The following is a 72,089-nucleotide window of genomic DNA, read 5'->3' as shown; positions in this document are numbered from 1 at the left end:
TCTGCTGCTGGACTCAGCGCTGCCTCCCTGCTGGCTTCCCGGCTCCTCTCTGCCTCTCCAGCATGTGAGAAGCTGAAGGAGAAGGACCAGCAGACACTGCTGCTTCCCCTCTCACACTCCATCCCAGGCCGCGCCTCCACCCGCCCTCCCATTGGACAGCCAGCCCGCCCGCCCATTGGACAGCCCACCCGTCTGTGACTGTCAGACAGTGTGACACTGACTGTCATGCCCGCGCCGGCTCGCCTGTGCTCAGCGAGCGCACGGGCAGCGGCACAACCAGCATCTCATCTTTTGTGACAGATGGTCTGTCACACTCAGACGCAGCCGGCGCCCCCGCTCCCCCAAGCAGCAGCGGGGGCTGCCTTACGCTATCTACGCCGCTGAGCCTAATGCCGGCTGGCTGCACTAAGTATGTGTGAGTTCTGCCTGTCGGAATCGATAGCTGTAGGTGTCAGAATGGGCACTGCCACTGACAGTTCATGCTGTCGGAATCGATAGCTGTAGGTGTCAGAATGGGCACTGCCACTGACAGTTCATGCATGGGCTGTCACACCACCAGTTCTATTTGTACGAGAAGCAGTATTAATGCACACAATGTGTGCTGATAACTTGACCCCTTAACAGCTGGTATTTTCTTTCTCCATCTTTTGATACATTTTCACTGTAGAACTGTGTTCCACAAGTGACCTGGAAAACAAACTGTTTGGGTCCTTAGAATCTTTATAATGTGGCAGTTGGTGAAACACCTGGTAGGTGACCTAGAAAATGTAAACTGTTCTGAAGTTAGTTTAACCCTTTATGACCCCTTGCCCATTTAACTGGACATTATAAAAATGTATTGTGATTACAGACATTCAAATCCCAATTCCCATTTAAATGTGTGTGAAAAAGTGCTCGAGTATCAATATATTGAAAATAAGAATGAAAGCATTGCACCTCATACACAAAAACATTGCATTTATGTACCAAACCATATTTATGGGGGATTACTTAGGGCTTCTTTCCTCTTCTTTACCAACGTCCTCATTTGGATATACTGGAAACATGCAATGGGTCATAAAGGGTTACGAAAAATTGGTGTTATATATTTAATATTTAACCATTTGAGTGCCAACAACTCTGAGATGTGCAAAATATCCGCTAAAAATGCCAGTGTTGCTCACATTTGTTATAGAAATTAAAAATGTGTAAAAAAAAAAAAAGCTTATTTCCTATATAAGGTATGCTTGCTAATTTTCACACCTATTTTGAGCATTTAACTTGGCACTCAAAGGGTTAAAGATGTCTTGCATATTGATATATACAAAATCTAAAACAACTTATGTAACGGTAACAAATACATTAATACCAGACTAGAGGGAAAGAGAAAGTATTTTTTTTTTTCTGGGGGCACTGCTTGAAAAAAAGTATTTTAATAAAACTTAACTTTTAATTTTTATTTTGGAATAAAATGGACATACTAAAACACACTCAACATGAAACCTAATGTTAGGTATGATGTATAGTATTAGAGAAATGTACTATATATACATCCAACTTTTTGGAGCGAAGGTGTACACTCTAAGGGCGGTATTCAATGAGCCTGATTCGCCATGTTTTTATGGCGAATTTGTGCTGTTTGGCAAATTTCTGACTAAAACGGTGAATCACCCTATTCAATGACCACATGGCGAATACATTTCAAGGTTTTTTTCACCATGATTCACCGAGTAGCAATCGCTATCTTTTTATGGTGAAGTGGAATGTGAACTTTTAAAATAAAGTGTTTTGTTTTTTACATTTGGTGTCAAAAAATCAGGAATTTTATTCTGAGGGGCATGCTATTTTTATTCATGTGCTGTAAGCACATGAATATATATTTAATTAAAAAAAAAATATATATATATATTTTTTTTTACACAGCAGCCAGCAGGGGGCGCCGGAGCCGAGCCGCTCATTACATATTCATATATTCACTGCACCCGATCGTTACGATCGGGTATAGTGAATATACGGTCCCCTGCTGGCACCCCCCGGGGCAGCCTGTGCTGCCTGGCACCCGGGGAGCCCACCTACCCCCCACAAAGTTCTGGGGCAGGCAGAGAGACTTCCATCTCTCTGTCTGCCACCGTCCTCAGGCTCCCTGCGGCAATCGCCGCAGGAGCTCATATTCGCCAGTCAGGGGCAGCGAGCCCCTGACACGTTGAATACCGGAGCCTGCCGGCTCCGGAACGTGGCGAATGTGCAGCGAATCCTAAAAAGGATTCGCTGCACCTCGCAGGTATTCTCATTGAATACCGCCCTATATATCAAGTAATAGCACTGATCTTAATAGTAGTCAATAGCAATAATGCGAAATAATTTCCTTTATAAACCACAATTATTCAAGAATAGACAAACTGTAATTATCAGTCTTTCAAGACTGATAATTACCGTTCTTCTATACTTTTCCCCTCTAGTACTGTAATTACTCTCAGAGGAGCACCTCCACCAGCTATTATACTGACACAAAAAGCACCCAATTGTCAATATTGTGTATTTCATGATATGTTTTGTAGATCTATCTTTATTTGTGGAAGTAACCTGTGCACCGGTACCCGCCTAAATCCCCTCTTCCCCTTTGAAACAACCGCATTCATACCAGAGTTAGATGACCCCTTGGCCTACACAGGAACACTGATGTCTAATCAGTGTCGGGGAACGTATGCTGAGGTGCACTCACGCAATGATGCTTACTTGTGTTTAACACTTCAGACTCGTTTCGATTGCTTTCACCTATTAAGAATTTTATTTTCTGGTGTCTTTTTTTTTTTTATAGTACTGAACTGCTTTGCATCCTCCAATTGGGTCTAATATTGTAATACACGTGAGCCAAATTATATCCAGTCTATGTTTTTGGAAAATCCTGTATTAGTCATAAAATAGTTTTAGCAAATGGAGCCATTCATATTTCAATTCAATCAGTGGTGTTAGTAATATCGGAGCTTCCTGTACTGGCTCAGAAGACTTCATAGTAATTTCATACATACATTGATCCTAATACACTATACCATAATTTGTGTCGGGCGGTATATAGGCATATTTTACAGAGAATAAGCTGTTTTTACAGAAAGCATTGCTTATGTAGTCTGCTACTTTTATCGCTTCTCACTTGGGACATGTTTTTGAATTTTTTACACTGTTATATAGTTGATAAACTAACTTTATATACTGAAATAGTAAGCATGTGTTCTGTGAAGTTCTAGGCTGCAGTGTTGTGAGGGCAAAACATGAAGTACAATTATATTTTAAAAAGCATTTATTTAGAAATCCAGGGTATGTGTATATCAAGGTCATTTTTCTTACATCAGTTTTAGCTGCCTGTCCTCTGCCATTTCCACAGTAATCTCTGGCCACATTTAGGAAGGTATCCTGCTAGTAGCTATTTACCAGACCTAGTTCCAGTGTCTCTTAGCCCTTGTTATCGAATATCATGCTTTGCCTGCCTGATGAGCAGTCAGGGATTGGGGAGTTATCCCTGATCCCATGAGCCTTTAGCCAATAAAAATGGCATTAATCATCAGTCATTAATTGTGATATCTGGTCATTTTTTATCGCCCAAACGGCATTGGGGCTAACAGGAAAGCTACTTTGATACCACATTTCTACAGAAAGGTGGTATTTATTAAGGCAACATCAATGGTTTGGGAGTATAATCGGTACTTGCTTCCTAGCAGGGCGCCCAGTACGCTGTAAGCGTATAGGGCTATTCTCAGTAGTAAAATTGCATTGCATCTCATGGGCCATTATAGTGCCATGCAATTTTTTTTATGTAATTTATGCACTGCTCTTTTGGCATCGCACCTCCCGCAAAATCACATGCGATTTAATAGGGTGTGATGCCATTAGCTATACACTTGTATGACATACAATGAGGTTTCACTCCCCCCCCCCCCCCCCCCCACTATCCACGCCACCCCGAAGAGTGGCGGCGGAACGTGTCTTCCTGCCCTTTTCATTCCCACACTATCCACGTCGGCGTGGAGTTAAATTTAATATAGTGTGGTGAGTCACCGAGCCCAAAGCGTGGTGAGTGTACGCGGATTACTTTACATGTATTCCGTGTCCCCTCGCGGGGCTTGCTGCGCTCACCGCACTATGTAAAATCAATTCCACGCCAAAGTGTATAAAGGGGGTATGAAAAGGTCGGAGGACGCATTCCACTGCGCTCGCCACGCTTCAGGGTGGCGTGAATAGTGGCACCTCATTGTATGTCATACAAGTGTATAGCTAAAGGTATGGCTTGGCACCCTATAATATTGCATGTGATTTTGTGGGAGGTGCGATGTAATCCCCTAGGGCCAACAGAGCAGTAAATAAAGTACATTAAAAAAATCGCATGACACTATAATGGCCCATGAGATGCAATGCGATTTTGCTACGGTAGCATACGTAAAACAATTGGGCGCCCTGCTAGGAAACAAGTACCGTTTTATCCCATAGCTCTGGTTGAGATCTTGGTTACTGTTATGGTGGTGTCTGTCCTATAGTTGAGTAATATCTCTTGCAGTACAGATTGCACACATTCTATATTGGGTGATTAAAAAGTGAATGTTAATACAGGATAAATTATACTTTTGGAAAGATTCCAGTAAATAGAGGCAGAGAGTAGGCGGTAGAGGGCAGTGCAGATTAAGATAATCTGTCCTGAGATACCTGCAAATCTCCAAATATGTTACTGCTCTGAAAAAAAATAGCTGCAGCTAACTAATTGCAGTGCATAAAAGTAAGTTGATTGTATGTATTATATGCTTACATTTCCTACACTTGATCATCAAGGGCCACTAAAGATGTCTAGTCATGGATCGGGCGTGTTGGTTGGCTTGGCAGCAAAGTTCCTTGTGGACCAGGATGGGTTTCTTTGGTTCTCCCTTGGCTAAAGGTAGGTCTTGCAACTATTGCAGATACCACCACAGGTAGTCTTAGAAGCTGCTGCCATATGGTTATAAGCTCTTTCGCCAATTCAGGGCTAAAGAGTACATCTCCAGGAAAAAGAACATTCTCAAGAGCCTTCTTAGAGTCTGCATCTGCACACCGTGTACAAAGTCAGAGGTGCTCTTCTTGCAGCTACCACAGAATATGGTCCACTTCAGAATAGCTCTGCTCTCAGTACTGGAATGGAGAGACTGGTCTACACAATCTGTCCAATGGCTATAGCAACCCAGGTGGATGCAAGAGCTGTGTGTGCAATAGGTTGCCTATAGCAATTGATCAGATTCTACTTATTTATTTAGCACCTTGAAACTAATAGACCAAACCTGTGTGGTTGCTATGGGCAACATCTACTCCAATAGATTGCTAATCTTTATAACGTGACCCTAATATCGCCAGCAATTAGAACAAATGGATATTGGGAAAGTTACTAGTTTCCTTTATATCCTTCAATTAGGCTGCATTTGGAATAGGTAAGGTAATAAATTAAAGTACACTGGCAATATGAACAGCCACAGGAGGCAAGGAATCTCCCTTGGCTGATAGTGTAATTATAGGTTCGGATGCCAAGAACCTTTTTTTTTTTCCGGGTGAACTTGCGCTCCCTTTCGGAAGACAACGTCTGGAACTGCTTTCTTCTGTCACTTGAAGACTAGAGTAGGGAGGCTACTTTCAGGATCAGTGGGATATTTGGCTTTATGCCCAAAATTGATGGGATAGCTGAATCTGTTTACACATTTGACCAATTTATGCCTGACCGAAATGTGTGGCTCATACTTGCCCTGGCAATCAAGTTGCACTAAAGAGCAGTACCCACCGCAGTGTGATGTTTGGAGGCTGTCCCTGGGATATAAAGGTTTTGGCTTCCTTAGACTGGAGTATTGGCCATAGCGGGTTGGTCTGAATACTTTATTAGAAGTACAGACCTGACTGCCTTAATGAGGGTCTCCACAGCCATCTGCAGCCGTAAATTCCCCCAGTATGGAGAAGCAGGCAACCTCAGAATTACTATACCTCACTCTGATATTGACTAATTTGGAGATCTCCTTAGATCAAGAGGACATGAGTGGTTGTGCCTGGTGACTACATTTGGTAGAACTAACTCTAGCACAGTGGTTCCCAAACGGTGTGCCGTGGCTCCCTGGGGTGCCTTGGGACACTTGCAGAGGTGTCCTGGGTTGGTGGTCCAGGACCAATTCAAACTATTTATGATCAATTATTTATGGACAAAACCAGTGCTGGCAGCTGCCAATCATAAAATGTGTACAAGCAGAAGCAAATCCTGCCCTTAACCACATAACTGAACCTAATACCCCATTCACACCAGCCTAAATTCCCGGGTTGAGTCCGGGAACAACCCAGTACTAGCTCTGGTGTGAAAGGTTCCCGGGACAAAATCCCGGGCAATTTTCAACCCGGCTAGGTACCAGGGTTGTTCCCGGGTTCAACCCGGGGACCTGGCTGGTGTGAAAGGTACAGGGTATACTTACCCAGGTTGCCGTGTCCTCGGTGTGCTCTGGACGGGAATCCACGCAGGCGGCGGGCGCAAATGAACGGGACAGCCGGTGGAGGATGATGACGCAGCTCTCCGGCGGCAGTGAGGACGCCGGAGAGCTGCATCATCTTCATCCGCAGCCTGTCCCGTCATTTGCGCCGCCGCCTGTGTGGATCCCTGGCCTGCACGGAGGACCAGCAACCGGGGTGAGTATTCTCCCCACCTCCGCCGCCTGCCCGCCTCCTGCCGGCCTCCTTCTCACACCAGAAAATGCAGGGACATTTCTGGTGTGAATGGGTCCAAACCCGGGAATGTCCCTGCATTTCTGGTGTGAATGGGGTATAAGAAGCACATATAAACACATCTACTTAATTTTATATAGATTTTTTGGGAACTACATGTTCCAACATGCATTGCCACATTATTCCTATAGGAGCATACCAAAACTGTCCGAGCATACTTGGACATGTAGTTCCAAACATCTGGAGGACCACAGGTTGAAGACTTTAGAAAGAGGTAGACTGATGTGCTAGACCTTGTATGAATTGAGATGAGCTTGAAGCCAGAGCAGTTCAGTGGTTGTAGTGTACACAGCCTTTGTAGCGATTACACTGAAAAGACTTGCCAGGGTGAGTGGCCAAGTAGCTACAAGGTGCTGCAGTACTTGTGAAAGTGAGGTGTATGCTGAATCATCCCTCTGCGTATCTACTGGAGACCGACAATCAGGGTCTCGGGCCTGTTAGGAGAAAACATCTGTATAATTCTGGCCACCTTGGTCATATGACATAACCATGAAATCCATGGAGTTTCCACAGACACAAAAGTACAGTAACAAGTGTCAACAATGTGGTTTAGAGCACTAAATGTTGGAGTCCAACAAATAAATCATAAGGGGCTACATCCAACAAGCATACCAATGTAAACACCAATAATTTAATAGGTCTTAATAAATACTATGCGATAATAGAATTTATAACACAAAACATTGTGTTTGAAAGAAATATGGGCTAATAGTAATCAGCAATCCAACAGGGGCAGGAAGGCATGCTACCAGTGGTTTCCAAACTTGAATCATGGCACCCTAGAATAACCGCATTCTTTCAAGGAACCCCAAACCAAAATGTCTCTTATTAAGTAAAAATATATTTAAATTAGGTAAAGTATGCTTCACTGTCCGCCTTAAGTTCAGTTGTGGTGGTGGTGGACATAGTTTTGGTTGTAATTATCCACATAATTTATTATTGGCAGCCATCAGCATTTACCAAAATTTGTTTTGGGCCACCAACCCAAGTATTCCAAGGCACCCTGTTTGGGAACCACTGCGCTAACCATAACTTGCAAAATGGTTGCACAGGGTCCTGGGGAGGGAGGGAGGGAGGAAGAAGAAAAAAAAAAAAGATAGGACCCCACGCTACCATACCTAATCTTGGGCACGAAACAAAAAAAAAAAACTGGTGGGGGAGAGGGTGTTTGGGCTGCTCTGAGAAGAACCTAACTGGTTACAAGCTCATTTCACCACTCTATACTATAGTAAATGGAAAAGTGCTGCTGTTACAATAGTTCCCAGTCTTCTAGTACTTTATGCTACTCCATATGGAGAGTATACAAATACATTTCTGTCCATACTCCGCAGTGTGTTGATTTACTATGCCCTGACTGCACGCATTCTAACAACCTACCTCTGAAGCAGTGCCACAGAAGAACTGTTTAAAAGGTACATCGGTTTTTGGCCATGTTTCAGAATTGTGCATAGTCACAATGTGTAATACTTTTTTGACAGAAACATCCACCTGTGTCTGAAGCGGTGTAACAAGTTATTCTCTTGTAGACATAGTTTATGGAGAGGGGTGTAATGGGACTGGAAGCTCTGCAGAGATGGACATAAACCGGACTAAAGTTTCCAGACACTTAACACTAGTATAATGGTGCGTACACACGGGGGCGATTTTGTATAATATTGCGGGAAATATGGTCGCTAAGCGACCAGATTGCCCACGATGGGAGTGTGCACCGGCGATATTCGCCGGGTGCGCGCTCCCGTTTTTACCCCTGTAGTGATCGCTGGTCGCAGGAACATGCTCCTGCAACAGCTGATTACTACTGCCGGGCTCCCCCGACAGTTTCTTTTTCATCAGCAACCATCTCTGGTCGCTGATGAAAAGGAAAAACTGAGCAATATATGGCTGAGCAATATATCTCCCCCGTGTGTACGGGGCTTTAGATCAAACCTGCAAGTTGCAACATTCAGTGACACTCAAGAACTTTAATTGTGGTTTTTAAGGGGTGATTTTAGCCTGATTTCTAAGCGAGCTGGCTAGAATGTTTAGAAATTAATCACAAATGGTTCTGTGTAGGCCCCTGAGCCGACTACATGTAGTCAAATCTTCAGTGTTCTACTCAGAACTCTCTGCACAGATTGCCCATACACACACTGCTATGTGTGTATGGGCAACTAGTAAACCCTGTGTGCTGAGCGATCTGACTAGATTGCTCAGCACACCATCGGCCGTGTGTATGAGCCTTCACACTAAAGTAAAGCTAGGTACACACTGAGTGACATTTTAAATTCCAGAATGACAAAATAGAAATGTTGTATGAACAATGATGATGTAACATCACTAATCGGAACTATGCGGCGTGGTACTAGTCATTGCTCTTCGTGGCCAGATTTGAAAAGTGTGTATGCTATTGCTGATGCCAGCATCACGCCATATCCCCGTGTGGAAAACGTCATTAGCTACACAAATCATCCATGTTGGCATTAAAGCTGACACCTATTCCTGTACTGACACAAGACAGTTAGCTTATTTCCAAGGAGACAACCGCATGCAGTAAATCTGATTCGCTAACATCAAACATAAGAATTTCTGATCTTGTGATAGTCTTTGGACCAACCAAATGCAATAGCAATAGTTTTTTTTTTTTTTTTTTTTTTAACCTATAAAGCAGTGGTTCCCAAACTGTGCTGTGGCACCCTAGGGTGGTTTCGGGAACTCGCAGGGGTGCCGTGGATTGGTGGTCCATGTCCATGAAAAATTATTTATGACTTATGTAATAGGCAGGATTCACTTCTGTTTGTCCACAATTTGCCTATTCCCACATAACGGACACAAAAATGAGAGATAAACACAATTTATGTAATTTAATATTTTTGTTAATTTTATCTAGGAGAAACATTTAACCTAGGGGTGCTGTGATAAAATCCTGATACTCGTGTGTCATGATTCAAAAAGTTTGGGAACTTCTGTTAAAAAGAATTGACAACCAGTGGTTTAATAATCCCTTGCAGCCCAATGTACACATCGACCTTTAGTTGTATTTTTTTTATTGTGTAAAGTAAATTTTCTGTAATCCTAGTAGCAAACTGGTAGAATTTCTTCCAGAATCCATTCAGATGATTTTACAAAAACAGGAAGTACAGCACTTTTAAAAAGGTATGTGTGTATGCTAGTGATGGCTAACCTTGACACTCCAGCTGTTGTTGGACTACACATCCTAACATGCCCTACATCAGTTTTAGCATGGCCAAATAGTAAAACTGATGCAAGGCATGTTGGGATGTGTAGTCCAACAACAGCTGGAGTGTCAAGGTTAGCCATCACTTGTGTATGCTATTGTTTCTGAGAAAGCACAATGCACCATCAGAAACAAATACTGTTGTGGCAGTAAAGGTTATAGAATGTGCTAAGAGTGTAAAACAACTCCTACTATATTGTAAGCCTCTGTCTTGTCAGAACACTACACACACCTGCTACAAAGTATACAAAAATTATTATATTTTATTCTGAAGGTTTGTCATGTATGCCTGATCAGTGTTTCCTAGTAATATAATACTGTTAAAGGCCTTCAAGGTGTAAAGTTTTGTTCAGTCAGAACACTGCGGCGCATAGATGGTTTCTTTTATACATTCAAGTTTTCAATATTATGAAAAAGTCATTGGCTGTTGCCACAAGTGTAAGGCTATGCTCCAAACGGTAATGCGGTGATCCAATAGTGATATCATTGATAGTCTTTAAGGACCTGGTTTGCTATTACGAGTCGCTGGATTTCACTGGTGCCTTCATAGATTTCTGTAATCCTTGCATCCCTATAATGACGTTCAGCCGGCATCTCCGTCACATATCCCATACCACCAAGGATCTGTATGGCCTAAACACAAAATCATTTGTATTAACCACTCTGTGAAGTAACACAGAATACTTTCTGTAGCTGCTGTTTGGTACTGTTACACACTTACTCATTAATACAGATATCTCATCAGAGACCTTTAAATATCATTAAAAAGCAATATCTGTATATAGACAGAGGTCTCATTTTCTTGGTTCAAGACAACCTTTTAACACCTGTATTTAAGATCTTCTCTTCAGAGGGAGGTGGAGTGAAATAATATAACATAAAACTAATAATGCCTGGCCTCAGCAACAGAGCAGCAGCTGGTCTGCATAACTTCATGGGTTACTCAGCCAACCTGCTGGTGCGTCCTCAGACGCAGAACTGGCTCATACCGGCATGCTGGTCTACTTTTACCAGGCAGCTCCTGCTTACCAGATTACCAGATGTAAGCATCACTGCTGCTTCCAAACACATCTGCATCACCACCTTAATGATAAAGTTGTGTATTTAATAACTACATAAAGCCAACAGAGAAAAACACGTGGCGTTGCCTCCACTAGCAGCAACAATGAGTGAGCCAGCAATGGCAGAGACATTGGTGACATCATTGCATTACTCTGCACGTGACCCATGCACAGCTGTTGGAAACAGTAAGGGCAGGTAAAACCAATTTAGCTTTGCAACTTAAAAAAGAAAAATCTGTTTCTTCCTTGCAGTGAAATTTTGACATGTCTGCACCATGATACTGGTTTACAAAGATTTGGGAGCAAGTGACAATACCTGATGAGAAATCCGTGTAGCCGCCTCAGATGCTGCGAGTTTTGCCATTGCAGCTTCCTAATGAAACAAAAAATATATACAGTGGGAGACTTGAAAAAAAAAAAAAAATCAGTATGTATCAACTGCTGATAAAAAGGATGGGTACTTGTTTCCTAGCACGGAGCAGGTCGTAGGTGATCCCATACCGGTATTCGATGGACGGGACCGACGCGATTTTAGGGCTAATTTTTACCCTTTTCCCCCGACAATTAAATTGCGTCCATCGCATGCCTTAAGTGAAGGCATGCAATGCGACCGATGCGATGGACACGATTTTACATAGGGAACAATGTAAAATGGGCCAATGGACCCGATTTTTCATTGTATACTCACCCTTATGGGTATTTCACATGACAAATGCCACCCCACGATGAGCGGCATCCCGAAGCGTGGCGAGCGGCGGTGGTACGCGTCCTCCGACCTTTTCATGCCACCACTATCCACGTCGCCGTGGAGATGATTTTATATAGTGTGGCGAGCGCAGCAAGCCCCGCGAGGGGATGCGTAATACCGGTGAAGTAATGCGCGTGCGGTCGCCACGCTTCGGGCTCAGTGGCTCGCTGCGCGCGCCACACTATATAACATCAACTCCATGCCGACGTGGATAGTGGGGGGTATGAAAAGGTCGGAGGATGCGTACCGCCGCCCCACGCGGGCTCGCTGCGCTTCGGGTTGGCGTTAACAATTGGGGGGGGGGGGCGCATTTGACCTATCAGGGTTGGGAAACAATAAAAATTGGGGTCTGGGGGCCATTTAACATTGGGGCCAATGTAAAATCGGGTCTCAGGGACCATTTTACATTGATTCCAATATAAAAATTGCGTTGATCACATCGCATGCGATTTGGTTGCATGTGGTGCGATCTACGCGATTTCGGGGGATCCCGATGGATAAAATTTTTATCGCTGGCACCGTGCTAGGAAACAAGTACCAAATGATGTCATTCCATTGGAATGTAAGAACAGTTGTCAGTAACTGACGACTCCTATCAGTGTCAGTGCTGCACAGGAGAGAGAGAGCACGCACACTAATAATTATTGGGACAAAGCAGTACCAACCTTAGTATAAGGTTTTTTGTTGTCCTTTAGCATTGCAGCTCTCCATGTCAGCAGTCTGGCACTCTCCAGTGCTAACGCCATGTCTGCCAGCTTAAACTGAACAGTGAAAGAACAAAGGTGAGTAACAGGGCAACAAGAATTGATATGTCACATCATGTAAGGCTCACCATACACTTGTACAATTTTGACGCATAGGGACTATAATTAGTTAAAACTGTCTAATCGTATGTGTTTAAGCTCCGATCCGGTGCACAGTCCGGTGCACATCAGATCGGAGCTCCTAGATAGATCCTATCAGGCCTAAAGCAGCCCATACACGCTGTGCTTTCCGTGCTGTACTAGCACAGATCACATGGCATTGCATGTGCATCCGTTGTGCATGCAATGCGATGCAATTTGATGAAACCTAAGTACAAAAAGTGCTTGCACATACTTTTTGTACTTAGGTTTCATCACATTGCATCGCATTGCATGCACAACGGATGCACATGCAATGCAATGTGATCCGTGCTAGTACAGCACGCCCACAAAGCAGCATGTATGGGCTGCTTAAGCCTTGACTGAGATTGTATGCGATATATATCGCAAGCACAAGGACCACATGCAATATATCGCATGTGGGAAATCTTATGCAACTTCTCCCTCCAAGAAGTCACTCAAGAGTATGGCCAGCTTAAGTCTCCTCACCTGGATAGCTTGCAATTTGGTAATTGATGCACCAAAGGCCACTCTCTTCTGTGCATAGTCCACAGCGCAGTCTAGAGCAGCCTGAGCAATGCCAAGTGCCTGAGACGCAATTCCAATCCTGCCAGAGTCTAAAGTTTGCTGAAAGAAGAAAAATAAAATAAATGTAAGGTGATGCAGCACCCACTGACTGACACTTTCCTACTGCTGTGTAAGAGTCACCATAGCAATTTTGAAGCCCATTCCAGGTTGTCCCAAAAGATTCTCAGGTGGTATCCTGCAGTCTTCAAAAATCAGATTTGCTGTGGAGGAAGCCCGGATTCCTAGTTTGTCCTCTTTCTTTCCAAGTGAGAGACCTGGGCATGGCATCTCAATCAAAAACGCACTAATACCCTGTGAAATAAAAAACGTAAGATAGTGTAGTGCTAAACACAACTATACAAACAAATAACCATAATACAGATAACTTGACCTCTGGAAAATATGTGAATGTTTCCTGGCTCTGTGGGAGAAAATTCTTAAACTGGGATGGAATGAATATGCTGCCAGTCAGAAGACCGTCAGCAGCATCTCAATGCGCAGAGTCTCAACACTCCTCCCCTTCCTGCAGCCCCAGGCTGGGACTACTCATAGCAACCAGGCGGGTCCCGTTCAGCAGCAGGGCCACAGCTGCCTGGTCCATCCGCAGCATGCTGCAGTTGGACAGGATGGGGGAACGACCGTATTTCAGAGCAAACACATACATTTGAATGTGGCCACACTGTGATCCCCTAGAAATCTGTTAGGAGTATTTTCTAACAAGGCAACTTTTTTCTATTTGTAAACCGTTTTAATGTGGTTGTAGATTGATGTCCTTACTTTATGTTTTAAGGACTTGTCTGTGGTAGCAAAGACGACTGCTGCAGAAGCTTCCCATGCATTTGTAATCCAGGATTTTGTTCCATTCAGGACCCACTTATCACCATCAAGCTTGGCCACTGTGCTTGCTGCCCCAGCATCGCTGCCATTACCTGAGAATGATAAAAATTATATTCATTCCAGTTCTAGACAACAGACCACCATGGTGGCTGACAAATGTGCTCCAGCATGATGGTCTTTGGTCTCAAACAGCTATGAAGCACTCACTTTTGTAGTGATAGGAAGACTTTATGGTATAGCAGGGTGATTGTACCCGTGTCTACACACCATTACTGTGGTTCCCAATTAGTTAATAGCAGCTTTGTGAATAAATCATGGAATGGGAATGAAAAGTATTTGTTTCAAAATATAAGGTGTGCCCAAATTAAAAGGAGACTTTTGCTGTAGCGGAGTTGTATCTAGTCACAGTGGGTTAATGTGTTTGCCGATAGATGGCGTGGTTTTCCCCAGTTGTGCTGGTGTAGTGAACGGCTTCGCCGCAGTGTCTTCATTCCTGGAAAGTTGTTTTGCGTGATTTGCTGCATGATGGATTCCTCCAGGTCAGTGCAAAGAGCTGTTATCCAATTTCCTTGCGGAGAAGGCGAGCATGCTTCAAACATTTATCACAGGATTAAGGCAGTGTACGGAAAGCAGAGTCTCGCACAGTGCACCATATTCCGGTGGTGTCATTGCTATGAGGCAGGACACGAAAGCATCAATAACTTGCCACGGCCCGGAAAGGCATACATTGTCACCAACCCTGCCAAGATTTAGGGGAATTTGGATCATTGGAAAGACAGCAACTAGGTCAACATGCATGAAGGTTGACATGGGGTTAGGTCGACAGTCAAAATGTCGACATGGGGGTTTCCACTTTTTTTTAACCCGAATGTTGACATAGTCGACATGGACAGCGCAAAACAACTTTCCAGGAATGTAGAAACTGAGGTGAAGCCGTTCACTACACAAGCACAACTGGGGAAAACGCCACGCCATCTATTGGTAAACACATTAACCCACTGTGATTAGATATACCAAAAGTCTCCTTTTTATTTGGGCACACCTTAAAACTAAAGGCAGCCGAATGTACTCGCCGCACTTTTTTATCATAAACATCCATTTGCAGGCTTGCCTGCGGGCTCAAAATCATTCGATGGTCGCTGACTATCGTATGATTTCTGTAATGCTCGCTATCAAAGTCAGTCTCTGGTGACTTAGATTAGTGGCTACCTGCTCCGAGAACAGGGCGGGCAGCTGATGACCGGTGAAGTCAACCACCTGCCCCCGTTCACATGAGGATGTCCTGCATTTTCCTAGGTGCACCAAGAAAACGCAGGGCATTGGCATGCAATCACCTCCTACATGCCCCCCCACCCTTTGCGAGCGCCTCGGAGACTATGCAAGTCTCCAAAGGCGCCCCACATAGAAGCCCTGCACATTGCAATAGGCAAATATGCGCAGAGCTACACTTACGAATGCTTATCAGAATCACCTAAACCCCCTAAATTCCTCCCCAATAGTGAATGCTCAAGAAAGATGCATCCTATAATAAAAGGCTAATGCTGGTTCTCATTGCAAGTGTTATGCACAACACCAGCCACTAGATGGCCCCTGACAGCATTATAAGAGTTGCTCCATTCCGGCGTGCACAACAGTCGGCACTGACATTACTGCTATGTTGTAAAGCAGGCATTCCCAACCACGGTCCTCAAGGCACACCAACAGTGCAGGTTTTAGTGATATCCAGGCTTCAGCACAGATGGTTTAATCAGAATCCCTCAGATACTAATTAAGTCACCTGTGCTGAAGCCTGGATATCACTAAAACCTGCACTGTTGGTGTGCCTTGAGGACCGTGGTTGGGAATGCCTGTTGTAAAGGCTTAAAATGTACGTCTCTCACACACCTGGTTCACTGAGTGCAAAGCAGCCAATCTTGTTCCCACTACAAAATGGAGTAATCCACTTTTTTTTCTGCTCTTCAGATGCATATTTTAGGATTGGTCCTATATAAAGAGACTAAGGAAAAGGTTTACAAATGAGGATCACATCTGTAACATTTCTTATGGGTACACATTAGATGATGCACGATATCAGGAGCGATAGGGCCCAGCATTGATGACAGGCACAATGAGCAACGGTGGGGGGGGGGCTCATGCTGCATTTGCTCTCACTATTGAGATCCTCCATCACATGTGTAGACAACATCGCTAACACCCCACAGGAGTGTGCGTCATAAAATGATAATCATCATAAACCTAGACTGTATGCACAAAGATATAATTAACAATGGTTGTTATCATGCATATTGTTTAATTTATCGTCAAGTGCAGTGGTTCCAAAACTCCGTCTTCAAGTACTAACAATACGTCTGGCATTATTCACTACAGATGGAGCTAATTATTTCACATGTGATTCTGGAATCACAAGTGAAGAAACTTCTTTTGGGGGTACTTGAGGACAGAAATTTGGGACCACTTGTCTAGTGTGTATAAACCTAAATATCTGGCTGGTGGGAACAAAAATCTGATAATGTATGGGAGCATAGGACAATCAACTTCCCCATGTGTAAGGTGATTGTGTGCAACAAGTAATGCACAAACTCATAAATATAGCCTTCTTTTCTGTCAGTTTGTTTTGCAACTTTATAGATTACCAGTAAAGCTAACGATATACTAAGGAGGACACATGCGATTGATGACCTTCTACCTCTATACAACATCTCTCTGAGGTACAGTCAGAGCTGTTTGCACATTACCAGTTGGAATTCACCACAATATTGTTCTAGTTCACATGTGCATCATTTTAGCATATACCTGAACACTGGAAGAGGCAATAGAGTATATTGCCTTTTCCAGTGTTCAGGTTTATGCTAAAATGATTAGGTCTTTGTTGTACCCCAAAGCAAAACTATAAATACTCATTAAGGGATAAGGTGCCCATACACTAGGGTGATTCACACCCAATTTGATCACTTTACATGCGATTGCAGAGATAAGTCACATGAACAGCATTAGGTCTGATGCAATGAACATTGCAGCAGAGCATATAATCACACTGGCTTCAAGTGAAATGTGTCACAGCCAAGCCAGGCAGGCTAATGCCCCGTACACATGGTGCGATTCAGGTTCACTTTCGATTGGACTATATGTTAAAAATAAAATCGAAAGGTTTTCATTGCATTTGATCCAGATTTGATGCGCACTCCCATTCAATCTATATTGAATAGAAAAATAGACTGTGCAGGCAGATCTTTACTATATAGTCAATATTGAATTTGTACACACTGCCTTGAGATTTGATCAACTCACGATTGAATAGAAAAGGAGTTGAACGTGTGTATACCCTTTTGGATCGCATGCGATATATCCGAAGCAAAAGGACCACATAAAATAAATAGGATGCGATCCTGCTGCCTGGGAAGATCCCGAATGGCTCGGGATTCATTGGTTTTGTGACTTTAAAAAGGATTTGGTAATTGTGGGGGAGATGTATTAAGCCTGGTGAAGTGATAAAGTATAAGCTTCTAACTGCCATGTTACAGGCTAGGTTTGAAAAATTAAAGTTAGGAGCTGATTAGTTGGTGTGTTTATCACTTCACCAGCAGATAATACATCTGCCCCTGTGTGTAGACATTTACTCTTCTGGTTAATCTTACATTGTTGACGCTCATGATAACCCCGGTGGACGCACATCCACGACTTATTTCTTCCATTGCAATTGAATAAGCCAAGTAATCGAGGCCGGCACCACCCAGCTCCTCTGGTACCTCCACTGCCAGCAGGCCCATGTGTCCCATCTGCTGCACCTAAGCACAGGAGGAATTGAGAAGTACATCAAATGTTTTCACAAAGTGCTGAGGCCCTTAATGCGGTTATGGAACTACAAGCACCAGTATGCCTGTCACGGGTGTGGATCATTAGGTAGACATGGGTTAGTGCAACATGGTCATTAGGTCGACATGGGCATTTTTTTTTCTTTTAGTAGCTCTTCAGGCGGTTTATTTTGTCTGGAGTAGTTCATGTCCCAAAAAAGGTTGGAGACCACTGACCGACTCAGGTCAACCTTCCTGCATGTTGACCAACATGTTGGTGACCCAATGACCTTATCCCCATCATACGATACCAGTTAGCAGGAGGGCCGCACATTATTTAATTGTATGAAGTTTTCGCTTTTGTTGACTTTGCCACAGACAGCGCTAAGCGAGAGGGGGGAAGGGGGGTCGGTTTACATGGCGCTGTCTATGTGCACACCTGTTCCCTCGGGTATCGGTGCTCCCGGTCCAGCTGTGCAGCCAGTGGCTGGAGCTCTCGCTCGGCGAACTCCCGGCAGGTGTCCCGCAGCATGCGATGAGTATCGGGCAGCTCAGCGCTCTGGTACACGGTGTGCAAGCAGCGGGCGCAGGGCAGACGGCGGCTAGAGGTCTTGGCAAGATCAGGAGTGCAGGGCGGCCGCCACCACCCCCGGCTCAGCACCATCACCCGGCGTAACATGGCTGCTCTGCGCTCCCCGCAACCTGTTACAGAGTACACCGACACTCCGACAGGGAACACTGCCACGGTCACGGCTACCGGCGTCAGCGCACCATTCACGTACAATCTCCTCCCCCGACGTAATCACGTGACATTTGTAAACACACATACCTGACTAGGAGGCAGGGCTACGTAACCTTGTACTGCAAGTGTACAGTATTGATGGCGACCTGTGGACTTTCCATCGATAGTTGTTACCGGAAATTGACATCGATTGCATGGCCAATCGATTGTTTCATACAGCATTGGTCACTCTGCTTGGGGTTGAGTTTCATACAGCATTGGTCACTCTGCTTGGGGTTGAGTTTCATACATCATTGGTCACTCTGCTTGGGGTTGAGTTTCATACAGCATTGGTCACTCTACTTGGGGTTGAGGGCTTAATCATGATGGGTGTGAAGATCAGCACAGTGTTCCATCACATTGTAGGGAAAAAAAAAAAAGGTACTTGTGTATTATCACAGCACCCATCGCATCGTATATCATTACGTTAAACTAAATAAGGTATGTGATGCGATATTGTACAATAAAATATCGCATCGCATGTCCTGCGATGCGATTTTTAATTGTACAAGCACCCTGATGGGTCCTTACAATGTTAAATGCCCCCCCCCATTGTCAACGCCACCCCCAGTATCAACGCCAACCTGAACCGCGGCGAGCCCGCAAGAGGCAGTGGTACGCGTCCTCCGACCTTTTCATACCCCCACTATCCACGTCGGCGTGGAGTTGATTTCAAATAGTGGCGAGCCCCATAAAGGGATGCGGAATACATGTAAAGTAATACGCGCGCTCGCCACACTATCTACAATCAACTCCACGCCAACGTGGATAGTGGGGGGTATGAAAAGTTCGGAGGACGAGAAACGCTTCGGGTTGGCGTTGATACTGGGGGTGGTGTTGACAACGGGGGGGGGGGGGGGGGCATTTCACATTGTAAGGTCCCATCAGGGTGCTTGTACAATTAAAAAAAATGCATTGCATCGTATGCCGCTATATGGCATGCGATGCCCTACGATGCACATCGTGGGCCCCGTGATAATACACAAGTTCCAAAAAAAAAAAATCTGATTCTTCTTTACCATCAATGGCGAGAAAATTATCTGGGTTCTCCTCATATAATTCAACAACCATAGACCATCATTTTTCCATTGAACCACTAATTCCTAAGTATAAAGATGCTGCAGCAGGCAGATTGCAGAAAATAGTATCTAGTCGAGTGGTCAACAGTAATTAGATCAGTGGTCAGGGAACTCGGTCCTCATTACCCCCGCAGAGCATGTTTTGCAGATCTCCTCACAGAATCACAAGTAAAATAATTAACTCCACCTTATAAAATGTGTCTGAGTAATTAGTACACCTGTGCACCTGCTGGGTTACCAGCAAAACATACACTGTGTGGGGTAATGAGGACCGAGTTCCCTGACCACTGAATTAGATCAACACCAACAAAAAGGTCAACACAGTAAACACAAGTTTATCATTATTTATGTTTAACCGACTTTTTCTTACGTCACGATCCAAGTGGACATAGGTAGTTTGTAATAGTGTAGAATACAAGAAGGTCTCAACCAAACGGTGCGCAATGAAGTACCTCGTGCAGCTATACACAAATTCACACAGTAGAATAACACCTGTAACTACTGACAATAAGACAATATGGAAAGAAAGGTTTGTGAATTTGAAAAAACAGCGCTCAAGATGACAATATGTAAATAATGAACAATACTTATGCTCATAAAGGTACTGGTTTAACTGGTTTCACAGAGTATAGTACCAAGTTGTAGAGTTATCTGGTTCTCCCCTAGTGATGAAACAGGGGAGACACAATACAACAAAACATAGTGCAGATCAATTGGATAAAAAGAATTTAATACAATAGTTGCACTTTATTGTAAGTGCAACTATTGTATTAAATTCTTTTTATCCAATTGATCTGCACTATGTTTTGTTGTATTGTGTCTCCCCTGTTTCATCACTAGGGGAGAACCAGATAACTCTACAACTTGGTACTATACTCTGTGAAACCAGTTAAACCAGTACCTTTATGAGCATAAGTATTGTTCATTATTTACATATTGTCACCTTGAGCGCTGTTTTTTCAAATTTACAAACCTTTCTTTCCAGTTTGTAATAGTGTGCCAAGCACAGTGATGGCAAGCACAACAAGCCACATATTGGCACCCAGTACACTTATACAGTGTCCATGATGGCAGATTTCGACATAGACACCCAAAATGTAAAAAAAGAAAAACGGTCCTGTGTCAACATTTCCATGTCAACCTTTTATTTTGTGAATATCAACCTAGACCAGGGGTAGCCAACTCCAGTCCTCGATAGCTACCAACAGTTAATATTTTCCAGGTCTCCTCCAAGAATCATAAGTGTAGTAATTAGCTCCACCTGTGGATCATTTATAATGTGTCAGCCAGCTAGCTGATCTAAAAGACGTGAACTGTTGGTAGCTCCCGAGGACTGCAATAAGCTACCACTGACCTAGACCATATAAACCTTTTTTCATGTGCCAACCTATTGCCGGTCGACCTATTCACTGTCAACCTAATTAACCACAGCCGCAGAGAATCACGGACACGTCATTTATTTAAATTAGCTTTATTTTTATTTTCAGAAAAATACAGGTTCTTACAAAATTCCTCCCTCTTTATAAGTAAACAGAATGCATTCACTGCCTTAAGTCATACACGGTAAAAGTCTGAAACATTTATTTTATCAACTTTGTCAAGTTAAGAAGAGGTTACATTGCCCATTTATCCTTCAACTACCGGTCAGAATAGAACTCGTAATGCCAGCATTGTGAGGCAGCAATACTACTCACAACACATTTCCTACCCTGACAGACTCCAGGCGGAGGCAGCATCCATGAATCTGGACAAAGCCTGCACCTATGAACAGTCCTATCCTTGCACACTGTACCAGAGTCCCTACAATTTCATACTGGTCAGCTTTCAGGCTGCAAAAACTTTCTTTTGGCTGCAAAGAAAATAAATAAATGTTTCCATGTCTTGTTATAAAATAAAAGTAACTCAATGTGGTGGAATTTAAATTGGAAGTGATGTTTAGCAAGGTTAAAAGCCACATAAAACGTATGCCCAATTTTCTGAGAGTGCTGGGAGGCGCAAAGGCTGCTGGAAGATGTAGATGTAATTGGTACCAGAGCAAGTCCTAGTCATTTTACCCAATGGCAATTAAATCTGCCTAGTCATTTTACCCAATGGCAATTAAATCTGCCCTTATATCCCTATAACAAAAACAAAACAACTTATAAGTAAATAGTTAAAATCTACTTTGTCCTGATTGAATTTCACAAACAGAACATTCGATAAGCCAGTCCTAAAATCACATTTAAAAATAAAAGTAACCTCATTTACACTATGGGGAAAATTCAGTTGGGAGCAAGGTAAACAAACAAACAAAAATAAAAAATCCTTGCATTCAATTTTGGATTATCAAAAGGTATGCACACTCCCCTCCCCCTGTCCACAGTACCCAATGAAAGAAAACCTTGCAACAGAGGGGGATACAATTTTTTTTTTAAATGCCCATTTGGTGCTCTCCCCTCCATCTCCTGACTGGGTAGGGGGCTGGTGAGATCCCCAGGGCTATTGAAAAATATAGTTCACTTGGCGTTCAACTCCAGTGGTGGTTCTCACACACACACACACACACAGTTTTGCCCCGCAGTCTAGCAGGGAAGACACAGTCTTTCCCTGTGGGCAATGGCAACAGGCGTTGCCCAGGGCTATATACACACGACTAGTGATCTGTTTTTAAGTGATCTACTCTAATCGCTGATATGGGGTGGAAAAAAATAGACATGGGGGAAAAATAAAAAAAAATTGCCCCATGCATATGTCCCTTTGTTTACACCGTAAAACATAAATCACAGCTGCTTCAAAAGACCCAGCTCTCAACTCTGGATGCAAGAGACGCTGCTTTTGGCAGGTGAGTAATTACATCCCAATTAAGCTATTTGGAAACTTCCACAATTAGCCTTCAGGGGGTGTGCCAGCAAGTCCCATTGATTTTCCGAGAATTAAACTATTTCAGGGATAGAAAACAGGAAAAGGATTTTTATAGAATTCATTGCGTCCCAATTTCTGTCTCCTAATCGAATAGCAAAACCCTGCAACTGCAAAATTTCTTGTCTGCAATTGAATTTCCCTATATAACATAATCCAGTAGATCCCAGGATAAGCAGCAAGTCTCCTGCATATACTATAATCTCTTTGCCAAATGTTGAATTTTTAAAGCTAGCTTCATAACAGTATCTGTAGTACTAAATAGACACATGGCACAAATCAAAGGCTGTTGGAAAGTACAAGGAATGTTTGGTTATAAGCAACAGGCACAGATGGCAGGCAACTAACTGATTGTGTTCATAGAATTCAGAGGTATTCAACATGCGGGGATCCAGGTGCTGTGGAACTACACATCCTAGAATGCCCTGCTGCTATTGTAGGATGCCTTTATAAAAAACCTGTGGGATATTAAGGACATAATTAAACAAGCACGGAAACTCCTTGTTAAAAGAAAAAAAAGGTGTAACAAAAGCGAAAGGTTTTCACACGTATTAGCACTATAATGCTAGAACAGCGTAATACCACTTTTCCATTATAAACCCAGGCCCGATTCAGGTTATTATGGGCCTGGGTTATTCCAGGGTCTGCCTCATTTACACTGTCTGGCCTGCATGTGACTCAGACATTCCCTTGAAGTGAACCTCTGCATATTCAGCCAATCAGCAGCTTATAAGCATGACCTGGGTCCAGCTATTTACACTGCAGCACTACCAGGGACAATCCTAGTAGCTACAGGTCACTCGACCTGGTTTATTTTTCAAGTACCTTTTTAAATTGACCCATGATCCAAGTAGGCCCAGCAATAACACATGTTATTGAGGTAGTGGAAAAGGGGTAAAAGGTTTTGCCGATTCCACTTGCCCTTTAAAATGAATAATCCACCACATAAGGAAGACCGTTCTCTATAAAAGGACTTGTCCAGTCAATATGGCAAGTCCTTACAGATGGTATTTGTGTAATAAGTTATTGCTTTAGCAGATGTTATTAAAGCTCTTTACATAATATACTGTATTCCACTAATAAAAATAGTTCATATATTTCTCCCTGAAGGACAAAGCCAAAAATACAGTAAAATAGGCACCTCTGTGAACCACAGCTGAAGATACACAATGGTTAACCAGAGTCGTGTTACATCCTACAGGTTCTAAAAAATGGATATGTAAGAAATATGTACACACATATGGTAACAAAATATATTCAAATGAAACCTGTCTAAGAAAAAAAAAAAAAGTTGTGGCTAATTAGCTGTTTGTAGTTTTGTTCCATCACACTGGAAGGGTTTATATGAAATAGACACATATTTCATTTTTAGAAATCATACAGAAAATAACTATCCAGATTTGTTTTCCTCACAGGCTTTTTTTTTTACAGATGTACAAAGGGCACACAAAAATGAGTATTGCACAATAAATCTCAATTTGCATCAAGCAACAGTATGCCAAACATTACTCCGTTTTAATCAGATTATATGAACTTTCCGGTAACACCACTCTCCAGCTACTGTATACTTTCCTTCTAAGCACAAAAGGCTTTTAAAATGCAAATAGAGGAAAATAAGAATGAAAAAAATAAATATATATATATTTTGTACAAAAGTCTTCAGATTCTTATTGCGGCACTTTTTACAACAGCAAAAAGACAAATGCTTCTTGATGTGTCAAGCACAGGATTGACCTCAAATAGTTCCCATAATCCTCTGGTCCAGTCAAGGAATGATAGATATATATTCCAAAAAAGGATCAGGCAGAGGAAGTACACCCTTACTGCCCCCCATTGTAAGCATAATCTGCTTTATTATGCATGATGAGTTTGTTATCAACAAAGTAGAAGCTATCGGATCTGGTCTCGTACGGGTGGTCAACCATCAAGTGGACTACAAGGGAAAAAAAAAAAAAAAAAGATAAGGGTTACTGTAAGATATAAAAATATTCCAATGATTAGTAAACACATTAGTCCTCATTTACGGTATATAACCGTAAATATACAAAGGTTCTGCACATATAATCTGTTAATGTGAAAGATTCCAGAGATTCCTTTGGTTGAAGGACATTTTTTTTCTTTAGACTTAAGCTATATGGAATTCATGCGTAATGACCCTTATGAATTCAAAATTATACATTCACTTATTGATGGTAAATAAACAGAGAAAAACAACTTAGACTATCTAAGGCTCAGAACAGATAAAGCAAAAAGGTATTTTCCCATAATATCCAACTGGATACATGTTACTTTCTGATCAGCCCCCTCCTGCCATTATAGAGGTTATAGATTTCTCGTAAGCAGAGTTTGGTTGGGTGAGGGCACTCTGTAATATAAATAGTTTTGTCAAAAACATACAATAGATATACGGCATCTTTTTGCCAGATATTGGAGGGGGCTGATGCAGACTGAGACTAAAGGCCCGTACACACAGGGCGATGGGTGTCCCATGCTGAGCGATGTGCTTAAGTACAGATCGCTGACACACATGCACAGCACCAGCTAGGTGTGCGGACTCTTGTGAGAACACAGTCGTCTTGCCTGCATGCAGTCAAGATCTAGTCAGGTTATAGCGACGCATGGGACTGTGCATCGCCATCGCTGTGGGGTATTCACACATGGCAATGTGTGCAGAATTTCTAAGCAATCTAGTCAAATCACTTAGAAGTAGCCCTGAAATAACCCCGTGTGTATGGGCCTTTCCAACTGTTTTTGTAGCAATGAATACGGAAAATTATGATACCAGCTGTGCTTTCTGGCATGTATGGTATAAGTCACTTGTGACTCCATATAACTGAGGAGGGAAGGGGTGTTTCCAATTTTCTTTTTTGACAAGAATGTTAGTGTTGTGATAAAGGTATTTTTTTTAACCAACACTATTAGTATTAGAATAATCACTAAAGCTGGGTACATGCTAGGTGATATCGTTTGCATTAGCAAATAATAGGAAGTGTGGATGCCCAATATGTGCTCTGCCACCATCCATAGAGATGCCTTCTAGTTGAGGCTGCTGCAGGGCGGACAGAAGACCTCTCTAACGATGCAATGCTGCAAGATGCACTATGACACATGCGCGCAGTCCCCTGCCTGCGTTGGCAAATGTATATGCACAGTCACCAGTATGTTTGGCTGGGTACTCATGACGCCTAGTGTGTACCCAGCTTAAATGGTTTTATGGGTTACCTTTTAATTACAATGAATAAAAGTTATATTTAAATTTATATCCTTGTTACAAAATACTTTTGTCGTTTCCTGTAGTTAAACATTACTATTTGGATTATTTTTCTGGTTAACAGTTGTACAGTATGCAAAACAAATGCAAATTTGACACTTGTGCGGTGCGGTGTGCAAGTGCTATAAAATGGAGACTGGCATCAGAGAACATAAAAAGTAGGTTCCCAATTTGTTATATTGCAACACCTGCTATCACAAGTGATAAATAATTACTATAATTCGAGATGAAAAAAAACGAAATTTAATTTAGACTTTTTGCGCGCGCGCTCTTGTGTAAATTAACATATTTAGGAAGATTAGTCCACACACAAAGTTGTGCTCATACTTACTGAGATCTTCTGACAGTTGTGGAAATTCGTACATGTGCTCACATGTGTTACTGCTATTCGGAATGCAAAAGCCAAAATCAAAGTCAAAACTCTTAAGAATCCGTTCACGAAAGTAATGTCTTTCAATCATCCGGAAACTCTTCACAGGCTTATCGCCTACTGTGAACTCCACACTACAAAGTTGTACAAAAAAAAAAAAAAAAAAACACATTAAAAGATAAAATGCCCCAGATGCCAATAACTATTACTCTCTAATTATCCAATTAGTATGAAAAGGGCGAGTAGTAATATCTTGCTCTATAATTTTATATCAATAATCAAAACAGGTATCAAACAAAAAGGGAAAAAAAAAATTGTTTCTTATTAAAGCAAGACACTGTATCAAGTAAAATCAGGATGTTAATCGCCAAACACCCTAAAAAGCTGAGTGCGCACTATACAATTTTATGGACAACTTCTCAGTAAGATGTGAATTGTAACAATAAATCATTCTCATTGTATACTGTACGCACTATGGCCCTTATTCTGGTTCACTCGCAAAGGCAAATTCCTTATCAAATGAACAAACCATGTGCACTGCAGGTGGGGCAGATGTTACTTGTGCAGAAAGAATTAGATATGGGTGGGGTTTTACTACAAAGTGAGATCTATATTGCAGTGTAAAAATAAAGCCGTTATTTACCCTGCACAGAAACAAAATAACTCACCAAAATCGAAATCTCTGCACATTTTACATCTGCCCCCCTGCAGTGCACATGGTTTTGTGCATTTGAGAAGGAATTTGTCTTTGCAAGTGAACCAGAATAAGGCCCTATATTATATTATGCACATTCCCATTGGTTGTAAACAACGTCCTCTGTCGTGCATACATGCAGCTCAATATGAGGATATTGTCCTAAGACAGCATACTACTAGATGTGGCCACGGACTATATATCTTGCAAGAATGCACAGTGTATAAGCAATATATAATTTGTCTGTGTTCCAGGGAAATCATAGATGACAATGTATCCTTTGCATGTCATATAGTGTGTACCCTGCTTAATCTTGAAACTTTTTTACAAACTTTTATACCAATTTCTGGGTGTTAAAATACCAGTGCAAGAACAGGATTGTGTTTATGTGTAGGAGTATTTGAATAAATATATCTTCATAGGTATGCGAGAGGGCATTTTTAAAGGTATATTTTCATTTGTTTTTCTTATGTTCATGGGATAACCTGAAAACCTGCACTACAGCAAAGAATTTTCCTGACATGACATTGTAAAAACTAACATTGTGGATACGTTCTCTGTACAGCAATCGTCTTTATTGCGGTATATATAGAAGTTGTCTACAAGATAACCTGAAAACCTGCACTGCATACTTGCCTACCTGACCCTCTTTATTCGGGAGAAAATGCTCTGTTCCTGGACTTCCCTGGTAATGTATGATTGCCATCACCTGTGGGGAGCCAAGTAAAGGTGTTTCACCACAGGTGATGGCAATCATACATTACCAGGGAAGTCCAGGAACAGAGCATTTTCTCCAGCATGGAGAGGGTCAGGTAGGCAATTATGTTGCACTGCAGCACTGAATTTACTTGTAGTAACATTCTAACCATTAGCATTGTGGATACAATGGGGCAGATGTATCAATCTCCCCTTAACGGGTGAAATCTAACGTTTCCCACTTCTCCTGGTATAACTCTCAGGAGCAGAGACAGATTTCACCCTAATGTATTAAGCTGATGTTAGTGAGTAACGTTAATCATTAACTCACCTCTTGTCTTTAAATGCCTTTTTGTTACATCCCAGTTTATCGTCCTCTTTCAGCCAATCAGTGGCTGCCCAGTCTTTTGATTAGGATTTCGGCACCGCCGGCTGCCCGCTCCATTCCCCCCTTCCTTCTTTTGTTTTTTCAGCTCCTTTGCTGCCCCCCCTCCCATGCCGTCAGCATGCCGACAATTGTCTCTCCTGTCAGCATGCTGGTGCCGCCGGCTGCCCTGGTCCAGTCCACCCTTCCATTATTTTTTTATGTTGGTCCCTGCTGCTTTCAATCCAACACCCACCTGGTCCCCAAGAGAGCAGGGACGCGGCGGGAGAGTTGTCAGAAATAATAATTAAAAGACCGGGCATGCGGTCTCCTGAATAGCGGGGACGCGGCGGGAGAGTTGTGAGAAATCATATTCAAAAGACCGGGTGGCCGATGATTGGCTGAGCTCTCAGCAAATCAGCGGCAGCACAGTCCTTTGAAAGGGATGGTTTCTATTATCCCGCCGCTACCAATACCCTGATGCGGTACCCACAGCGAGCGGGAGAATAGAAACCATCCTTTTCAAAAGACTTCCCCGCTCTCTTGGGGACCAGGTAGGTGTTGGATTGAAAGCAGCAGGGACCAAAAAAGCTAAATAATGGAAGGGGGGACTGGAGTGGGGCAGCCGGGGGGGGGGGGGGAGGGGTTAAAAAAAAAAACACACCTAACGCCAGAGGCTGGTGAAGAGAAATCTGGCTTAAAGTCGGGGAAGGCAATAATACATTGCCTGCAACGTTAAAGCTTATAGCTACAAGCAGGAGCACAGCGCCTGAACGTTAAGATCAGGGCTGCCTCAGAAGGACGTTAAAAGCCCCTTTCATACATTGCCGAAACACATAAAAAAGTCCATTTACTAGCGTTAAGTGCTAATATATAGTCAAGATTGTATGCAAATCGGATGTGCCTTCAGATACTATCCACGATCCGATGAGACCTTGTTAAATTATGATAATCACACTGCATTACTAAAACAGCCAATTGTAATAATATTACTTGGAACACAATGACCTTAAATCTACAAAAGTTCTCAGAAAGAAGCATTCGCAGTTAATATGCACCAATGTGTTTCTGCTTATACACACAATTTGTTTTAAGTAGGGATAGAGACTATTGTGATTACCTTGATTTATTATAACACAAAAATTTATAGACAGGCATTATACAGTTGTCTAACTGGAATGCGTTCAATTTCCCGGCAGTCAAAATCCCGACTTTCTCCCTCGTGGGTGTCCACCCATAGAGGGAGAATAAATTAGCGTGCCGAGCGCAGCGAGCCCGCAATGGGTGGCGATCCACATCCCCCCCTTGTCGGGATTTTGGCGGTCAAGATTTTGACCGCCAGGATTCCATACCGAATCTGTCTGTGTAATTCAGGTTCTTAAACCTCTAGTATTACAGTAAACCTATTCTATCACTAATATTACTTGTGTTAAAGGTATATCATTTATAGCACTTTCACATTGCAATTCCAGGGTAGGACCTCGGATCCGTCACTTTCACATTAAACCCGGGTCACCCCAGGTTTAACCCTTCTTATATTGGATATAAAGTTTGGCACATTCACATCGCACCTCGACCCAGTAACAGCCTGGGTTTCAGGTGCGGTGTGAAAGGGGTAAAACACAGTTCTCATTTACAACGTATCACATCAACCTTTAGTTCTGAGAATTTGAGAATTTTATTTGTTACAAATCAGCTCTGCAAATGTTCTCACTGAAGCTCTTTTTTTTGGGGGGGGGGGGGGGGGGGGGGGGGGGGGGGGGTACTGGGGTGCACGTACGTAAAGCAATCAAAAAAAGGACTCAAAATTTTTTACCTTTTTACCAAACCTCGCTTCCAAATGAATTCCCCCTTACAAAAGTCATGCCAATTACTCACGTGGCGCCAACCTTTCGGAGCCTGAGAAACGCTGGCGTAAACTGGTATCGCACAAATCGCCCTGCGCTACTATCAAGTTGTCCAGTTTCCTCATCTTCCTCTTGTTCTGTTAAGAAAGTAAAGTTTATACATAAATATATGTCTGAAACAAATAGAGATAACCCAAACCTTGCACAGCAGCAACAACAACCACTCCTATAAGTCATAATCACAGCTTTACTATAGTTAAGGGTTAGGGTTAGCTGGGAAAAGCAACGTAGAGCAAAGAGGTGACAGACTGGCTATGGGGCTGGGGAGACTGGTACCTGAGCAGGGCTTGGAGATCTCAAACAACACAGTACCAGTCTCTAGATCCCGGATCTTGAAGCGGGTGAAGTCGATCCCATAGATGTTATCTTCCGGTTTACACAGATAATCTGGCGGCGACAGAGACACAAGTTAGAGGTAAGAGCCGGTGAGAGTCCCCACTCGCTCTCTCTCCTGCCAGGACCATAACTTACTCTCCGTGACCCGGGTCAGGCTTAGGATATGCTCGGGTCTCAGCTCCTTTAGGCCCAGTAGTTCCTGCTCGGTGACTACGGTATCGCTCCTGGGCTCGGCATCTCCCCCCTCCCTGGCGTGGAGCCGCCGAGCCTTCAGCCGGTTAATCACCCCACCCCCCGCTTTCTTCCGCTCTTCCTTGGTTGCCTCCCGGTGTGACCCGCTCATGTCTGTAAGATGGCGGCTGCCACATCCGCTGCTGCCGTAGCTATGGAGGGAAGAAGGCGGCCTCCGCCGTTACTGGGCGACATGCGGCGCAGGACACACACAGCAAAAACTGGCTGGGCGTGTGCCCGAGAATGGTGGGGCTCAGCCAATGGGACTGCGAGGCTGTGTAACATGTAACCTATACAGCCCAGTGACCAGCAGGGTAGTGTGTGTGTAGGGAGCTCAGGTGTGATGGGGACATCAGGTGTAGGTGACTTGCAAGAAGCAGCTGGAATTTTCTACTTGGAAGAAATACTATTATCCCAAATCAATGATGAGCAGGCGCGTTCTGCAGCCAGTTTAATCGGGTATGGCGTTAATCGGCCAGTTTAATCGGGTATGGGTCCTTCGGTCGACGCATATTAGGTCAACATGCATTGGCTTGACATGGCTAAAGGTCCATACACACTGGGCGACTATGCCCAGCGTGTGTATGGACAGCGATGATCACGTTCACAGAGCAGCTTTCCCCCTGCCCGGCGCCGACGGAGGGGCGGAGGACGCGTTGCATAGCGGAGCGCTATGCAAAGCCATCCTGAAAGCTGCTCATCTGTTGGTATAACCAGCAGATGAACGGCTTTCCCGGTGATGTTGCGGGAGCGCGCAGCAGCACTCACCACCGGGCCATACACACTGGGCGGCTTTCAGCTGAAAGCCGCTCAAACCTTCCGTTTTGAGAGACTTTCAGCTCAAAGTAGCCCAGTGTGTATGGACCTTTAAGGTGTGTACACACGGGAGCAATATTGTGTGAAATCGCTGGGAATATGGTCGCTGAGCGACCATATTGCCAGTGATTTCGAGCGCAGGTGGCGATAAATCGCCAGCTGCGCGCTCCCGTGTGCACTGCCTAATGGTCGCTGGTCGCAGGAGCATGCTCCTGCGACCAGCGGCTTTCCCCGCGATCGCTGTGCCGGGAGGTCAGCGCCGGGGAGATCAGCATTGATCTCCCCAGCCCCGTGCGGCTGCTCACTCCCTCCTCCGTTCAAAGTGACAGCAGCAGCGTCTGCTGCTGCTGCGCTCCCCCTACGCCCCGTAGCAGTGTCTCCTTTTCATCGCTGATGAAAAGGAGACACTGAGCAATATGGTTGCTGGGGATATATTGCTAGCAATATATCCCCAGCAATCATATTTCCCCGTGTGTACACAGCATAAGGCATACCTCCCAACATTGAGGGACACAATGCTCTGCTCCTGGACTTCCCTGGTAATGTATGATTGCATTCACCTGTGTTGAACAGGTTAATTGATAAGAAAGGTGTGTCACCACAGGTGATGGCAATCATACATTACCAGGGAAGTCCAGGAGCAGAGCATTGTGTCCCTGATGAAATGGATCTTGTTGGGAGGTATTGCTCGCCATGCTTCGGGAGCGGTGTCTTGCTGTGCTCAGCACACTATTCTCCCTCCATACCCTAGTGGATGGTAGGGCATGGAATACCGCCTGATGGCACATGTCGGCTAAAAAATGTGAAAAGCTCATGTCAACCTTTTGACTGTTGACCTAATGATTGTGTCGACCTTCCATCTATGTTGATCTATTTCATGTGTTACCCTAAGCCATGATGACCTTTACTGATCAACCCAAATACATGTTGACCTAATATGGGTCGACCAAATTCCCTTATCATTTGCATCCGGAAGGACAAGCAAAATCATCTCAAAACAGGGCTTTTTCCAGTGAAAACATACAGGTTTTACAGAAACTGGGGTCTAGGTATGTATTAAAATACGATTATGCTTTTTAGGACTATGTAGTATATACAGTGTAAAACATAGGGGGGGGTAGGTAAGTGAAGGAATGTTGCCTTTTTTCAAACTCCTGCCTCTCACTCCGGGTACTCCTTCTTCCTGGTAGGATATGGCCAGTTTTGTACCTTGCCTATCTGTTTTATAAATGCCATAACGCACGGGGATAGCGCATATTCCCCTGATCGACACTTCATAAATCTACCCCACATTCTGTGACATGTCAGGTAGGAGCTGATTGGCTGGTAGTTTATCACTCTCCATTTTATCACTTTTGAAGCATAGTGCATCTGGACCCTAGTGAGCTGGGCTTAGGGTTGCCACCTCACTCTTCATCAATTCCTGGAGATTCCCACCTATAATCCTAATGCGCGCACTCTGGAAAAGTGGGCATGGTCTATTCCAAAATGGGCGTGGTCTATTCCAAAGTGGGAGTGGTCGATTCCAGTGTTGGTGTTCTAAGCGTGTCAATAATACTCCCAGACATTGACAGAAAACACTGACACCGGGACACTAACAGAATTATGACCTAGGGCAGGCATTCCCAACCACAGTCCTCAACGCACACCAACAGTGCAGGTTTTGTAGATATCCAGGCTTGAGCACAGGTGACTTAATTAGTATCTGAGGAATTCTGATTAAACCATCTGTGCTGAAGCCTGGATATCACTGGAACCTGCACTGTTGGTGTGCCATGAGTACCGTGGTTGGGAATGTCTGACCCTGAACGAATGGACCAAGAAAGGAAGATTAACAGGCTATAGAAAGATCACTGCACACTGCTAAGTACAGGCAGAGGCATATTTTAAAGGAGACTAACGTATCCCAGTATCTAGGTGCGCGATCAAAGGGAGCTGATACATCCCAGTAACACATATTAACCCCTTGGGTGGTATGCCCGGACATTTTCCGGGCTTTGCTGCTCTGCCACAGTGGGCTGTCCCGGAAAATTTCCGGGGACACCACTTTGCATTAGGTGCCCGCCAGTGGTGCCTCCAGTGGAGCACCACTGGCACACTACCTTTTAGGGGTCACTCCCAGCCCCGCTCCTGTCGCCCCCCTCCGGCGATTGTATGCCGGAGCTCCCCTGCCAGCCGCCAATCACTGTTTGCATCAGTGAGGTAGGTGGCAGGCTCGGGGATGGTCGTCACGGCTCGGGGGGACTCGGGAGAGTTCAGGCGCCCGAGTCCTTCCGAGCCGCCGCAAAATATCCCCGAGCCTGCCGCCTGTGTTATATAGCCAGAAAATACCCAACATAGCGCTGGCAGATTGGGGGGGCAGCGCTGGCAGGCCAGGGAGCAGCTGGCAGGGATGGTCGAGTCCAAGTTACAACTCACCAGGACCAGCAGCGGACCACCCACATCTTCCATGTGGCAGCAGCAGGCGGCCAGCAGCAGCACAGTATCCAGTCAGTCGGCCGGCGGAGACAGGGCATGCTGGGAGTCCGTCTGGAACATGTGCATTGCACATGATCACCAGACTGGGACACGCACCAGCACCACACCAGACTCAGAGCAGCAGCAGCCGGCGGGTTACACAGGGTAATACTCTCGAGATGATAACATCATCATCTCGCGAGTGCGTCTGTCAGGCTGCGGAGGCAGGCCTGGCAGGCGCAACAGCGCTTATCAAGGTGGCTGGAGACTGCGGATGGGGGAGAGGCAACAAATAGGGCTGGAGGCTTTTTCAGACAGCTGGATTCCAGGAGAATCCGGGAGACTGGAAAAGTCTCCTTGAGGGTTGCCACCAAAAAAATGGGAGAATCCCGGAAATCCGGGAGAAGTAGCAACCCTAGCTGGGCTCCATCTGGCTGTCTCCCACTTGCTTTACTTCCTGGTGTATTACACCTCTATTACACCAGTGGACCACTAACAGCCATGTGCTACATCATTGTCTGGTATCAAACGGTCCCCCTGTCTGGCTTAAATTACACACTTGTGTGTGTGGTGTTAAACACATTGAGGCCTGTCGCTGCGGAGATAGTCATTTTAGCGGCTTTAGCAGACAAGTGGGTCCGGCGGCATATAGGATCTTATCGGTGTTCAGCAGGATAACCTGTGAGATTAATGTATGAAATTCGCTTTACATTACTAGAATCAATTGAAATGTAAATAAATCGAACAGATACTATACTTAGTACACACAAACCGTAAATAAGCATTTTTTTTTTTTCAAAGGGAGAGATCCAAAAGAACCAGATTTTTTCAATGAGCATTCATTTGGTCCTGCTCTCTTTAGTGACTCATTTTACCCATATCTACCACTCATCCTCTGTGACTGAGGAGGATGGCAGTTTATCCTCCTACAGTATGTGGACATGTTCCTCGATCCCTTGGTCCAGGGCCGGTGCTCGGGTGTCCAGCACCTCCTGCAAACCATACATTTTGCGCCCTTTCACATTGCCATTGCAACAAGCTGCAGCCCGATTGTGGGAGTGTATGCAACATGCGATCCTATGGAGGATCTCGGGTGCATGTACATGTATGCATACACCATCTCAGTGCTGTGCCTGCAAAATGTTGTAGGCACTAAAGGCGCCCATACACGCTGTGAGAATCGCATACGTTATGGGCTAGATCGCATCACATCGCACGGCATGCATGCATGCAATGTGTGTGCGTTGCGATCCGAAAGCAGTACAAAAAGAATGTGCAGCACTCGTGACTGAGGGGGCAAGGAGAAGAGAGAAGGAGTAGATGGAAGAAGAGGGGAGGAGATAGAGGGGGCGGAGTGTTGAGGACTGGCTGTGGCACTGGCACAGCACACTGAGAAGAGGGAAGGAAGGGGAGGCGGCGCTGCTGCCTGTTAGTCATTTGATTGACAGCTGCGCAGGGAACAATGGGTAGGGGGCGGATCCGGACATAACATGTCATCCAGGCATTCACAGACAGTGCTACATGCCTCAGCGCAAGTGTCCATGAGAAAGAGGGAGCAGGTCGCAAGAGGAGGACAGCGTGTGCGCGGTGCAGGGAGCTGCTCAGCCTCTCCATACTGCCGCCCGCTGTCAGACAGGTGCTGCAGGCAGCGTGCAGGAAGCAGTGACAGTGAGGGCTGAGGCTGCTTTAGCAGAACAGGGAGGGAAACAGCGCCTTTTCAGCATGGCGCCTCCCTGCTTTGCAGGAGCTGCTGAGTGGGTAGCGCCGGCCCTGCCTTGGTCTTACCTGTCAGAAAGTTTTGGACGAATGGCCAGGGAGGAAGCATGCGGTGTGGGGATACCGGTGGTGTCTTGCAGCTGCAGGCACACGTGGCTAAAGGGACGCCAGCATGCTGCGGCAGCACCGCCATTACTGCTTATGGAGGTGAGTGCCCACTCTGCTGCAGGAGAGACATCACGGGGCTCTGGTGTGCTCTGAAGTAAAGGCCCCCATACATTAGGCCGACTTGTCCTAGGGACAAGTCGGACCCAATTTACCTGCGAGCCGCCTGGCAGCTCCCCGGGAGGCTCACATACAATTTGACACTTGATGTGCCATTTTTTACATGGGATAAATCGCATGCGATTTATCCCATGTAAAAAAAAAAACCCGGGGAGCTGCAGGGCAGTGAGGAGTAGTGGGGGCGGGCAGCGGCGGCCAGCGGTGGTGGGGGCGGGCAGCGGCGGCCAGCGGTGGTGGGGGCGGGTGCGGTGAGCGCTGCTGACCTGGCCGGGCAGTGTACTTACACATAGCAGCAGCGGGGACGGGACGCGTAGTGGCGGCTATTAGATTTTTAAAATATTTGTCAAATGACCGGCCGCTCTCTGGTTGGCCGGAGAGCTCTCAGCCAATCAGAGAGCCGTTGGTCATTTGACAAGTATTTTCAAAATATAATAGCCGCCACTGCGCTGCCCGTCCCCGCTGCTGCTATGTATGAATGGGCAGCCTGTGATTTGCTGAGCGCTCTCTCAGCCAATTGCTGACTGGCTGAGAGAGCGCTCAGCCAGTCACAGGCTGCCCATTCATTGTATGGGCTTTTTTTTTTATTCCGTACTGACAGCTCCCGCCGGCTCCCCCTGCCCGGCTCTATGCCGCCTGTGTCCCCCGCAGCGCCCCCAGCCCCCCCTGCTCCCTCTACCGCCGCGCCGCCCCACTAGGTCCCAAGTCGGGTGGTCGGACGTGCAGCAGGTCCGACCACCCGACGCAGATCCGATGCGCACGGGACCGCGCATCGGATCTGAGGGGACATCAAAACTAGCCGATTTTGGTCCGATTTCGGCCAGATCCGACTGATCTGGCTGAAATCTGACCAAAATCGGCTAGTGTATGGGGGCCTTTAGAGCTGAAGTCCCTGAAGCACTTGCGGGTCATGACCTTTGCAGGAATTTTAAGAGGGGGGTGTGTTAATCAGTGCTGCATTCTGTTTGGCTTCTGGAACTGCAACATGGAGAAACAATATTATGCCCCTTTCAGACCGCACTTTTTAACTGGTATTTTGCCGTTTTTTAACCGTTTCAAATCAGTTATATGTGCAGTCTGAAAGGTGCAGAATAGATTTACCGTTTTTAAAAATCCGTTTTTGCTAAATGGTTAAAATGGAGGGTCCTACCCGTTTCAGACCCAGTATTTTGTCACCAAAATCGGGTCTGAAACGGTATGTAGGACCCAGCCAATAGTGGTCCGCTCTATGCATATCTAATGAGCTGTGCAGTGAATATTTAATGAGCTCATTAAATGTTCAGTGCGGTCATTGGATATGCACGGAGGTTGGGGATCCCCCTCCCCACCCAGGAAGCATTTTCAAATCTTTTATCTGGATATACTGTAGTAGAGAGTATGCTTAAGAACAGTCTCAAATCTATGAATTATAAGGAAACTGAGGATCGGGAATTGTTATTTGAGGATCGTTCTAGGAAGGGTAAATGCTTTCTAGTACATGAAGTAATAAAGACCTTATTTCTAGGAATAAGCTCTTGCTAGATAAAAGACTTGGCAAATTACCTAGGCTGGATAAGATGTATCCTTTCAAGAATTAGCAATTTCTGGCTTGGTACATAGTTCCAACAGTAGACGCAGCTATAGAGGAAATTACTTCAAAAACTACTATCCCTCTTGAACAGGACAGACCAACCTGTGGCTCTCCAGATGTTGGGAAACTACAAATCCTAGCATGCCTTGCCACAGTTTTAACACTCCCTTATAGCAAAACTGTGGCAAGGCATGATGGGATTTGTAGTTTGACAACATCTGGAGAGCCACAGGTTGGCCAGGCCTGCTCTTGAAGATGAAGCATCATCTAGAGATGCAATGGTTAGAAGAATAGAAAATGCACTAAAGAAATTGCATTTATCATCGGCAGTTTCTCTAAAAGCAGGCTTAGCTATAGCTTCTACAGCCAGGGCAGCCAGGCTCTGGCCATCCATAGAGATGTTGAGCATAAGATTTCTAGGCAATATTTTTTGAGGTCTCGGAATTTTATAGAAGCATTTATATGTGAAGCTTCATTGGACATAGTTTCATTCTCAGCTAGAAACATAGAATTTGACGGCAGATAAGAACCACTTGGCCCATCTAGTCTGCCCCTTTTTTTAAACATGTTACCTCAAACCATATTTGATCCTTATTTTTTTGTAAGGATATCAATATGCTTATCCCAAGCATGTTTAAATTGTACTACTGTATTTGCGTCTACCACCTCTGATGGTAGCCTATTCCACTTATCTACTACTCTTTCTGTGAAGTAATTCTTCCTCACATTTCCCCTGAATCTTCCTCCCTCTAGTTTCAGTGCATGTCCTTGTGTTCTGTTGCTCCTCTTCCTGTGAAGAATGTCTCCCACCTGTACCTTGATATATTTGAAAGTTTCTATCATGTTCCCCCTTTCCCTTCTCTGCTCTAAAGTATACATATTAAGATCTTTTAGTCTTTCCTGGTACGTTTTGTGATGTAGGCCATGCACCATTTTAGTTGCTCTTCTTTGTACAATCTCTAATGTATTTATATCCTTCTGGAGATATGGCCTCCAGAACTGAACACAATACTCTAGGTGAGGTTGTACCAATGACCTATACAGTGGCATTATTACTTATTTCTTTCTACTGCTGATACCTCTCCCTATGCAACCAAGCATCTGACTTGCCTTCTTCATTGCTTTGTTACATTGCCTACCTGCTTTTAAGTCCCCTGAAATAGTGACACCTAGATCCCTCTCTTCCTCAGTAGTTTCCATTATAGTGCCATTTATACTATATTTAGTCTTTGGATTTCTGAGACCCAAGTGCATGATTTTGCATTTTTTGGCATTATTGCAATTAGTTCTGGGATTTTATTTCCTAAGCTCCTAGCATTTGCACACATAGCTCTTAAAGTTGTGTTTGTGCTTCTCCTGCTGCTAGCTATGTTCATCTTTCTGCCTATATCTATTCGATTTTGATTGGCATTATCTTCTGTTGCAGTGGATAGGCTTCCTGTTCCATTTGCCTGCAGAGACAATACCTCTAGGTTGGGGGAGCAGATTTCTTCATTCTTATTTGGTTCACTGCCCCCCTCTGCTAGTTTAAAAAGTTGCTTATAAAGCTTCCAAACATCTCACTTAATATTCTGATTCCCCTTGAAGATGGGTGCAGTCCATCACTTTTATATAAGGCTCTGTCTTGCCAGGTAGCTTGACTTTGACCTAAATATCCAAATCTCTCCTCAATGCACCGATTCCTTAGCCAAACATTGAAGTTTCTAATTCTCAGAGTTCTATCTTCCCTTGGTGTACTGGCAATACTTCTGAAAAAGTTACACAGTGGTTGCCACCTGTTTTAGAGCAGTTCCTAACTTTCTAAATTCATCTTTTACAGCCATGACTTCAGCATTAACCAGGTCATTTGTGCCTAGGTGGACGATGGCATCCACCTCCCCATCTTTTCTTGCTGCCTTTACAATTCTTAGCATGCGTTCTTTATCTCTTGGAGCTGTGGCTTCAGGTAAGCACCTTACTTGTTTCACTACTTTAGTAGCATTTCCCAGATGAACTCCTCTAATGATGGAGTGCAGTCCTTTTTGGAGGTGAAATTTTCCTGGTTCTACAGTTAGTAGAGGTAGAAGTCCTCATATCTTCCTGTTTTTTATTGCCTACGTTGGTCATACATTCCAACCCTGCAAGAGCAGCATATGAGTTTTGCAGTGTGACCACTTGGGGAATGTGTCTGATGCCCTCTGTCAGTCTCTGCCTTTCAGAGCCCACAGCAGTCCAGGCAGAATGTCTTCTGGGGGCTCTCTGTGGCAGTGGTGGTTGCAAGGACACAGACATCCTACGTAGCTCAGCATGCAGTTTAGCTATCTCCTCCTGCAGCAAAGAAAATTGTTTGCAGATTGGACAGCAGCCGAGTCTCCAGAATGTCTCCCTGAAAACAAATGCATTGCATCCACTGCACTGCACCAGGCCAAACATTGTATCAGATGTATGGTAATAACAATAATAATGTGTTTTGGTTTTAGTGTTCAAACTCACCTTTTTCTGTATTCTAACTCACCTGCTTCTGTTTCCAACTCACAAGTCACGTAAATATTCAAGCTTCACTTTAGTCTACAAGCTTCTCTCTCAATGAGCTACGTCTATGGCCACAGGAGTCATGGCAAGACATGCTCTGTGGCTGAAGAATTAAAGCGCTGATGCACATTCAAAGAATAGACTAAAGGTGCCCATACACTAGTAAGATTTATCTTCAGATCTGGCTGGTTTGCACAAAAACATGGTTATGGATGAGTGACAGTTTGTCAGTTTTCCAAGCAAATGGTCAACTGTCATTTGCTCTCATCCATAATCATGTTTTTGTTCCAACCAGAAAGATCTGCAGATAAATCTGCGTATGTATGGCCACCTTTACCCTTTGAAGGTCCTTTAATGTTTGGGGCCAAACTTGATACGATGATTCAGAGAATATCTGAAGGAAAGTCATCCGTTTACCTCAGGATAGGAAGAATAAAGTTTCCACTTCCTGTGTCTGCAAGACAACAGTATAAAGAAGCTAAAACTTATAGGCCTGGACATCCATATTATAGGAGAGGTGGTGTATCTTTAAGGTACTCCTTTTGTCATGCATTTAGATAAACCAGCAGACATTGACCATCAAGGACCACTCCCGGTGGGAGCCAGACTCCGGGCCTTCTCAAATGTCTGGAATAAAAAATAAAAATAAAAAAAAAAGACAGTATGGGTGATCAATATAATCAGTTACAGTATAGAGTTCCTTTATCATCCAAAAAGAAACAGATTTTTTTAACTCAAACTTTGCTCGCCTCCAATTCGGTTTGACATCCTCTCCGGGGGTCTTCATGAAGACAATCTTTTGATTGCATGAGGTACAAAGGAGGTAGGGTGCAATTTAAGAATGGTCACGAACTTCCTAGAAAAACACAGGTGGATATCAGATATGCAAAATAGTCAATTGCAACCTGCTCAGATGATGCAATTTCTGGGTGTTCGCATAGACACCATTCAATTTTGTATCTCCCTATATTTACAATGATGCAAAAAGATCAAGGAGTTGGCACAGAACGGTATGGAAAAAACATACAATATCCTTGGGAAAATGTCTCTAAATGTTAGGGATGATGTCAACAACAATAGGAGTGGTTCCCTGGGCTCAGTGGAGGTTGAGAAACCCTTCCAGTGGAAACTCATTCCATATCTGAGAGCGGCCCGCAACAACAACAAAAAAAAAAAAAGGAATGCCACCTTAAAATTAAAGTTTTATTCAAAGTTACTTTTAAAACTGCGAAATATAGCTAGGGGCGTGGCCTGGATGCCAAGCTGAGAGGACGCAGTTTTCGTGAGCTCCTCAGCCTCAGCCCTTCTAGCCACGACTGCAGCCTTCTGACTCACCCCAGGCATCCTAATGAGGGTGCACTTCTTTCACGTTAAGGAGGCTTTGTTGAAAGCGGCTAGGCCCTCGTCTGAGACTGCATCGGCTCTGGGCTCCTTACAGCTCTTTGGCGACCTTTCACGTGCAACACTCACTAAAAGGCGCTCTCTCCAGCCTATCACGTCAGCTTTAAGGAAGGCGAATATTCTCTATCGATGGGGTTTCCCAACGCGGCTCCTGATCCAACGGGAAGGATCTACAATTTCTGTCTCAACAGTAGAGGAGGGTGAGAAACTATTATCAAAGTGGAGGCTGTCAGAGACGTCCCCTGCAACATCGCCTGCTGGTCAGGTACAGCGGGACTGGTCATTGGCGGAGTAAGACCTCTGTATCATTGCGCTCCAGGCCCTGCACTAGTTGGTTCAGACGTTTGGACTATAGTTGCTGTTTATGTTGCTCTCTTTTAAAGCGAACTTCCCATAGGACCCATGAACAGGCCTGGTTCGCCCATAAATATCCGTATTATTGCTTTAAATGTTCGGAGCTATATGCTCCCCTCCAGTTGGCAGGTCATGTTTATGCTAAGCAAAAGCACAGGTAATCAGTTAATATTAGTATGTTATGTTCTTAGATGAGCGGGGGGTGCCAGTCCACTACCCCCCTAGTAGTATGGTTGGGGAACCCTCAGTTAGGTCCCCCACTACGACTCTATTGAGAGTCGCCTTTCTTACTTTCACTTTTTCTTTATCCTTTTATCTTTCTGTGTTCCTCCCTAGTGTATCTTGTCTCCCCCTGCTTGTGTGCCAAGTAGCCATAATATATGACATCATGTACAATTTCATTCAGTTGAGAGCATTTTCTAGCGATCATATGCCAGTTTCACTAAACATTAACAATGGTTAACATCGTTTCAATGAATGTAAAAGGTTTGAACTCGCCGCAGAAGAGGAAATTAGCGTTAGCCTCCTTCTATAAAATGAAGGCTCACATCGTAGCTATCCAGGAGACACATTTCATTAGGTCTGCCCCCCCGAGATTCAGTGACAATAGATTCCCGCAATGTTTTACAGCAAATGGCCCCTCCAAGAAGGCAGGAGTAGCGATTCTAATATCAGCAGATTGCGCTTACACACAATGCCGACCCCGAGGGTAGGTTCCTGATCTTGGTTGGAAAATTAGAAGGGGTCGAGACCACCCTAGTTTCACGCTACGCCCCAAATACTAAGCAAATCAGTTACTGTAGGAAACTCCTGTTAACAGTCCAGAAGCATGCTAAAGGTGCCATACTAATCCTGGGGGACTTTAACATGGTGTTAGATTCAGTCTTAGACAGATCCCATCCCTCTAAGCGTAGGGCCCCTAATTTACCAGACCACTCTCGAAGTTTTAGACAGGCTATTAATGAATATGATCTCTATTATGCGTGGCGGGCAAAACACCCTGGAATGCGAGATTATACCTTCTTCTCACATCCCCACCAGTCGTACTCGAGAATTGACCTAGCGCTAATTGACAAATGGACTCTGGCTTCCCTTCTGAAAGCCGAGATACTGCCTATTACATGGTCGGACCATGCTCCGTTGCGACTGGTGTGGGATTTGGGATCGTTCCGAGCCCCCCCTGGCCCTTGGAAACTGGGGAGATTGGCCCTGTCACATATAGAGTCAAAGCAGACCATCCAAGAGTCTCTTTCCTCCTACCTATCTACTAATACACCAGAAGACACAGGGGTCTTTACCCATTGGTGCGCATTAAAGGCAGTAGTGAGGGGATCCGCAATTAAGGCGGCGGCTAGATTAAAGAGGGCTGAAGCAAGGAACGCTAAGGAAGCGGAGGAAGAACTTTCCAGACTAGAGACGGCTCATAAAGCCAATCCCTCAGATAAATCCCTCTATAAGGCTCTGACCCAAACGAGAGATAGAGTTAACTCCCTAACATTCCGGGAAATCCAAAAAAACATAGATAAACTAAATCAACGCTTCTATGTCTTTGGGAACAAGGCGGGCTGTCTTTTAGCCAGGAAGCTAAGGGGAAGAAGGGCTAGGGTGAAGGTTAACCTATTGATCAACTCCAGCGGCTCCAGAGTGACAGATCCCTTCCAGATCGCGAACACCTTCGCGGAATATTATAACACGCTCTATAACCTTAATAAAGACCAACACACGACCCAACCCTTGAAGGCTGACATAGATGCATTTCTCGACAGTATTAATCTGCCTGCGCTGGACCCCGAGGTCTGCCAGTCCCTTTGCGCCCCATGGACGCTAGCTGAGGTTGAAGCTGCAGTTGATGGTCTGCCAAATGACAAAGCCCCTGGCCCGGATGGTTTTCCATCCAACTTTTATAAATGTTTTAAAACAGAGCTGTGCCCAACGCTAACCAGAGTCTTTAATGAAGCGTCTTCTTCTACAAACTTCCCAAGTGAATTACTTGAAGCACGTATAGTCACTATACCGAAGCCTGGGAAATCCCCCACTTCGGTCCAGAATTACCGCCCTATAGCCCTATTGAATACAGACCTGAAACTTTATGCTAAACTGATAGCGAACAGACTGGCACCTCTACTCCCCTTTTTGGTCACGGCAGATCAGGTTGGGTTTGTGCCGGGAAGACAGGCCCCGGACAATACTCGCAGAGTCTTTGATATTCTGGGAGTATGTGACCACAGAAATACCCCGCTACTCCTGTTATCATTGGACGCCGAAAAGGCGTTCGATAGATTACATTGGGGGTATTTAAGAGAAGTGCTACTACGTTTTGGAATCAAGGGGCGGTTTCTAGATTCCATTTTTGCCTTGTACTCCTACCCTTCCGCGAAGGTGTTCGTCAATGGTTGCCTCTCGTCTAGCTTCCCTATATCCAATGGTACCAGACAGGGCTGCCCCTGTCCCCACTCATATTTGTTTTAGCTATAGAGCTGTTAGCTGAAAAGATTAGGGCAGATAGCCTAATAAAAGGCCCAAAGGTAGGAGATATGACCCACAAGATATGCTTGTTTGCCGACGACGTACTCCTCTGCCTGGAGAGCCCGGAGAGCTCTCTCCCTGCTCTGCACAAAGTACTGGAGGAGTATTCCTCGGTTTCATATTACAAGACGGAGGCCCTCCCACTCAATATTCCAGTTGAGGTGGAGGCCCGTATGAAGGATATGTATAGATACGCCTGGCAAACGCGATCAATTAAATACTTGGGAGTGTCCGTAACCAGAGACGTACATCTGATTGAATGCAACTTCCTGCCGCTTCTCAAATCCTTTGAGAAACTGATAACAGAATGGTTCACCCACGAAATCTCATGGTTGGGCAGATTGGCGGCCTCTAAAATGATTCTCCTCCCTAAATTAATCTATCTCCTCCGAGCAATTCCCAGAAGACTTCCCAAGCCTTTAATACATAAAATTAACAAGATATTCACAAAATATATTTGGAAGGGGGCGAGGCCTAGACTAGCTAGGAGCACAACGGTCCTACCGAAGTGCTTGGGGGGACTTGGGTACCCTGACATTGACAAATACAACCTGGCCTGCCTGTTAAGCCAGGCGAGAGACTGGTTTGAGCCAAGCTCCCCAAAGCCATGGGTGGTGCTGGAACGATCCCTTTCCCCTATCATTCCACTGGTTGACCTCTGCTGGCTCCCTGCCCGGGCTGTCCCGCATAGACCGGAGCTGGGACTAGCAGTTAGGACAACCCTAGAGGTATGGAATGAAGTGACCGCTGGGACAAAAGAGATAACTCTGCCAAGCGCGGAGCTGTCCCTTAATTCTATCGCTAAACTAATCCCTGATCTAAATTTAGAGTCTTGGTCCTCTGCGGGCATATCCTCCCTCGGCCATCTGGTACAGGAGGGGTCTCTCTTGCAATTCTCCTCGCTCCAGGGGAAATATGGGCTACATAAAAACTAATTCTATAAATATCTACAGATCCGACACTGGCTCTCCACCACTAGCACAGGCTCCGCAGTTGGACTCCCTACATCTAAAATACTCACCTCTAAGCTATCTCCCCATTCACACAAAGGAGGCATCTCTAAGTGGTACAACTTTCTGGTCTCGAGGGCTAAGCAAGGAAAACTACCCGCTCAAGTAAAGTGGGAACTTGACCTCAATACTTCCCTGAGCGAGGAGACGTGGGACTCTATCTTATACTCGGGTTTTAAAATGTCCAAATGCTCGCTACATTCTGAAATGTTCTATAAACTCTGCCATAGGACATATTTCACCCCCAAGAGGCTCCATGCCATATGGCCGAACGTTCCAGATTTATGCTGGAGGAACTGTGGCGAAGTGGGTTCTATCTTCCACATTTTCTGGGAGTGTCCAAAGATCCGTCCCCTGTGGATAGAAATCTTTGATCTTATTAGCGTAGTAATTAGATCCAGTATTCAGCTAAACCCAGTAGTAGCGCTACTTCACCATCATGAACATCTCGGTGGGGGAGACCTATATGTTTTAAGACATATCCTAATAGCCACAAAAGCAGCTATAGGACAGAACTGGAAATCCACTGACATACCTTCAACCAACCAAATTGTAAACAAGGTCCATAACCACTACCTCTTCGAAACTGCAAACGTTCAATACTCATCTGCCGCCTCCTCAGTCCACCTCAGGTGGCTGAGGTGGGGGGAACATAGGGAGTCGCAGGACGTATGTGCCTCACTCCACTGATAGATCTTTCCATAGGCCTCTCTAACTGGCAATGATCCACCCCTAGCGTCTCTTAGGTACTAAGCTATTACTACCCAATGCTATGTGGCTGCATCTCTTCCCTTTTGTGTCTGTCCTCTTCCCTCTCCTCTTCTCCCCCCCCCCCCCTTTTCCTTTCTTTCTTTCATATATATTTGACACTCTTAAAGTTAGTATTTACTTATGGTTATATTAAAATTGGAAAATTCTAGGTCCCTAAGGGTGATTATTAAAAATGCTATATATTTCCTTGACAGTGCACAACCAGAATAATAGGTGATCCTATTATGACGCAAACTTTATATATACTGCCGTGTTTGGTATCGCTCATGCTCTGATTAATGCATTTGTACCTTGTACCCTTGTCTGAAGACCTAATAAAAATATATTATTGAAAAAAAAAAAAAAAAATGCGAAATATAAAAGAACACAAAAAGGTACTACACAAACAAGTGAAATAAAGTGCATGTTAAAAAAGCACGCATGACGTCTCAGTGTGTTTTATTAACACGGAGATGTCACGCATGCACTTTTAACACGCACTTTAATTCACTTGTTTGTGTAGTACCTTTGTTTTCTTTTATATTTTGCAATTTTAAAAGTAACTTTGAATAAAACTTACATTTTAAGGTGTTATTCTTTAGGTGCACCACACAGACAAACTTTTTCTTCTTTCCAATATTCCATTTATTTGTCTGTGGTAGCACACCCCTGGACTATACAAAATAATTGCAGAGATAAATTCATAGAGGGGGCCTTACATAATATTTAAAATATTGTAACCACCAGTCTTGTGCGATTGATCCCTGTACCATATTCCCTATTTTGCACAAATAAAGGTTTAAAAATGTTTGAATGTCATTTAGTATGTAAGTTAATGCCATTACTTCTAACTAGATACATTTTATACCAGTCTCTATTCTCTTTTATACAGGCTGAAAAGCCAGCAGTACTATATACCGATTCATTTGGAAAGCAGTGACCACCAAGGGTAGAAATATAAGGACCAGCAATAGGTTCTCCCATCCACAAAGCCTATAATTAATTTACTCTTCTCACGGACATAATTGCTTACTAAAAAATACAATCTTCCAAGTCAGGAATTTGAGAGCTTTTTGTAGTAATGGTTCAAAGGGTTGGTTTCATTAATGTATAAAACCTAGATTCAAGTCCCAAGGAGCCACGAAGGATTTGATGGGTGTACACATTATTTTAATGGCGTAACAGAATTTCTAATTTAAACTACCATCTGCCAGTCTCCCATCTAGATGTACACTTAGGGCAACAGTCTGTCTTCTAAGGGTAGAAAGAGTTAGACCTAGTGAGAAACCACTGCACAGGAATTGCGTCATTATGGAGTTAGTGATCTTTTCGAAGTTCCTCCTCCAAACAATAAAGCTTTGCCAGACCATATAATATGTGCGAGAAAACTACCTTCTTTGGGTACTTTTTTCCTAGCACGGCGCCCATGATTTTGATCTTATTACATCTTATACAATCGCATTGCATGCAATATAGCGGCATGCGATGTGATTTTTAATTGTACAAGCATACTGATGGGTGCTTTCAATGTTAAATGCAACGCCACCACCAATATCAACGCTAACCCAAAGCGTGGCGAGCCGGCGACGGTACGCGTCCTCCGACCTTTTCATACCCCCCCACTAGCCACGTCGGCGTGGAGTTGATTTTAGATAGTGTGGCGAGCCACGAGAGGGGACACGGATTACTTTAAATGTATAACGCATGGGGGGCGTGGCCTGAACGCGAATGGAGTAGGCAGCAGAGTTGCGGAGCTCCGTCTTTAAATCCTGCTAAACCATCCTGTACCGCTGCTGCCGAAGCCCCTGGCCTATCCAACGGGAGTGGAATATCCCACATACCGCTCTGCAGCTCTCCTGTTACCTCTCTGGGTGCATCTCAGTGCCGGGACGGAGGGACTAGCTGCCGCGGCCTACATACACGCTGGGTCCCGGGAGCGCCGATCAACTGCTCTGCCTAATTGCCACGGTCCTCCTTCCCCGACACTTCTTTCCTGGTTGGTGTGGCGGGCAGGAGTGCAGGCGCCTGCTGCTCTCTGTGATCTGAGCGGTGTGAGCGGGGACCGCTCCCATCTGGGCTGCGCTGCCGCTGTCCGCACGGAGGTGGCTGGCGCCATTTTGCCCGCGTGTCTCCCGGGTTGTGACGCCTGTCTGTTCTCAACACTATCATCTCCGGATCGGCTGTGATTACAGGCTGTTACCTGATATTGGCATTCCGGGTCCTTAACAATTTTTCTGAACCTGCGTGCCGTGGCTGTCTGGAGACCCCTGATGTCAGCGTGGAAGGTGAAACTGGGTCTAGACGACATGTTCTTTAACTACCCGTCCAGGTGCATTTAGAAATTATACCTGCTCCTACTTGACATTTGCCTACTATACTCTCTGAATTATTCCTACTGTGTGACGGGGGTGTACAGTGGCTTACAGTTGCCTCTCTGCTATATTACTGGGGCGTGCTAGCCGTCCCCGTCCATTAGTTTTTACAGCTGTGTGACTGCCACTGCGCCCCCTCTTCTTTGCTAACCTCAATATGGAAGCCTCACTGAACTGTGTCCTGCAAGCTATTACATCTTCTGCAGATAGGCTTATAGCCAGATTGTCTGCTATACAGTGGGACACTGGTTTTTGCTCCAACATTGACGATGCACTGGATGACAAGTCTGAAGACACCCTGAATACATGCTGCGATGAATGTCTTATGGCTCCTGCTTCTCTACTAATCCAGGACATGAGCTCACAAGGACCTGTTTCAATAATAGGAAGCTTTTCTAAAACCCTGTCTTGCTATGTTATACTTGCTGGCACCTGCTCGGGATCGCCCCATTTTCGTATGCTGTCCTCTGCATTGGGCTGGATATGGTCATACTATCACTGTGGAACTTATCCTGATATCCCTCTTGCTGTTAGCGAGGACCCTGTTCCAATTACCTTTTCTTTTCATGATTCTGAAGAATGGCCAGACTAATACTGTGTACTAAATTAGAATTTGTGTTCTCCCTTTCTGTTTTCTTTTTTCCTTAGTATATCCTGATTCTCTTGTTGCCTGCAAAAAAGATGCCGATTACCCTATATGCTCTTCCACCTATAATTCTGTGAGAGGCAATTTGGCCTCACCTATACCGCCCTACATCATGAGTTACTGTATATATGCATTAACATGCAGAGTATATAATATTCATGCCATTGCCCCGACATATCTGTGTTCCAATATCCTGAGACTAAGGGGGGGAGGGAGGGAGGAAGGGGGAGGAAGTTTGCTTACAATAGTTTAGCTTAGGGAAGGTGTAGGGGGTGGTTCATGGGATCCAGGTACGCCTTAGTTGGGGGTGGGTTGTACAGGGTGGGGGGTTATATGGGAGGTTTGCTTTGGGTTTTTGGGTGGCTTATTTTGGGTCTAGATAATTAATGGGCTAGCGTTGGGATAGGGGGGGGATAAGACGTTAAGGGCTCCAGGTATGCCTGTGTTGGGGTAGGCTATACAGGGTGGGGGGTTAAGGGGAGGTTTGTTTTGTGAGGGTCTTATTTTATGCTGGACATGTCACTGCAGTATCATATATTGATCTCACATCCTGCTTGGTATATGTTTATATCGATAATTATTTATGCTGAACCATTTTGTATACCATGCTGTTAAGACGGTCAACATACACTCCTACTATTCCATGATTGTCAGCTGCCCGAATGGCGCCTTCGGGCAATTCCGTTTACAGATCCAATATAGGAACACTGTCCAATATTGTCTACATGCTATATGCCATGCTATGTCTATATGCTTGTACTTTAGACCTATGCCAAGTGTACCATGTTGTGTCTGCCCACTTGGGAGAATTGTCTGTTTGTTTTATTGTAAAATCAATAAAAATTATTGAATTTAAAATGTATAACGCATCTGCTTACCATGCTTCGGGCTCATATTCCGTGTCCGCTCACCACACTATCTAAAATCAACTCCACACCGTCGTGGATAGTGGGGGTATGAAAAGGTCAGAGGCCGCATACCGCTGCGCTCGCCACGCTTCAGGTTGGCGTTGATAGTGGGGGGGAGGCGTTGACAATGGGGGTGCATTTAACATTGTAAGCACCCATCAGGGTGCTTGTACAATTAAAAAAAATAAAATAAAAAATCGCCTGCAATGATATTACATTGTACAAGCACTTCTGTTAATTTAACATGAATATCGCATCGCACACCACTAAGTATGGTATGCGATGGGTGCCGTACTAGGAAACAATTACCCTTCTTTGTAATAGACTTTGGTTTACTTGCTCTGACAATCCCTTTTGCCGCAAAAAGTTATCTTCAATCTCCAAGCATAATTTTGCTGGACCTGGATGGGATATCAGACCCTAATGTAGACGGTCTGGTGTGATTGGTAATGTCCAGAGTTCCTGCGTTGCTACTTTCCAGGCTGTTGTGTACCACGCTCTACTCCAAAAATGTGTTTACCTTTGAATACTGTAGAAATTCTAGGCTGTAGTCTTGTTGAATTACACCAATGACCCATTTGTCAGGAATATAATTATTCCACTGTTGTACAATGGTCAGAATCCAGGCTCCTGTTGTGATGTCGGCCTGGTTTTTAGCTCTTGACATCCATAAAACCGTTGTCTGGACGATGTAGGTAGAGGAAATCTATTCTGTCTATCTGGAGTAGTCTGACAGACTTTCCTCCCATAAGCATAATAATCATAGCATCCAGCTTGGCGCAAAGTAGCAGAGAACCTTCAAAAGAGCCAGTCTGCTTTTTAGAACATGCATCTGCACTCCATATAAGCAACCACAATACTCTGCTTGCAGTAACTCCAGTAGCCATGGACCTAGCTTAGAACAAGTTCACATATCAAACCAACCGATCTCTGCATAATTTCTAAGTTTTTAAAAAAATTAACATTTTTAATATTACCCTCTAAGTTCGTGTGCATATTAGAGCTCCAAAGTCTGAGCCCTAGATGCTGAAGATAGGTACACCCAATTTAACCCTGAGTGCCAAGTGAATTTGTCAAATAGGTGTGAAAATTGGCAAACGTGTATTCATCATAACGACTTGTAAGGTTTGCCTTTTATTTCCGTGTACACCTTTTTAATTCATTTATAGAAATAATGTGAGCAACGCTGGGATTTTTTTTGTGGATATTTTATCATATGTTAACTAAAAGGGTTAAGGGACACAGCAGAAGGAATATGCAATTTCTTCAAATAATTCTCCATTCTTCTATCCATAGAGTCTTTAAAGGACACACCATCCTCAAAGGGTATAGTAGTTCCAGAACTTAATTCAGCAACAGCAGCATCTACTTTAGATATAATACACCAGTTCAGGATTTGTTCATCCCTAATAGGATACATTTATGTTCTACCCTTGATAATTTTCCTTGCTTCAGATCCAATTTCTGCCATTCCTTGGAGATGAACTCCATCACTTAATGAATAGGAACGCTTCTACCTTCTTAGGATCTATATTTAAATAAAAAAGGTCTAAACTTTGCCACCGTATCTTTAGAATTTATAGTTTTACAATTTTTTTTCAACATACCTTCTACCATAATGATAATAAAGGTCCTGGTATTTTTATCTCTTCCGATCCATAACTGGAAATTTCTCATCTCTAATAATCCACCAGAAAAATCACAGCACCTTCATAGTTACAACCATTTATGAAGATCTTGACCTCTTATAACCCTGCAGCTCCAATGCAATAGATTAGGTTGATAGACACCGCTATCCTGAGATCCAGAGAATACTTGATCACAAGCTACACAATCAGAGAAAGGAGCTGAGGCTGCTATGTTATGTTCCTGAACGGCACTGCAATGTTTGTAGAACGCTATATGCTAGAGGTCTGGAGGTTACAAATTTGTACTGTGACAATGCTTTTGTGTTTATCATGTTTTCTCCGGTCTATTTTTTTTTACATGCATGTAAAACAGGACCTTTCAATTAAAAAAAATAAAATCATTAAAATATTGTTTGCGGCCACTTATAGATTAATCTCTGGATGCGGGCTGTGGATACAGCTCCTGTCCTTTTTTTTCTGTTGGTTCGGTAAACTAGAAAACAAAGTAGTTGGAAGCATTGCATCTTTTTCAGCTGATGCTCAGGTATTTTACCCCAGCTTTTTCTTACCTTCTTTTGAGAGTGCCTATTATATACATAACACCATATTCGGTAAATACCTGAGTCATACATTCACTAAGTTATTATATCAATGTACTGTATGTATAAGAATTTGGTTGTGTACATGCTTAATGTCAAAGTTATTTTCGCTTTGAATTGACCAAATGTTAACAATGCAATGATGCTAATGCTTCAATAAAAAATATGTTTAAAAATATTGTTTGCGGCAAGTGGCCTTAATGGCGAGTTAAATAAAGTATTTTGATAATTTCATGCCTTTGCTGCAGGGGTGATTTCTACATCAGCCAGAGCTTAACATAAAATAATGAATTATTAACGGGTTGAATGCCATCATCATAATGTTGACTTGGTTCAATCAGTCAACAGACACCAGGAGAACACCTACAAACTTTCAACAAGTTCACTCTAGCGACATTAAACATGCTGATCGTTAGGTGCCACTGGGAGAGTTCGATTAAGTCAGATGCCTTTGCCAGGACTGATCCTCACGGAAGTACCAGGACCCAGAAGAAGCTGGTTCCACCGTGAGAATGGGTCCATTACACCACCAGGTCAAGCAGACGACTGTTGGTTCACACCACACCCTACACAATATAGCCAAGCAGTTTGTACAATATTTGATCCGATTTGGTGAATTTTTCCTCATAAAGTCATAGCATGCCAGTATCATAGGCAATGAGGTCAGAAAGTGTTACTCATGTAGGTTTATAATTAAAAATCTGTAACAAAAATACACATACATTACACTCTGCAAGGAACATTGATCACATAATTATCACCTTTTATGAGGCAACATCTACCCAGGTTCTGATTCACTGTAATGACATCTTCCCCTTAGGGACAAACAGCAAGAACAAAAAGAGTACAATATAAACATTATCTTTTATTTGTTTATAAACTGGCAGCAATGTCATATTTCCAGGACAATTACAGATTTATAACTGAGAAAAAAAATAAAATGAAGAGCAGAGATAAAGCCTAGCCTCTGCAACATCTCCTCCAGGCTGAGGAGCACAAGGTAACACGCAATATTAAGACACTCACGTTTATGATACATAAAGTGACCATGAAGCAGGCAATGAAGATCAGAAATGTACAGTTAAATCAATACAAATCTTCAGATATAAAAAAAAAAAAAAAAAATACACATTTGGAGAGTGAGAGTGAAGGTGAACATTTTTCTGCTAGCTTAACTGCATGTTTTCACAACACTGCAATATTGGGCTAGATGGTTCATTTAGTGTGTGGTACCAAGAATGAATGCACCACCGACAGGCTAAGGAGTGTTTTGCGGGAAGATTATTAGTGTGATTTTCCAACCACACTACCAGCTGCGAAGAACAGATCTCATCTAACTTGGGTCGCCATTTCTTAACGGATGAGCAGGACTGGCCTGTGTAAAATACATCACATCAGCAAAAAAAAAAAAAAAAAAAAAAAACACAGCAAATAAATGATTATTGATTGCAATAGAAAAGGTAATATAAAAAAAGGCAGCATTATATCCTCATCTCTGTAAACAAAAAGAAAACAATAAGACCAGAATCCATACCAAGTTTAATTTAGTCCCTTACAAATGCAAAAGTTCAATTCATTCAGCTCACGTCAGTCTCCCATATATCATGAAGAATGTTGTTAGGTCAGACGTTGTGGGTTACAATCTGCTAAAATAAGTACCTGCCAAACCTGTAAGTTTAGTATTTTTCAGGCTCTGACAACAGCACACCGTACTAACCATTAAATTCAAGTTAGCAAAATAGAACAGTAGCAACCGTTTTAATCCCTTCATAAACTAGGGGGGGGAGAGGAGGAGGAGAATAAAAAGGGAGAAAGAACATGCCACTGCTCTTTATACAGCATAAAAGTACTATTTAAAAAAAGTAAAGCGCACAGCAGGCAAACAAAACTTCCTGTATTGACAGGGAAAAAAAGCCAAAAACACACATCACTCTAATATACGAATTTCAAGCTCTACAGGTTAAGTCTCTCATGTTAGAAATATTTTTAGCTCTAGTGAGACAGTGACACGTTTCCTTTCTGATGGCTTAATGTTCATAAACTTTGTTTCATGCACAAAACTATTAAAAAGATCTAAAAAATAACCTTCAGGCTAGGTGTATAACACAAGTGCTGCGTTTAGACTTGGGTCCCATCCCCAAGATCTCATTATGGTATGCAAATATAAAAAAATAAGCCAATAGAAAATTCTGGTTGGATGTGGATCAACGAGTCGAATATTCGAACACCAAAAAGTCAAAATGTACCAGGTCGACACAAGTTTATCCTTTTTTGTGTGTCAATGTTGACACCGGAAAATGTGGACCCCCAAATAGTGTAGCGCTCATCGGACCTGGTGCCTTGCTACACTCGGCACACTCTACCATTGGAGTTCACATGGATCATAAAAAAAAAAAAAAAATTTAACTGATGTCCAATGTCAACATTTTGACCGTCGAATTATCATCCAGATTCCATTCTGGTCACAAGCATTTCAAATATGTGAAAAGCAACTTGTATTATATTGCTGGAGCCAGGAGACTCTTCCAGAACAGGAAATCATTTTTTAAATTTTCCGTAACAATGCAAGAAAAAAAGTCTTCTGCGACATATCTTTGTGATCACAACCAGGCGCACTCAAGATTAAATAACAGGTAGTAAATCTTATCTGCAAAATGGTTCTCATTTCTGGTGCAAATAGATGCCTACCATGAGAGTGTATTCACACAATTTAAGCACATGGAATAAAAAATAAATTAAAAAAACTTAAAAAATAAAGACACTAGGGATCGGACAATCTGACAGCGAGTCATTAGCACCAGAGAAGATAAATTCTATACTGAATGTAGGTGTTCCTTCACTGCACTGTCAATTTTGCATTGCTCAGCAAACATAAGATGTATAACAATCAATGTATCTAGTTTCACACCAATCAGGATCCTTACCATAAAAAAAAAAAAAAAAAAACTAATTAAATGGAGAAAGAAGAAAAAAACAAGTGTTTTAATCTCAGCATCACACAAATCAAAGTGCACAGAACCATATGCTACCTCTGAACAGAAAGGCAAAGTAAAAAGGCACTGAAATAAAAATCATCAAAAATAAGACCTCTGCTATGGAAATGCCAGTCACAAGCAGAAGATTGGCAGTTCATCAACAGCTATAAAACAGACGCAATCTGAAAACACTGGAGAAAAAAAAAAAAAAGATAAATATATATGTAGAGCTGCCGGCAACGTGCAGTCCCCAAAGTGCAAGCCATTTCTTTCTCTTAAAACATTAGCATGGTGTTTAAAGGAAAGTGAGTACCGTAGAAGACATCAACATAGCCAGCAATGGCACCGAGATAGGTAGAGGCTGATGTGTGAAGGGTGGACCATTGGGGGGGGGGAGAGACAAGTGTATGTTAATTACACTAGCAAGGCATTCTATGTAGAATAACTGGCTGTAATTTAATATACACTGCAATAATTTGTGGGGCACTTCATGGTATTTTAATTGTGGACAAATATGAACATAAGCCATTACCCAGATTTTTTTCCATTTTATGCATAACAGGATCACTCACAATCACTATCCTGGATGCTGTGAGGTCGATATCACAACAACATGTATATGGGGGGAAAAAAAGTAAACACTGCATCTCCTACTCCGGCACACACACTCACACAATCAATAGGCAGGAGTTAAGCAATGTTGCTGAATAATTTAGGTTGAAAGTTGAAGCTCAGTGACCAGCTAGAGAGAGAGAGAGAGAATGAGAGAGAGAGAGAGATGGAGAAAAAAAAAAAAGGCTGAGTATGCAGATTCCGTACCCTGGAAGAATTCCATGCAAGACTCTAGGCTTTAACGCATGAACACATAGTTCAAAGGGCTCCTCAAGATCAGTGAGCATTCAATCAGCAGCATTTCTATTTTCTTTCATTTTGTGTAATAGATGTTTGAAATCTATTCAGGATCACATGCCTGGAAGTTTTGGCATCCAAATAGCTGCAGCTTCGTTCCATTTAAAGTCAGGCAATGATCTGCTGATTGTATTGGGCCACCTAGCCCTTCTACCGTAAAAGTGAGTTGTTTTTTTTGCCTGCTCATTTCTGAAAAATTATTGTGGGGGGGGAGGGGGTAGAAAAAAAAAAAAAAGACAGATTGGCATTGGGATTCCTATAGCCGACACAGGCAGAAGAGTGTGGGGATAAACACTCCAAAGGCCACAAGGATTGGAAACATGAGGCTGCTGTTGTCTGAGGCATATGGGTTTGGAGTACGAGGACCAGACTGCACACGGTTCTTGTTGCTCTGCTTCTTTGTACTAGGGCCTTCCTCCTCTTCATCTTCTTCTTCCTCTTCCTTCTTTTCTAAGCCAGGGTGAGGCTGTAGTTTTGGAACCTCTGAAGAAAAAAAAGATGCATTTTATTTTAGAAGTAAATAAATGCTAAAGATTACAGCTGCAGTCTTCTTTGGAAACCAGTTGTTAATATGACCCATTTTTTATTTTTTAAGCAGTTTTTTTTTTTTTTTTTTTTAAACGAGTGCTGGGCATGCCCCCAGTGACCAAAACACTATAGACCGTCTATAGCAATGCTTATAACTCACCATCGATTGTTCCTTTCATAAGAAAAAGTGCACAGACTTTGGGGTTATCATAATATCCCTGGAAAAAGATTAAAAAAACAAAAAGTGAAGATAAACTATATGCATACCTGTAGTTACATTATATGCTATGGGCATATTCAATTAATGGCACATCATTGCGCCTTTACCTCATATTCCCATTTGGGTGCATAGTAAACAAAGTGATGTTGTGGAAGCAATTAACAGTGATGTACGCAGCTGCCACAAATTAAGAATAACTCAGGTTGGTGGTCCATGTCCAAATAAAATACATTTATGGTCAATGTGATAGGCAGTTGGGGTAATGTTAACACTGAGGCCATGGGTTCAATTCCCACCACTGTGTGGTGTTTGTTTCCTCCCCCTGGCATTTTAATTGGCTTCTACAAAAAAAACAACTACACTAACCCTAGTGTGTGCATGTAAATGTAGCAGGGACTATAGTTTGAAGTAGCCACTGGAGCAAGGACGGATGTGAATAGGAAAATATTCTCAGTAAGACGCTGCAAAATAGGTGTGCGCTATAACTTATAGGCAAAACCAGTGCTAGTGGCTACCAATCATAAAACATGTGGATAAACAGAAACATCACATAATAGGAAAGGCCCGCTAGGTCCACTATGCAGGGCTTGGCTCGACAGGTCTACACAAGCATTAGGTCGACAATGGGAAGGTCAAGAGTTCGACATGTAGAAAGAAAGGAGGGAAATTTAGCGCAAACCTGCACCACTTAATACCAGTGGAATCATTTACTGGCACTTTCTAGATTGAATAAAATTATACTTATTGTTGATTAAAGTCTTTAATGAACAATAAATATTATTTTATTCAATCTAGAAAGTGTCAGTAAATGATTCCACTGGTATTAAGTGGTGAAGGTTTGTACTGAGTTTCCCTCCTTTCTTTCTACATTGCAAGTATTATGTAGTACACCCTAGGGAAGCCCTGCAGCATTCTTCTAAACCACTAATTCAGCGCAGTTTAAACCCATACTATCGAGAGTTCAACATGACCTTTTCAATTTTTTTTCAAGAAGACAGGCGGCATTTCATACCCTACTATCCACTAGGGCGTGGAGGGAGAATAGAATAGTGAACTGAGCGCAATGAGGCACCATGCCTGAAGCATGGTGAGCACAGTGGAACATTGAAAGGGTGTCCATGCCGACTTATGTCAAAATTCAGGGGTGGGGAGACATAAATAAACCTTTTGATTGTCCACCTTCCCATTGTCGACCTTCTGACCTTAGTCAATCTTCATAGTGTGGACAGGGGCGGGTATGTCATTAGCAATACAGGGGACATGCATCAATAGATCATCAATATGTAGGATAATATCATTAACGATAGTCTAGTGCAGGAGAAGCCAACCCCACTGCACGAGAGCTACCAACAGTGTTAACATTTTCCAGATTTCCTCACAGGATCACAAGTGCAGTAATTAGCTTCACCTGAGGATCTTTTAAAATGTGTCAGTGAGTAATGAGTGCACCTGTGCAACAGGTAGTCTAGAAAATGTGAACTGTTGCTAGCTCTCAATAATAGGCGTTGACTACCCCTGTTCTAGTGTGTATGCACTTAATGCTGGGTACAAACTATATGATCGAACAATATAGGGCATACACATTAAATTATATAATTAACAATATCATTCAGAGACATCACCTAGTGCTCTGCTGAAATCCATGCAGTCCTTGACAATATAGGCAGATTTGATCAATGGGAGAGCACATCATTAACTAGTGTATATGAACAATAATATTACCTTTATCATGCATATTCTTTAAAAACATCTTATAGTGTGTACACACACACACACCTTTAAAATATTTTTATTTTATTTATAATATGAAAAAAAAAAAAACATGTACTGGGACTACATTAATGACCGTTATAGCACTCATCAAGTCTCCAAGAATGTCAAGTATTACCTTTACAAATTCCACATTGAGTTTCCCAGTGAAGGTAGACACTTCCCCTTGCACACTAAGTTTGCCTTTCCTGATGACAATGGGAATGATCTCATCATGAGCTGTACTGTGTCCCACACGGTCAAATATATCCAGGTCTTTTACCACAGTATGACCATTCACACGTACATCAAACACCTGCGGACAGCAGAATAATAAATATGAGCCATCTGTTAGAGTTGCTCACCTGCACTGGTAACATGCCATATGTTACACTCTCATGAAATACAAACTATCAAAGTGCGAGATTAGGAGGAGACAGAAATAGGACACGTACCTTCTGCTGGGATTGTGCAAAATAGACCTCCGCAAACTTCAGCACTAGAACATATTCTCCTTCCTCCCTTATTGGGATTTCATACCCAAAGCTGTCCTCATTATAACGCTCTGTTTGGTACAAAATCTGATCCTCTGGGTTGGAACGCAAAATGGGCAGCTTTAACCCATAGTCTGAAGCTGAGCATAGAAGGTGGAAGAAAGCATGTGCAATTTTATCAGCCACACACAGGAAATAAACATAATGCTACTTCAAGTTAATGGCAATACACATTTTAAATAAAGTTACAGATTATATGCTATGAACATGAAATCAGACACTGCAGGCCACAAACTACAATGCAGACCTACCCACCATATATTGGTCACCTGGAAGCCATTCACAAGTGCTGCACAGCTGGAGTCACACAGGCTGTGCAGCATGCCCCTGGCACAATCTCTCATTGGAAATGCTCAGTAACAAACTCCATACATTTAGGTGAACAGATTTTAAATGACACTAGTAAGCGGTGGAAAGGACAGTAAGCCCTTTTCCCCAGGGACACATTTTCTGGGGTATGGGTAAAATCCGGAATCGGATAAGACACCGGAATACCGGACTGGACATCAAACTCTGCATTCCGGAGCTTGTAGTATCCGGTCCGGGGGTGTCCTGTCCGGGGGTGCTCCATCTGATGAGGCTGCTCTCGCACCTGTCACCTAGGAGAGGAGAGGGGGGAGAATACAGCCTCACCGCATGGTCCGGGGGTGTAATAAAAACTGGAACGTTCCAGACCACACGGGGAGGCTGTAATCTCCCCTTCCCCATGTCCCTGGTGTGAGCAATCACAGGCATCCCCCCGGAGAAGACACCCCCCGCATGGGATACCCCTCGGACCAGACACTATAAGCTCCGGAATGCAGAGTTTGATGTCTGGTCCGGCGTTCCGGTGTCTTATCCGGGTCCGGTTTTTACTTAGTCCCCATTTTCTGCCCCCAGACAGCAGTTCTGATAACTACACCGCTATTTGTCGAGGAGTCCACTCCTTCCCAGGGGTTAAATTGAGGGGGAATGGGGAGGAACTGAGCACATCTATTGGGGAGGTGGAACATTTAACCTCCACATTGGCCCTGCACAGTAATCCTCACAGAAAAGCATTATAGTTTGCAGGGGGATGCTAAAAACCCTACCACTGGCCCTGTCTCTACCTAATGGGGGGAGGGGGGAGTAAATAGGTGGCATAGAGAAAGGAGTTCCCCCACCTCTGCATGACCACTTTAAGCCCTGCTCCTTCTCCATGCCATATGCTTCAAGCACCCATGACTACACCTGCTACCATGCCCGCTGTGGGCTACCCATGCACTCACCTCTGCCAAGCCTGCCCTCCAGCGGGTCCTTCCGGTAGCGGATACCGTGCACGTCTACGTGGTCCTCGCCTCCTGAATTAACAGCCCAAATCACCTTGTCAGTCAGACCAGCTCCTTGCGCCGCAAGGGGGACGAGTACAGCTAGCAAGAGGGCAGCCAGTGGGCCCCACAACGACACAGCACCGGGCATGACTCCTGGCGACGGCCTACACCGGGCAGTGGAGTGTTGGTTGTCTTGGATACAGACAGCCCGGCTTGTGTTCTCTCACAGCGGCTTCCCCTCACCGAGCCCAGGCGGCTGACCCGCACTCCAAAGCCACCGCCAGCCCGCACATTTCATTCACTCTGTCCAAAGAGTCACCCAAACCTCTAGCCTGTTCCGCTGAACCAATCCCAGTGCCTCCCGGACAGCCCGGTCCATTCCAGCCACTTAATTGGCTGAGTCAGCGACACAGGTCAGAGGTGTAAATGACAGATAGGTAAATAAACCAATCCCCGTTAAGAACTGGGCACACGGGGCGGGGACCAAAGTAAGGAGTTTGCTTGACGCGAAGAAACCGGTTGGTTCGGTTGCGCGTGGCGGAAGTGAGTCGCGCTTCCGGGTAGAGCTGCTGTGGCGAAAGACCTGCAGCAGCCTGCGGTATCAGAACGCAGAATAAAGCGGTAATAACTCCGGCAAGTCTCCCAGAATCCACCGCAGCTTAAAACGACACGAATACCTAGTCAGGTTAGCGTAGTTGCTTCAGCCAATCAGTGAGCTCCAGCGCAGCTTCTCGCCAGGCATTGTGGGCCAGCCTCCTGTACAGAGCGCTGGTAGCCATGGCAACGGCCCTGAGCGTGTGTTTATACACGTGTACCGTGGTGTGTCTATCCCGCAGCACCGGTGGCTGCGGAATAGCCACAGGTACAAATTGCATGCCTTCCAGCCCAGATTTAAAGAGGACTGCCGAGGTTTGCGGGGGCTAGACTGCCAGACAGCACCTTGTGTTGTGAGAATATTTCCCATTCCTTGGGGGAGGGGGTTTCCCTGCACCTTTGGAGCTTACCTATACATTTCTTGCCACATATACATACCCTCCAACATGACCCATCCCATTAGGTACAAAATGCTCTGTTCCTGGACTTCCCTGCCAGTGACAGTTACAGATGTGAGCCTACAGCACAGTCCAATATTCAAAGAGGGGGGGTCACATCAACTCTCAGTGATGTTTGGGATGGCAGCTGGTGTGGCTCCCCTTTTTGAATATTGGACTGTGCTGCAGCCCCACCTCTGCAACTGCCACTGGCAGGGAAGTCCAGGAACAGAGCATTTTGTACCTAATGGAATGGGTCATGTTGGAGGGTATGCATATACACACACACTATGGTCTATTTTAGTAAGCAGCTTTTTTATTTGATTGAAACGTGCGCAAACCGAAGAACACACAAGCTCTGCACACATTTTCCTGGTCAAGAATGACAGTGATGTGAGGTAGCTGGCTAGCCACTGTGCAATATACAATCCCAATAAAGTACAATAGGCTTCATATGTGCATGGTAATATTCAACTACTACACGATTTAGCGGTTATGGTATAAAACATAGACTGACTCATGATGGAAAGTCCTATGGTCGACCACTAATGGTGGACAGTCAAAAGGTTGACATGGGAAAAGGTCAACATGCATTTTTAATGTTTTTTGGGGTGTGTATGTTGACATAGGTCGACATGGACACTGTCTAAGTGTCCCGCAACCCCTCGCATGGCTCCCTGTGCTTGCCATGCTTCGGGCTCGGCACACTATTTTATTCTCCCTCCATGTTCTAGTGGATGGTAGGGCATGAAATACCGCCTGTCGGCACATGTCGGCTGAAAATTTTGTAAACAAATGCATGTCGACATTTTTCATGCCAATCTTTTGACCATTTTGACCTTTAGACCCTGTCGACCTATTGTGTGTCGACCTTTAAACACTGTCGACCTTTTGGCTGTTGACCATATGACTGTCTATCATGAGTCAGTCTATGATCAGTCCGGATACCCAATTTAGCAATGTCTGTTCTGTGCTTTCTTGTGACCGTTTTGTGTATTGGTACAGATTGTTTGCCTTACAACTGCCCTGATTTCGGGAGGACTGCCAAGACTTGCCAGACAGCACCTTTATCCTAATTGCTGGAAAGTTGGGATATATGTTCCTGCTCAGCTGCAACTGGAGTGTACAGCAATGCTAAGTTGGAGAGGAGGCGGGAGGCAGCTAAATGCTTCATAAACACTAGATTTGTCCTGATGACTATGTTCTAGTACCAAGTGCATCTCAGGGAGTTCTGAAAATGTTCATATAACAGATTGTGGAAAATTCTTTTGAATAAAACTTGTAGAATTGTTTTGCTAGCTCCTTTGTCCCCTGCATCGGTAGTTAACAGGTCTGAGTCAAACTGCCTTCAGAGTGTATGGCAAGAATGTTTTGCGTGGGTAGTCCAGATTGGCACATGGCCATGCCCCCTTCTTTTATAGACTTGCAAATTTGGGTGCTGTGTTGTTTGTATAGGTATGTTTTATTATTTCTTAATCTATAGCTAGTATTAAATATCAGGGCTAGATCAATCCAATCAGGTTGCAAGGTCAATTGTATGAAAAAGTGGTGATTCTATCTATCTCAGTATACATCTGATTTATGTCCAACATCAAGCCCATAATCAATAGTAGAGAGAAAGACAGCTTTCTTATGATGACTATTGCCACATTCACCTGATTTCTGTCATATGTATCCTGGCAAACCCACATTAATAGGAGGTACCAATGGATATGATGAAACAAGTGTATTTATTATAACCAAACAGGACCATAGTGAAATTTACAGCATAGTATTACATGTAATGGATATGATCCCAATGGCTTGAGGCCAGGCAAGATATAGATTCAGGAGATAATGATAACACAAAAATAATAGGTTCAGAATATTCCAGGATACGCGACACTGAAGCTAAGCTTGATACACATAAGACGATATATATATATATATATATGTAAACCCAGCGAGGTCATGTGTGACGGGACCCAGCAGGGGGGCTGGAATCGGCAAGTGCATACAGCACATTGTATTCCGCACCATGGCTCTCACTAACTATGTCCTCAGTTGGCCTTGTATGCATTGGCGGCGGCAAAATGTGTACACACTAGACGATATGCATAAAAATGTGATTACAATATGTCGTTATCATGCATATCGTTTTAAAAATCATCTTCTATGCACACCTTCAGGGTACAAGAGACTAGGCAATAATATAAAGTTCAAGAGAAAGTTTAAGAATGTAAGTAAACACTGCTAGAAGATCACTGAGTGGTGATACAAAGTCCAGAGGGCAAATGCTCAATGCAGAGATCATAGTCAATAAGACTTCAATAACTGCTTCCTGCAAATAAATAACAGAATAGGTGTAGGTTTTCCTGGAGTGTTTTTTCTTGATGCAAAGGGTCCATGGGCCTAATTCAGACCTGAACACGCAGCTGCTAATTTGCAATTTGAGTGAAATCCTTATGAATCAAGGTGTGTGAATAGATGTGTATGGCTTGTAAAGACTTTGCAGCCATGCGAATATTACCATTCATAAGCCACTCAGCATCAAATGATTTCCCCACTGATCGTAGGCTTGTACTTACTTGGCGGCAGCAATGATATCAGCCAGATTGAGGTTGGAGCTAAAAATCACACACCCTCCTCTAAAACATTTGTCCATGCCTATGTTTTTTTTAGGAACGCCTACATTTTTTTAGGCACCCATAACTAAACGTTCGGTTACCACCCCCAAATACCAGCTTCCTGTTAACCACGCAAAGAAAAAATAGCAGGATTTTATTACTGGACGTGTCACAAATGTGCATTTCAACACAAACGTATGCACAGTCTATCTGTAATAGACGCTGTGAGAAATAGCACACCAGCAATCAGGTCTGAATCAGGCCCATGAGACACAAAACAAGGCAAGGTGCAATAAAGCAGCTCTGTAGTTAATGAATTAAGTTCTTTCCTGCCATTGTCACATGAGATGCATGATGCAATCATTAGGTCGACAGTCAAAAGATCGACCACTATTGGTCGACACATCAAAAAGGACGGAATGCATTAGGTCGATAGGGTTAAAAGGTTGACATGAAAAAGGTCGGCATGAGTTTTTCATGATTTTTTTTTTTTAAACTAACTTTACTTTACCATCCCAGTGGCCATAGGTGAAGAATAAATCGAGCAAGGCTATGCAGTACACTTATACAGTGTCAATGTCAACCTATGTCGACATAGACAACAAAAATAAGGGGAAATCTCAAGTCGACCTTTTGTTTGTGTCAACTTTTTTTTTTACCACGTCGACCTAATGCATGTCAACCTAACAACCCATACCCAGAAATTCGACCATGCTAAGCTGGATTTCTCCAGAGCTCACAGATCTGAGACAGGAAGATCTCAGACTGTGCAGGAAGAAGCGGGCGGGCAGCTGACATCTGCTGTTTCTGTTTCTGTGTTTGTATCACTTTTGTGTGCTACCTGAGGAGCTGGAGAGCTATAGCTAAGATTATCCAGCATCACGGATAATCCTGCAGTGAAACTCTGCACTAATGAGATGATCCTATTAGAGTTGTCTGTAAATGAGATCAGCTCTTACTAATTGCAACTGATCACAGTGATACCAGATTTGCCCATTTGTGATGTTTGATGGTGTGTCCATTTTACGTTGTTCTCTTTATGAGCTATGGATTCTCGTAACATTAGGTTTCGTATTAAAATTTTCCATCTTGCTAGAAGTTGGGAGTTTTTTTTAAATGAGATGTAAATGATCTGTGATGAGTGGATTATTTATTATGTTGTGTAGTTTCTTTTTAGTAATTTATATAAATTTGCACCATATATTTTACATGTTTGGACTGCGTTTCCTATTTATTGAGGTATTTTCTGATCTCTACATTTAGCTGTGCTTGTCATATTCAGAAGTAAACATTTCTGAAGCACTTCCAGTACAAAAAAAATTAATAAATGTTGAAGTATACTCAGTAGAGTATATATATTTTACGGATGGTACAATGGTTAGCATTACTGCCTCACAGCACTGAGGTCATGGGTTCTATTTCCACCATGGCCCTAACTGTGTGGAGTTTGTATATTCTCCCCGTGCTTGCGTGGGTTTCCTCTGGGTACTCCGGTTTCCTCCCACAATCCAAAAATATACTGGTAGGCTAATTAGCTCCCAACAAAATTAACCCTAGAATGTCTGTGTGCGCGTGTACATGCGGTAGGGAATGTCGATTGTAAACTCCACTGGGGCAGGGACTGATGTGAATGTTCAAATATCCTCTGTAAAGCGCTATATAAGAAACTGTTAATAAATAAATAATATGTGAGCTTAGCAGAGTCTGTACAATGTAAATGCTACCTTTCATATTGCATACCTCCCAACATAGAAACATAGAAGTTGACGGCAGATAAGAACCACTTGGCCCATCTAGTCTGCCCCTTTTTTTTAAACATGTTACCTCTCCAGGAGGGACACACTGCTCTGCTCCTGCACTTTCCTCTTAATGTATGATTACCGTCAATTGTGTTGAACAGGTTAATTGACATACCTCCCAACATGACCCTCTTCAGGAGGGACACAATGCTCTGTTTCTGGACTTCCCTGGTAATGTGTGATTGCCATCACCTGTTTTAAACAGGTAAATGGGTAAGAAAGGTGTTTCCACACAGGTAGCAATCATACATTAAGAGGGAAGTCCAGAAACAGAACAATGTGTCCCTCCTGGAGAGGATCATGTTGGGAGGTATGTAATTGATAAGAAAGGTGCTTCAACACAGGTGAGGGCAATCATAAATTAAGAGGGAAGTGCAGGAGCAGAGCAATGTGTCCCTCCTGGAGAGGGTCATGTTGGGGGGTATGTGAGAGCCCCAGAAATACTGCATACAGGTGAAGTGTATTAGTCCTGATTGGTCTGTGCAAACTTTTACCCGAACAATAGTTCCATCCGATCCTGGTCAGGTGAAATGTTTTTTTTAACCTTTGAGTGCCAAGTGAATTTGTCAAAAGCAGTATAAAATTTGTCAAGCAAATCTTTGTATTCATCGTAATAGCTTGAAATGTTTACCTTATATAGCAAATATAATCTTTTTTACACATTTTTTATTTGAATTTATATAACACACGTGAGCGACGCTGGCATTTGTAGCAGATATTTTGAACATGATTACAAATCTGTAGACCTGATCAGCAACCAGCCGACCAATGTTTTATTGCAGTTTTACCTAACCTCAGTCCTCAAGTATCCCTAACTGTTCACGTTTTCCAGGTCTCCACACAGAATCGCAAGTGAAATAATTCGCTCCACCTCTGGATCTTTTAAAATGCTTTAGTGCATAGACTAGAGATGGCGACCATTGTCTGGTTCCAGCAGCTCAGCACACCATATGCAGCAGCTGTCAGCAAGGTGCGTGTCAGCACCAGTGGCTCTGACAGAATGCAGAGGGTTTTAACAGCTGCTGCAGCTGTGTAGGAGATTCTGGGCATGTCTGGTTCCTAAAGCTGTGTACACATGGGGGCAATATATTGCTCAGCAATATATTTCTAGCAATATATTGCTCAGTGTCTCCTTTTCATCAGCGACCAGAGATGGTCGCTGATGAAAGGGAACCTTTGCCGGGGGAGCCACAGAGGGAATCAGCTGGTCGCAGGAGCAAGCTCCTGCGACCAGCGATCATAAGGGGGCTAAAAACGGGAGTGCGCATCCGGCAATTTATCGCCAGTGCACACTCCAATCGCTGGCAATATGATCGCACAGCGACCATATTGCCAGCGATAGATGTCCGTGTGTATGCACCTTTAGGAATCCCTGCAATAAGGTTTTGGTCCATTTGAAAATATTAGCTGTTTCCATGGCCAATCACAGCTCACCAAGTCATCACACAGTCCCATTGAGCAAACTTATATTACCCATCACGAGCAAGTGTCAGGGAATTTGTTGGCGGAGAAGGAGCAAACCAGATATCCTGAAGAAAAATGTATTGTAACAGCAGAGGCTGTGGTTGTCAATGGGAATATTCAAATCATCTAATGATTTTTGAATCACGGCGCCCTAGAGTATCAAAATATTTTCAAGGCACCCCTAGGCCAAATGCTTCTTATCGAGGAAGTTCAGAAAAAAATATATAAAATTAAGTGCATTGTGTTTATATGTCACAGTTATCTGGTGAGGGACATGATTTGCTTTTGTTTGTCCTCATATATTATGATTGGCACTGGTTTTGCCTGGTACATTGACTATAAATAATATGAATTGATCCTGGTCCACCAACCCAAGGCACCCCTGCAAGTGTCCTGAGGCACACAGTTTGGGAACTACTGGGCTAGACCTAAGATGGGTGTACGTTTGATACAATAAGATCTCCTTTTCCATATTGCAGTAGATAAGGGGAATGAAAGTAGTGCAGAATATTAGAGGGATTGTACAAAGTCAATGGGAAAGTTTGAGGTGGAACATGTAGGATGAGGGCTTGCATGTTGATATGTGTACACTATTGTGCTGTGGAACACAGGGTATAATAATACACACCAGTGGAATCCAGGTACAGCAGACGGCAAAACCAGTTTGATTTTGCAGTGTAAATGATTTCCGATTTGAAAAAAATTGAGATTTCTTATCAAATCTCTCACTTTCTGATTCTCCCACATTTCACGCTTAGGGCCTTAAGCCGTGTACACACGGCAGCGATATGGGCTGATATCGCTGGCAATATGGTCGCTGGTGACCATATTGCCAGTGATGGGAGTAATCGTCGGGTGCGCGCTCCCGTTTTCCGCCCCGTTATAATTGCTGGTCGCAGGAGCTTGCTTGATTCCCTCTGGGGCTCCCCCGGCAGAGGTTCCCTTTCATCAGCGACCATCTCTGGTCGCTGATGAAAAGGAGACACTGAGCAATATATTGCTGAGCAATATATTGCTAGCAATATATCTCCCCCGTGTGTACGCACCTTTATTCAGATCTGAGCTCAGTACAAATTTTTTGGAAAATGGGGCAAAACCATGTGCACTGCAGGTGGAGCAGATGTAACCTGTGCAGAGTTAAATTTGGGTGGATTGTGCTGAAACGAAATCTAAATAGCAGCGTAAAAATAAATCAGTATTTACCCTGCACAGGAAAAAAATAATTTACACAAATCTAACTCTCTCTGCACATTGTTTTGCCAATTTTCCCAAAAAATTTGTACTGCGATCAGATCTGAATTAAGGCCTTAGTGTTCAACTCTGATGATAAAAGATCTGCACATAGCCAGATGATGTACTGTGCATGTGCAGATCTTTTTATACAAGATTGCACGCAGAGCCCCCAAGCTGCAGCTTTTTGGGGCAGACCAGGGGTAGCAACAAGTTTTAGAGAAAAAGGGGTCATGTTCCCCTGTTTTCTGGACACCCTGAAGCTGGTGGCTGCATTCTTTTTTTGCAGGGTTACTCAGAAGACATGTTCACGCAGATGATAAGATGCTGCATCCTCAGACACCGCAGCGGACCCGAGAAGCTGTCAGGAGATGCCTAGTTACACAAGCTGGCTCCTTCAGCATAAGCATATTGATGCAGCAGCTGCTACTGAGTTGCGTATATATCTCTGAATCAGCCCTATTCTCCCAGACAGAGCTTACAGTAGCAATATAAATATTCATTGCACATTTCCAACGGGTGCTCAATTTCCATAAGTACATTTAGATGAATTAAGCCAGTGCCAAGAACATTATTATTAAAGCCACATGTGTTTTATAGATTTTGCTAGACATTTACATCTATTTTGAGTATACTGTGACCTGTAACATGGAACAAGTACAATCGTCAACTGCTTCCAGACCAGCTTCTTGCTTAATGTTTCCTGAGGGACAGTTAAGTTGGCCAAAAAACAAAATATAAAAATAAAACATTGATGCTCATTTTCATTCATCTGTGGATTGTGACATCAATGCGCGATTCTCATAGGGCCTAATTCAGACCTGATCACTGCTGAGTGGGGGGGGGGGCGGCTGCGGAGCCGGGGGAGAGGGGGAGCTCTCTCCGGAGGCAGGTAGAGAAGGGGGAGCGGTGCCGGTGGGCCTTTAAGAGCAGCTAGTAGTTGCTCCGTAGTTCCCCTGCGTGCGCCACTGAGACTTGCACAGGGCAGCTTTTCACTCTGTCTGGGCAGCGACTGATTGGGGGGCTCTGCAAATTGCCCATCAACAATCAGATCTGAATCATCCCCTGGGAGTTGATGTATTTTTACATGAGACTTTGAAAACAGTAACTCTTACATTGTTGCAGTGTTTGTTCTGTCTCTGTATTGGAAGATGAAAGCAGACTTGCATCAGCCCTCTCTCCTGCACACATTAATAGCACCTGTGACACCAATAATGACAGGTCAACGTTGTTTTCTTCAGGCTGGCACAATGGTTGGCACACATTCATCATTCACTTCTTTTCTGCCTGTTTGCAAGTAGACTTTTATGTTTTATGTATTCTCCGTTGCAAGATTGTTCTTGTGTTTGCTTTGCTGTTTGTATGAGCAGGACTTACCCTCTTAAGAGTTAAAAAAGTAATTTTTCAAAAGTCTTTATAATAATAATAATGATATTTATATAGCGCTTTTCTCCCAATAGGACTCAAAGTGCTTCACCATTGTCTTTACAGCTCGAAATACAAAACAAGCTTAACAGTGGATGTCAGTGAAATGCTTGAGTAAATAGGTACGTCTTTAGTCTATTTTTAAAGGATTCTACAGTGGGGGCTTCTCGCACTGTGCGAGGAAGAGAGTTCCACAGAGTTGGAGCAGCAAAGTTGAAAGCTTGACCCCCAGATGAATTCAGATAGATTCTGGGAACTGTTAGTCCTTCTTCATTGGATCGTAGTAATCATGTGGGACAGTAAGGAATCAGAAGCTGCTGCAGGTGCCTTTGGCCTTAAGGTGCGTACACACGGGGGGCGATTTAGGGCAAAATCGCGGGAAATATGGTCGCTGAGCGACCATATTGCCCGCAATGGGAGTGTGCACCGGCGATATATCGCCGGGTGCGCGCTCCCGTTTTTGCCCCTGTGGTGATCGCTGGTCGCAGGAACATGCTCCTGCGACCAGCTGATTTCCACTGCCGGGCTCCTCCCGGCAGTTTCTTTTACATCAGCGACCATCTCTGGTCGCTGATGTAAAGGAGAAACTGAGCAATATATTGTTCAGCCATATATTGCTCAGCCATATATGGCTGAGCAATATATCTCCCCCGTGTGTACACAGCATTAGTCACGTAGGAAAAGTGAGTAAGCCAATTTTAAAAACAAATCGCCATTTTACAGGTAGCCAGTGAAGGGAGTGTAGAATGGGAGTTATGTGGCAGGAGTGGGGCTGGTTAGTTAATAGTCTGGCGGCTGCATTTTGTACCAGCTGCAAGCCGTGCAATTCTTTTGCTGGAAGACCCAGGTTTATATAGTGTAGAGGTGTGATGTGTGTCCCTGGCTGAAAGGGTTACACCCACAGTGTGTTACTACAATTAACATTTTCTGTTAACTCAAATTGTTAGTATACATAACAAATGAGAATGTTCCAAACATATTAATATATTTTATGCATAAAGTTTTACTACATGTTGAGGAAATGTATGTAATAACTGGGAAAGGAAGGAGTCATAACTGGAAAGGGAGGAGTCAGGACTGGGAAGAGAGGAGTCAGGAGGACTGGAGGGGTCAAGAGCAGTGGCATAACTATAGCACCGCAGCCCCTACGGTCGCAGGGGGTGCTGTGCATGTGGGGGCGCCGGGGGGCTGCGGTGCTATAGTAATGCCCCCGCCCCTCATCCCCCGCAGGCTTACCTGTCTGCGGGTCCCGGCTACCCTCCTGGCTTCAATCAATTCTATGGAGACGGACCACGATAAAATGGCCGCCCCATAAAGCAGATAGTTCTCTGAAACTGTCTGCGGTATGGGGGCGGCCATTTTATCGTGGTCCGTCTGCATAGAATTAATTGAAGCCAGGAGGGGAGCCGGGACGCGCAGACAGGTAAGCCTGCGGCGATGGAGGGGGGGGGGGAGGCGCCCCCCCCCTATTAACGGCGGGGGGGGGGACGGGGACGCCCCAAACCTAGCTACGCCACTAGTCAAGAGTAAACAGTAAACTGCCCCCCTATAAGAAAAGTTTACATCCGCCCCTGCTGGTTACCACCCCCAAACACCAGCTTTCTGTCAGTCACCATGCAGAAGGCCAGCGATAAAAAAAAAAGAAGCAGGCTTGTATTGCAGGATGGCATCGCTCATGCGTACTACGGGCCGTATGCATGCTTAGTCTATCAATAATCGCCCAGCCTGCAAATTTGCAGGCTGGGCGAGCCCCGCGAGGGGACATGGATTACTTGACGTGTATTCCGTGTCCCCTCGCGGGGCTCGCCACGCTTCGGGCTCGGTGGCTCGCTGCGCTTGCCACACTTTATAAAATCGGTACTTGTTTAGTATCACGGCAGCAGTTACACTGTCAGCATAGCGTACCTGTCAGAATCAGCGTAGTGTTCCCGTGCCCAGCGTAGTCAGTCAGAAGTAGCGTGCAATGCGATTCTCGCCAGGCCATTGCACATGCGTAGCTAATAGTAACAGACTTGGGCCGTCAAGCAGCTCTGGAATTTCACTGTGTGACGACAAGGGGGGCATGGCCACTGCTGCGGCAGAAGTGATCATCTTGCTGTGCCAAGCATGGCTGTGCACATAACCCAGATAATTATAGTGGCGGCTGCTAGGAGAGGTATTACCAAAAAAACACCTTGTTATATTTTAGGGACTGTAAGCCTGCCCCATGCAGATATATTAGGTCAGTATGTTTTAAAGATAGACCTGCTTGATAAATAGGTCCCTTAGTTTTCTTTATTGGTAGACATATCCTCCTCTGTGTAAAATCA

General features: G+C 43.9%; 3 protein-coding genes and 1 long non-coding RNA gene across 4 annotated transcripts; 1 reads left to right on the top strand and 3 right to left on the bottom strand.

The window, feature by feature from the left end:
- Positions 1-10,204: 10,204 nt before the first annotated feature.
- ACADS (acyl-CoA dehydrogenase short chain) lies at positions 10,205-18,599 on the bottom strand. Its single transcript, XM_083147522.1, has 9 exons — positions 18,268-18,599; positions 17,673-17,822; positions 15,922-16,033; positions 13,978-14,129; positions 13,342-13,512; positions 13,123-13,260; positions 12,436-12,531; positions 11,339-11,395; positions 10,205-10,594 (listed from the first exon to the last, which is right to left on the bottom strand). Exons 1-9 carry the CDS (start codon positions 18,505-18,507, stop codon positions 10,445-10,447), a joined length of 1,266 nt encoding a protein of 421 aa, XP_083003648.1. The 5' UTR covers positions 18,508-18,599; the 3' UTR covers positions 10,205-10,444.
- Positions 18,600-21,143: 2,544 nt separating this feature from the next.
- On the bottom strand, positions 21,144-30,729 carry UNC119B (unc-119 lipid binding chaperone B). Its single transcript, XM_083147511.1, has 5 exons — positions 30,360-30,729; positions 30,165-30,275; positions 29,860-29,965; positions 26,189-26,361; positions 21,144-24,519 (listed from the first exon to the last, which is right to left on the bottom strand). The coding sequence occupies exons 1-5, from the start codon at positions 30,565-30,567 to the stop codon at positions 24,407-24,409; spliced, it is 711 nt and encodes a 236-aa protein (XP_083003637.1). The 5' UTR covers positions 30,568-30,729; the 3' UTR covers positions 21,144-24,406.
- A 22,117-nt stretch (positions 30,730-52,846) lies between these two features.
- On the bottom strand, positions 52,847-60,816 carry MLEC (malectin). Its single transcript, XM_083147491.1, has 5 exons — positions 60,184-60,816; positions 58,838-59,016; positions 58,522-58,698; positions 56,574-56,631; positions 52,847-56,368 (listed from the first exon to the last, which is right to left on the bottom strand). The coding sequence occupies exons 1-5, from the start codon at positions 60,371-60,373 to the stop codon at positions 56,142-56,144; spliced, it is 831 nt and encodes a 276-aa protein (XP_083003617.1). The 5' UTR covers positions 60,374-60,816; the 3' UTR covers positions 52,847-56,141.
- LOC146008320 (uncharacterized) lies at positions 60,737-62,547 on the top strand. The gene is made up of 2 exons (XR_014444494.1): positions 60,737-60,846; positions 62,262-62,547. It is a non-coding gene; the product is annotated as an uncharacterized LOC146008320 (long non-coding RNA).
- Positions 62,548-72,089: the final 9,542 nt, after the last annotated feature.

The sequence above is a fragment of the Crinia signifera genome, chromosome 1 (genome assembly GCF_055691185.1).
Source record: "Crinia signifera chromosome 1, ASM5569118v1, whole genome shotgun sequence".
In the NCBI taxonomy this organism is placed as follows: domain Eukaryota; kingdom Metazoa; phylum Chordata; class Amphibia; order Anura; family Myobatrachidae; genus Crinia; species Crinia signifera.
This window is presented reverse-complemented; position numbering and strand designations above follow the sequence as displayed.

What these genes read in the sequence shown, in the direction of transcription:
- ACADS (XM_083147522.1), bottom strand. Translation starts at nt 18,507, where the DNA reads ATGTTACGCCGGGTGATGGTGCTGAGCCGGGGGTGGTGGCGGCCGCCC. An exon ending in TTATCATGAGCGTCAACAAT is followed by an intron (nt 16,034 to 17,672) that starts GTAAGATTAACC and finishes CCTTTTCCTTAG; the next exon opens with TCTCTTTATATAGGACCAAT. An exon ending in CTACACGGATTTCTCATCAG is followed by an intron (nt 10,595 to 11,338) that starts GTATTGTCACTT and finishes TTTTGTGTTTAG; the next exon opens with GCCATACAGATCCTTGGTGG.
- UNC119B (XM_083147511.1), bottom strand. Translation starts at nt 30,567, where the DNA reads ATGAGCGGGTCACACCGGGAGGCAACCAAGGAAGAGCGGAAGAAAGCG. An exon ending in GATCTCCAAGCCCTGCTCAG is followed by an intron (nt 29,966 to 30,164) that starts GTACCAGTCTCC and finishes CTTTCTTAACAG; the next exon opens with AACAAGAGGAAGATGAGGAA. An exon ending in ACAACTGTCAGAAGATCTCA is followed by an intron (nt 24,520 to 26,188) that starts GTAAGTATGAGC and finishes TTTCCCTTGTAG; the next exon opens with TCCACTTGATGGTTGACCAC.
- MLEC (XM_083147491.1), bottom strand. Translation starts at nt 60,373, where the DNA reads ATGCCCGGTGCTGTGTCGTTGTGGGGCCCACTGGCTGCCCTCTTGCTA. An exon ending in TCAATGTGGAATTTGTAAAG is followed by an intron (nt 56,632 to 58,521) that starts GTAATACTTGAC and finishes ATCTTTTTCCAG; the next exon opens with GGATATTATGATAACCCCAA. An exon ending in TATGAAAGGAACAATCGATG is followed by an intron (nt 56,369 to 56,573) that starts GTGAGTTATAAG and finishes TTTTTTCTTCAG; the next exon opens with AGGTTCCAAAACTACAGCCT.